This window comes from Alexandromys fortis, unplaced genomic scaffold (assembly GCF_014885135.2).
Source record: "Alexandromys fortis isolate MF-2015 unplaced genomic scaffold, M_Fortis_MF-2015_v1.1 scaffold_103, whole genome shotgun sequence".
Classification (NCBI taxonomy): Eukaryota; Metazoa; Chordata; class Mammalia; order Rodentia; family Cricetidae; genus Alexandromys; species Alexandromys fortis.
Genome location: NW_026067978.1, coordinates 5,900,566 through 5,971,129, shown reverse-complemented (window position 1 = coordinate 5,971,129; position 70,564 = coordinate 5,900,566). Strand labels below are relative to the sequence as shown.

At 45.1% G+C, this 70,564-nt stretch overlaps 2 protein-coding genes across 7 annotated transcripts; one reads left to right on the top strand and one right to left on the bottom strand.

Annotated features, from left to right (window-relative positions):
- Nucleotides 1-15,624: 15,624 nt before the first annotated feature.
- On the bottom strand, nt 15,625-34,077 carry Mfap3 (microfibril associated protein 3). Of its 2 annotated transcripts, none has more exons than XM_050157651.1 (3): nt 33,940-34,077; nt 22,545-22,970; nt 15,625-19,939 (listed from the first exon to the last, which is right to left on the bottom strand). In XM_050157651.1, exons 2-3 carry the CDS (start codon nt 22,807-22,809, stop codon nt 19,176-19,178), a joined length of 1,029 nt encoding a protein of 342 aa, XP_050013608.1. In that variant the 5' UTR covers nt 22,810-22,970; nt 33,940-34,077; the 3' UTR covers nt 15,625-19,175. The 2 variants fall into 2 exon arrangements, with proteins under 2 accessions (XP_050013608.1, XP_050013609.1); XM_050157652.1 differs by lacking the exon at nt 33,940-34,077 and adding an exon at nt 33,834-33,885.
- On the top strand, nt 33,999-64,661 carry Fam114a2 (family with sequence similarity 114 member A2). Of its 5 annotated transcripts, XR_007594548.1 has the most exons (16): nt 34,036-34,074; nt 34,450-34,509; nt 37,458-37,654; nt 38,018-38,117; nt 38,412-38,504; nt 40,812-40,900; nt 42,939-43,073; nt 43,527-43,685; nt 44,960-45,083; nt 51,649-51,728; nt 54,566-54,688; nt 55,555-55,694; nt 57,783-57,855; nt 61,094-61,147; nt 63,323-63,573; nt 63,606-64,661. XR_007594548.1 is itself a non-coding variant. In XM_050157647.1 (15 exons), exons 3-15 carry the CDS (start codon nt 37,475-37,477, stop codon nt 63,455-63,457), a joined length of 1,485 nt encoding a protein of 494 aa, XP_050013604.1. In that variant the 5' UTR covers nt 34,036-34,074; nt 34,450-34,509; nt 37,458-37,474; the 3' UTR covers nt 63,458-64,661. The 5 variants fall into 5 exon arrangements, 4 of the variants coding, with proteins under 4 accessions (XP_050013606.1, XP_050013605.1, XP_050013604.1 ...); XM_050157647.1 differs by having other exon boundaries at nt 63,323-64,661; XM_050157649.1 differs by lacking the exon at nt 34,450-34,509 and having other exon boundaries at nt 33,999-34,074; nt 37,461-37,654; nt 63,323-64,661.
- Nucleotides 64,662-70,564: the final 5,903 nt, after the last annotated feature.

The following is a 70,564-nucleotide window of genomic DNA, read 5'->3' as shown; positions in this document are numbered from 1 at the left end:
ACAGCAAAGCTGCACACAAATGGCAAGGAGGGGTATCTGAGGGTCCAGGTCTTTTCCTTCTATAGGGAATATCTAGTCCACAGGACTGACAGCAATGGGATCTTGCAAGGAGGCACCGGTGATCTCATGAAGATGGTGGTAGTTCTGCTCGGAGAAGTGTTCTACAAGCTGGAAGGCATCTGATCCTCACGCCTGCAACTGTGGATACTTCACGGACTGTGCTTTCTCCCCAGCTCTGAAGAGCTCTAACAGGCTGGCACAGGCACCATTTCCCATCATGATTAATGCTCGGTGGCAGCGAGGCACCAGGCATTCGGTGCTTGAGGGTTTTCAGAAGGGGTCAATCTAATCACTGGGGCAGGCGGGGGCGGGGGGGGGCAGGGAGCAACAGTGAAGGACAGGCAGCCTGGGTCCCTCCTCCCCTTACTGCAGGCACTAGATGGAAAGGGAGATGGATTATAGAGTGCGCCGAGGAAATGGAGATAAATGACTTTAGATTCAACACGATAAGAAGAAAAGGATTCCTTAGAGCCAGAAGAGACCAAAAGCTGTATCAGGAAATGGCTTGAAATCGCAGAACTTTGAGCTCAGGGCTAGAATCGCAGGTAGGTAATGTTGGCTGTCTTCCTTGTACATTTGGAGCACGCCAGGAGGATTCTGTGCTTCGGAATTCCCAGAATTCAACATCAAGGTCTTTCCTTTCTGAGTAAAGTCCACTCCTCTAAGAAAGCGGTTTAAAAAATAACCCTGAAAACCTCAGTTCCATCTCCAAGAGAATTGGTTCCAAAAAGCTGCCCTCTGCCTAGTGTGCGTTAAGAACGTGTATGTGAACACAAAGAACTGTGCGATAAGTCCAGTCCGCGTCAGCCGTACACACAGAGGGTGCTGGGAAGGGGAGTCTCCATACAAAAATGACAGAGAGAGAATCTGTAGGACGTGCTTTTCTGTTTGTTTGTTTGTTTTTTTTTTCCTAAAGAAGTTACCACAGCGTGGGGCCTGCTTAAGGGTTACCCAGTAGTTAAAGAGTCTTGGTGGGGCGAAGTGCCCCCACCGCAGCCTTGACTGAGTCACACTTCAGGTCAACCATGCTGGAAGGAATGGCAAGGTCATCCGAGCCAGAGTGGCAACAGGCAAGCTGGGGGTCAGGATATGGGGGTGCTGAGGCTGGCTTGGCCAGTGGGAGTCCATGACATCTGTGATACAATCTTCCAACCAAAAAGCTTTACTGAAATTAGGTGCTCACGAAGGCATTCTGCAGCCAGCAAACCAAAAGCCGTTCTACACGGTGTCACTGAGTCTTGCTGTGCCCAAGTGGGTAGCTTATAGCTAAGAGGCTCTTGATTGGAGAGCGTGTGTCCCAGCCACAATCTCTCTCTCTCTCTCCACATTTGCCTTTCCTCTCACTTTAATTCTCTCGATGATCAAGGCAGTTTTTAGCCTTTATTAGCCCCCCCTCTCAAATCTGGGGGTGGGAGCAGAAAAAGGTGAGCTAACAAGAAGGGATGGTGGCTGGACAATGGCTGGATGATGACTCTCTTGGGCCGTGGGGAGTGGATCCAACTTTGCCAAGAGAGAGCCGGGGAAATCCAGTTCTCCAGAGGATCAGTCACAGCAAGAGGACATTTCTGTTCAGAGATGGCCTGTGGACTGGCTGCAAAGCCTGAGGAAACCAGTTGGGGGGGGGGGAGGCCAAGGTGGTCACCTCTCAGAGCTTTGGGACTCTCTCCTCCTCGTAGTCCTTCTTTTGGAGACAGGGTTTCTCTGTGTAGCTCTGGTTGGTCTGGAACTTACTTTGTAGACCAGGCTAGCCTGGAACTCAGAGATCCACCTGCCTCTGCCTCCCAAATGCTGGTATTAAAGGCGAGCGCTACTATTGCTGTATGGGACTCTCTCCTTTTTTTCCTGCCTGCCCCTGACTTCCTGGTACTGGGATTGCAGGAGTAGGCAACTACATGGGGGCCAGTCATAGACTCGTTTTTAAAAATTGTTTTTATTGAGCTATGCATTTTCCCCACTCTCCTTCCTTCCGCCCCTCTCTCCTTCCACCCTCTGCCTGCTTCCCATGCTCCTAATCTACTCACAAGATCTTGTCTTTTTCTCCTTCCTAGGCGATTCCATGCACATCTATCATAGGGTCCTCTTTGTTATCTAGGTTTTCTGGAGTTGTGGATTGTAGGCTGGTTATCCTTTGCTTTATGTCTAATATCCACTTATGAGTGAGTACATATTATATTTGTATTTCTGGATCTGGGATACCTCACTTAGTATGGTTTTTCTAGTTCCATCCATTTATCTGCCAATTCCAAGATGTCATTAATTTTTTTTTACCACTGAGTAGTACTCCATTGTATAAATGTACGACATTTTCCGTATTCTTCAGTTAAGGGGCATCTAGGTTATTTCCAGGTTCTACCTATTATGAATAACGCTGCTATGAACATAGTTGAACAAATGGCTTTGTGGTGTGATTGAGGATCCTTTGGGTATCTGCCCATGAGTGGTATTGAGGGCCTTTTTTTGTTTGTTTGTTTTGATTTTTGTTTTTCAAGACAGGGCTTCTCTGTAGCTTTGGAACCTGTCCTGGAACTAGCTCTTGTAGACTAGGCTGGCCTCAAAGTCACAGAGATCCATCTGCCTCTGCCTCCCTAGTGCTGGGATTAAAGGCGTGGGCCACCACCAACCGGCAGTATTGCAGGTCTTGAGGTAGATTGTTTCCTAATTTTCTAAAAAATCGCCATACTCATTTCCAAAGTGGCTGTACAAGTTTGTACTCCCACTAGCAATGAAGGAGTGTTCCCCTTACTCCACATCCTCTCCAACATAAGCTGTCATCAGTGTTTTTGATCTTGGCCATTCTGACAAATGTAAGATGGTATCTCAGAGCTGTTTTTGATTTGCATTTCTCTGATAGCTAAGGATGTTGAACATTTTCTTAAGTGTCTTCCAGCCCTTTGAGATTCATCTGTCGAGAATTCTCTTTTTAGGTCTGTATCCCATTTTGGGACTCTCAGGATATCCCTGCTCAGGATAACCATAGAACTTTTGGTTATCTATCTATCTATCTATCTATCTATCTATCTATCTATCTATCTATCTATCTATCCATCCATCCATCCATCCATCCACCCACCCACCCACCCACCCACCCACCCACCTACCTACCTACCTACCTATCATCTATGTGTATGTGTACCATATGTGTGCAGTGTCCACAAGGGCCAGAAGAGGGCATCAGATCCCCTGGAACAGGAGTTATGGGTGGTTGTAACATGCCCAGAGTGGGTGCTGGAACCAGCTGAGGTCCTCGGCAAATGCACCAGTGCTCCCAACCTACAGCCCAGGACAAACTGTTGTTTAATCAGTCCACCAGGCCGAGGGCTTCAGTCTTCACAAACTTCCAAGGGAAAGGCCGAATTCATTTTATGGCAGGAAAACCAACAACTCGCAGAAGACAAGCGTGTGGTAAAGCCAGGCAGCATTTCACTGGTCCTTCCGGCCCACTCCACAGCCTGTGGTGCAGAGGACAGGAGAAGGGGCTGACTGCCTGGGCCTACAACTCCTCGTTTAGAGTTACTTAACAGAAGTGAGTTTCATTTCTTTTGTTGAGATAATGGGAGAGTAGAATAGGCTTCAGCTCATTGATTTTTCAGGTGGATTAAATGAAATTAAGTTTGCAATGGGTTTCTGAGCCCATGGTGAGGGTTTTGGAATGTTTAGCTAATAGTCTTAAACAGTACGCAAATTATATGCAAATGAACCCATGGCCCCCTTGAATTTTGCAGCCAGGAAAATGGTTCAGATAAGATCTAGTCTGGCAGGTGGCAGCAGCAGTATTGGTGGTGGTGATGGTGGTGGCAGCGGAGGTGGCTGTGGTGCAGCAGGCTCCTTTAATCCTTAATCCCAGCACTCAGGTGGCATAGGCAGGGGTGCATCTCTGTGAGTTCAAAGCCAACCTGGTCTTCAGAGTGAGTTCCAGGACAGGCTCCATAGCTACACAGAGAAACCCTGTCTGGAACAAAACAAAACAAAACCAAAATCAAACAAACAAACAAACAAACAAAAAAGACCTAGTCTGACTTTCAAGAGCATAAGTGAAAGTTAAAAAGTCACCCCCTATATCAGGGCACTTGGATGCCTCCCAGAATGTTATCAGCACCCCAGTCCCTTGATTAGCATTATACAGAGACTCAGGTGTGTTGATCACCCTTTTCAAGCAGTCAAGTCTTGAGTCACAGGCAGCCCAGAAGTGGGACAATAGTTTGTCTGCTTTTTTTTTTAAATTCCTAAGCCCAGGACGTTTTTGCACCCCGTTGTCATAAAGAACAAAGGCGGATGAGCTTCAGGAGAACTGGGGCTGCAGCTGTCTGCATGTATTTGCGCCTGTGCAAACTAGGAGGCAGGGAAGACAGAGCGCGGAAACATTCCCGGGGATGAAACCTTCAGGCCGGGCATCCTGCCTGCCTGTGCCCTCTGTAATTCTTGGGAATTTGTTTTCTGGATGTCAGCTTCACATGTTCACTCTAACTCTGGTCCTGGACTGTATTTTCCTGGAGCTGGCCAGATTCCCTCTTTCCCCAGGAGTTGGTGTCTGTCCGCACATTGTGGATTTGTTGAAATGGCCTTACCCTGGTACCTCCCCAGCAAAAGCGTGCTGGATATAGGCTGCAGCTGATCTCCAGGAATCTGCACCCCCACCAAGCTCTTGGAGATGATAATAAACACACATCCGCAACCCAGCTGGGCCTGGCTGGTGGCTGTGCCACTGCCTGCTGTTTTCCACCAAGGATTGGGAACAGCTGACTGATTGCTAAGAGCCATGTGCCCCGTGTCCGATCAATGACACCACAGCAGCCTCTGCTGGCTGCCCCCGGAACTACAGGAAGTTTGGTTTGGGTTTTCTTTATTCCATTCGCTGTTGAGACTTGTGGATCAGGCATAGTAGTTTGTTTGACATGCTGTGGCTTTATCAGTGAGAACAAAAGTCCTGGCTTTCATTAAGTCTACGCTTTGGCATGTGTGGGGCTGGAAGCCAGATACACATACGTGTCAACACGTGACGGATGGCTGGATCTATGGAAAAAGTGAAGTGGAAGTGAGGAATTCAGAGGGGAGGAGCGGAGCAATTGTGTGTGTGTGCATGCGTGCATGTGTGTCCATCCAGGGGATGTCATCAGGAATCCTGCTCTACAACTCTCTGCTATATTCCCTTGAGGCATGGTCTTCCTCTGAACCCAGAACTAAAGCTAGTCTGGGAGCCATCGAGCCCAAGCCATCCTGCTATCTCTGCTTCCTAACAGCGCTATGTTTGAGCCAGACCAAGCCCAGTTTCCTATGTGGATGCTAAGGATCTAACTCAGGTCCTCGTGCTTGCCGCAGCCAGGGTTCTCACCACTGAGTCACCTGGACAGGCTGAAAGGTAGTGATTTTAAAAAGGTATCAGAGAAGCATCATGTGATAAGGTGACTTTAGAGGCAGCAGGTGGGGATCCAAAGGCAGAAGAAACGGCAAAGAAACACTGAGCATGTCTGGCTTGGTTTAGAGGAAACATTATCGGTGCATCCGGCGTAAATCGAGCCAGTGGAGGGAGAAAAAGATGCTGTCAGAGAAGTGGTAGGGCAGGCTGTGCCAGGTAGTGGGCCCTGCTATGGTCCCCAGCTCAGGAGCACTAGTATCCCCAGGGTACCTGACAGAACACAGGTGATCAGGCCTTGTGTAGACCTAGCGAGTTAGACTGGCGGCAGTGGGGCAGAGCTGAAGTTCAAGAACTGTCAGTTAAGGGAGGTGCCAGAATAGTGGCTTTTATTCGAGGACCAGAAACCACCTAAGTTTCTAGGCAGGGGGAGGTGGTGACTTGACTTGCAGAAGCAGACACACCCATGCCAGCTTTTGATTGGTCTGAGCTCTGCAATTTCTACAGCTCCCCAAGGGTTTCCAGTGTGTAGCCGAAGTCATGCTGACTTCTGGGTGGGGAGAGACTGATGGGGGTCATGGGAAGGAGCAGGGAGCTGAGCCAGAGTGTTGTCAGATCGGAGAGCGCTGAGGTGGCTTGGTGGCAGCAGTGAGGAGCCGAGGGTCTGAGGGGTTCTGGCTCTAACAAGAGACTGAAACAGACTTTCACAGCCGATCTGCCCAAGAGAGACAGGATTCTGAATGGCTCCTATGCTTACCCTGAGCTACTGGAAGGGCTTTTCCCACTCTGGAAGACAGGTATACAGGAGGGTCAGGAGTTTGATTTTCAATACGTTATGCTTGTAATGTTTTGTTTTGTTGAGACAGGGTCTCACTATGTGTAGAGGCCTGAAAATGTGAGTCTATTTCCACGTTGACCAAAGGTCAGAGAGTTGGAACTTACCTCTAGTTCCTTCAAGGTTATTACGCCCCTACCTCAAACAAAGGTCCCACCTAGCTGTTGGGCGGAGAGTTCTGCTCTCTCAAGGTGATTGGTACGTTTATTTCCTTGTGTTATGTTAATGCAGTCTTTTGTCTTACTCCTACCTTTTGGGTTCAAGGGTATTTTAAGCAGTTGGAAATTAAACATAGGTGAATTACTCACTGGAACTCCCTCCCAATACTATGCTCTATGTTTCTCCGTTTTATGATTTTCATGCGCGTCTTCATATTCTTCACTATATTTCTAATCCCCACACCCTTACCCTGGTGAGAGGTATTTTTGTCGAGGCTGGTCCCCGACAACTAGGTAGCTCAGCTGTTCTGGAACTCTCTCTGTAGACCAGGCTGGTCTCGAACTTACAGAGATCCGCCTGCCTCTGCCTCCCAAGTGATGGGACTAAAGGCGTGTGCCACCATGCCCCAGCCGAAATGCCCTGAGACACAACTGGAGATGCTGTCTGGGCCTCATTCAGGGAAGGTGACCAGGTTGGACTTGGAGGGAGCCTTAGGTGACAGATGGTATTAAATGACTTAAGGTCAGATGAGGTCAGTGAGGAGAGAAGAACGAACAAACAACAAACAAACTCCCCATATTTCTGAGACAGCCCTTGGGGAACTCCACTATAGGAAGGGGGTAGTTGCCTCAGGGATCCAAGAGAAAACTGTTGTACAGAAGAAGAGTGGGTCGCTGGTCAGAAGTTGATCAGCAAGACAGAGAACAGGCCACAGGGCTCAATGGCACGGAAGCTCAGCGAACCACAGTGATATAAATGTTAGCCGAGGGATGACGCAAACGGCAGAGGCCCCTCTGGAGTGGGAGGAGGGAAACTGGAGACGAACAGTCATTGGAAAGTTATTATTATTTTTTTAATATGAAAGAACCTAAGCTTTTCTCTTTGTTGAAAGAGGCTCTGATGCCGGGAAATGAGTTGGTATTTTAATAAGAACAAATGTTTATTAAGCGTATTTTTATACTCGGCACTGCGTTTAATGCTGCGCTTGAATTATGTTCCTCTAAACACTTCTTTCTCTTCGTGGAGCTCTGGAAAGTTATACTGTTGTCTGTAATTTACCGACAAAGGAGTCTGAGCTCTGGAGATGGAGTTTTCGTTCCTATAGACACAGAGAGATGGGAGAGCAGAAGTCACCCTAGAGCCGAGGGCGCCAACATCAGAGATCCTGCCCCCTACCCAAAGAGCCAGAGACTGTAGTCCTTCTGCCAGCCTGGAGACATTGACAATGCCCCAGAAGGTGAAATGGTTGAATTAAAAATGCTGCAGGATCCCCGGCGGCTGCAGTGGCAGAAACACTGCAGGTCCCGAGTGGGGCAGACAGAGGGCCCCAGAGGAGCCAGTCCCGGGCAAGGACGGCAGCGCACCAGGCTACACCGCAGGTCTCCTGAAGGCAGCTGGTCCCAGGCAGTGGGGAGATGGAAAAGGAAGATCTGCCTGCCTCAGTGGACTGGGGAGGGAGTGGGCGTGGCTTGTCTCTTAAAGAGACAGAACAGATCATTACAGAAGGAACACAATAGTAATCGACAATTAGTTAAAGCAATCGTGATCATGGTATGTTATACAGATCCCCATGGCTCACACAAGCTTCCCAGGTTACCCGACTCTGCTGTGTTATCCTGGTACTGTGTAGCTGTATGCAGGCCTGCTTACTGCCCACATCATCCCCTGTGCTCCCATACAGCACTGCAGGGGGCAGATGTTGAATCCATGAAAAACACATGGATGCTCAGACACCCTCCTCTACCCCTGACCACGAGTTGTTCCAGGCTGCAGGTGTTTCCAGAATTGCAGACACACTGCTGTGACAGTCTGTATCCTCGGTAGAAGCAAATGGAAATAGTATGTGTATTGAGTTGAATAGTATCCCCCTAACTTGGAGTCTCAGCAAGGGCTTCACTAGTGTAAATGTGGATAAGGGTGGGCCATATTCCAAGGACTGGTCCCCTCCCTTCCTCCCTCCCTCCCTCCCTCCCTCCCTCCCTCCCTCTCTCCCTCCCTCCCTCTTTTCTTTCTCCTTTTGAGTTGGGAACTTGACATCGCCTGGTTCCCTTTTTATGGGAAAGTGGAGACCCAAAAGGACAAGGCCGTGTGACAGTGGAGGCAGAATTTACAGTGATGCAAGTATAAGCTGGGACACACAGAGGCTGGCTGTCAAACATCAGATGCTCGGGAAAGCAAGAAGGATCCTTCCCTAGGCCACCTAGATACAGCCTGGCCTCGCCAAGGTCTGGATTTCATACGTCAGACTTCACATTTGTGAGAAAGGTACTGTATTGAGCCACCAAGTTCATGGTGATCTCCCCATCCCACCCACCCCTCACACAGGGTTTCTCTGTGTAGCCCTGGCTACTCTGGAGCTCCATCTGTAGACCAGGCTAGCCTCGAACTCAGAGAGCCTCCTGCCTCTGCCAACTAAGTGCTGGGATTAAATGTGCGCCACCACTGCCGTCAAGGGAATTAGCATCCCCACGAGCTGGCAGTAACCTAAGAAGGGTTTCGTGCCCCTCCACCCCCCCCCAATGTGAGTTAGCAACACACTGGTTTGAGACCTCCATTAAATGTACACCAAGTAGAGGCCTTGCTGGGAGGCTCTCTGGAGACGCTGTGATTGGGAGCTGGAGAGGAAGGAGCCAATCCAAAGTCACACTGAGGTGGCCCAGGAGGTCACTGCTGGCGTGCACCTGCTTTGGTTCCCAGTTCTCTTGGTCTCCGGGAGGTGATCAGCACATGTTTGCTGAGTGAATAACAATCACAGTGCCAATGTTCAGTTTCTTTCCCAGAGCTTCTGGCTTGCTGGATAAAGGCCACCATGGCTTTGTTGAAGTAGGAACCACTTTCCTTCAGGTTAACACCTCCTGGCTGAAGTGATGTGATATTATACCATCAAAAATGTCCAGGCTTCTTGGAGGTGATGCCAGAGGACATTTCTAATGTCGAAGCTCTGTTGGCTTTCCTTTGCTGTCGAAAGACTTCACAGGCTGGCAAGATGGCTCAGTGGGTAAAGGTGCTCCTTTATGTACCTTGCAGCTTGATTTCCGTCCTAGGATACCACGGGGGAAGGAAAGAACGGACTTCTTTAATTTATCCTGTGACCTCCACATGCACACCGTGGCATGTGTACCCCTCACCCACCCAGTAACACCAAATAAATAATTTAAAAATTAAGCTGGACATGGTGGTGCACTACTTTGATTCCAGCACTTGGGAGTCAAAGGCAAGAGGACATCTGTGAGTTCGAGGTCAGCCTGGTCCACGGAGCGAGTTCTAAGACAGCCATGGCTATTACACATAGGAACCCTGTCTTGAAAAACAAAGTAAAACAACAAAATGTTAAAAGAACAATGACTTTTAAAACAACAAAGAACATTTGGACAGTCCTACTAAGTGCATAATAATGCCCCCAGCCAGAGCTTAGGATTTCATCAACCCATGACTCTAGTTGTTAGAGTGTTCCCTAGAACTCTGGTTGTACTAACCCACTGACTGTAATCACTATAGCACTCCCTAGAGCTCACGATTATACCAACTCACGGACTGTAGTTACCATAGCCTCCCCTAGAACTTGTGATTGTACTAATCCACTGATGGCCTTGCCATGAAATTGGCTGCTTGCCCTGGATACAAGCAATACAACCAATAGTAAGCATTTATCAAACAACTATGGGAGGCCAACTAGCCCTTAAAAGTACATTGTTGCATCACCAATCTTCACTATAAAAATTAATGATGCATCGTGAGGTATCAATGCCCCTCTACTGTTGAGAAAGGCAGTCACCAGGCACGGGAAAAACTCTCTTTGGAGGCCCAGCAGTATCAGGAACATGCTGGTGTTGGGCGAATGTACAGTAGGATGTTTAATCAGGGTTCAAAAGTAAGAACTTACTAAATGGGCCAAGGATGTGTTTTACAAAAGTGCTTGTAAAAGCAAAAGGTAGAAACATCTAGAATACCCATCTATGGGAGCTGGTTAAAGAATGCCAGATAGCCACTCAAAGAAATGAGGTACAGGTATAAAAGATGTCTAAGATACAAGGTCTGGGGAGAATATACAGGAAGGGAGATGGGAAAGAAAGACGGGGTAAGCCAGGCCATGCATGCCTTTTATCCCAGCACTCTGGAGGCAGAGGCAGACAGATCTCTGAGTTTGAGGTCAGCCTGGTTTACAGAGTGAGTTCCAGGGCAGCTGGGCCTATGGAGAGAACCCCTGTCTCAGAGAGAGAGAGAGGGAGGGAGGGAGGGAGGGAGGGAGGGAGAGAGAGAGAGAGAGAGAGAGAGAGAGAGAGAGAGAGAGAGAGAGAGAGAGACATATGGGGTAACATTTGTATAAAATAAAGACATATTTCAGGGGAATCTATGTTGAAAGAAAGGAAAGGACAGACGGGAAATTTCTGGGTGTGTAAAATGCTGTTACTATGTAAAGCATAAATGGGGAGCAGGTGGGAAATGAAGAATTGATTGTTTCTTCCTTAACCTGAAATTCTTCTGCACTTTTGATATGTGCTTGCGTTACACTGTATTACAATTTAAACCCCTTTTAAAAATAATAAGAAAGGAGAGGGTATACGGCTCGTTATTAACACCACTGGAGTCTGGGAAGAGATCACAGAAAAGCTATGCAAGCTTATTTCCGTATGTGTGCTCTGACCTCGTGGAAAGCTTGGCTTCTAGCAGAATTGATATGGATACGTGCTAACTCAAGATGTTCAGAATAGACCAGACATAGCAGCACGGACTGTGTTCAAAAGCTGTTAGAGGGCAGCCCGTCCAGGGCCCAAATGTTGGGCAGATGGAGGCGTAAGACGCCTCCCAGCATGTTAGAAGATGCCAAAGAGCACAGAGAAATGGTCTGTTCTGTGTAGCTTGAGTTCTTCATTTATAAGGGGTTTCTTCTCCTTCCTCCTCTTTCTCCTCCTTCTTCCCCTTCTTCTCCTCCTTTTTGTTCTTTTTAGAGACATTAATTTCTTAATTATTTCTCCTGCTGTAGAATATATATAATTATATATATATATATATATATATATATATATATATATATATAAATTAGTTCTTAAGCTAAGGATTACCAAAATACTCTGATACTTGCTGTTGGTTCTCTCTGTGCCAGACATGCGAACCCTTACAACCTGGTGAGGTAGCACTCCCACAAACAGCCAATCTGATCTTCAGAGAAGTGACGGCATCTGCTCTTGGCCCTTGGCCAGTAGGTGGAGGAGCCTCCGTTCTGCTTCTGGATGGCTAAAGTTGTACGCCTCGACATTCTGACAGGGTGTCACATAAAGGTCATGCCAAGTGACTCTGGACCTCAGGAAGCCACACTGAGTGCTTGTTCTTGCTTAAACAAACTTCTCCATAGTCTTGCAGTAGCTCAAACAGTGGTGATGAGGTCCCCACTAACTACAGATCCTTTCTGAGACCTGTACTCCCCACACCTGAATGTGCATGGTTTGGTTTTTACCCTTTTCTAATTTCCGAGGGCCATTAGTTCCAGTCTGTGGTCAGTGGGCCAAGAGGGCCACATGGTGTCATTTACCTTCGTCTACACAGGGGTACTGGTGACTGCGCTCTCCTCCTCCATGTTCTGAAGAGCCTAACCAGATCACGTCAGTCTCAGAGGGAAGACGCATCCCTAGCGATGGCTGGCAGAGGCATGTTCTGCTGTCTGGCATTGGCCCATTGGGAGCACTGTCAGGAGTCATGCTTGGCTGTTCGGTCATTCCACAGGCAGGGACACCCCAACCCATCCCTGATTCCTACCCTCAACTTGTAGGTATGAAGGTATGAATCAGCTGAATAACCATTTCATTTTCTGCAGAGTCCCTGATGGCTTTTTTTTTTTTTTTGAGACAGGGTTGCCTGTAGCTCAGACTAGCCTTGAATTCCCTGCACAGCTGAAGATGACTTTGAACTCCCGATCTTCCCTCCTCCACCTCCAAACTGGGATCACAAGCCTGTGCCATCAAGTCCAGCTGATATGGTGCTGGGCCTTGCGCATGCTAATCAGGCTACCTCTGGTCCCTGCTGGTGAACTTTTGAGACGCTGGTCACACATGAACTTACTTGATCATTCTGGGGTTTGGAAGACCAGGGACCACATGTGATCTTGTCTAGCACTCTGAAGATGATCATCTTCAGGCACCCTGGCGTTTAATGATGTCTTTGGTGGGGCTTGGAGTGTACCCCTTTAGTTCCAGCACTGTGGAGGCAGAGACAGGCAGATCTCTGTGAGGTCCAGGCCAGTCAGGGTGACAGGGACAGACCCTTTCTCAAATAAAATCCTTAAAAGCAAAAGAAAAAAAAAATTCTTTCTCCATTTTGCCACTATCAAGTGGCTCTCTGTCCACACATTCCAGTACTTTCTCCCAATATTTCCTAAGGTCTTCTGCATTTGCATTTATCTTGATTCCTCTGTATTCTAGACACTAAGTAGCATACTACCTTCCTCTTCATCAGGTAAAGGGATAAAGGGAGGCAGAGACGCTAACTAATTTCCTTCAGCCTCGACAGTCAGTTTTCACCCATCTGTCTCTGTCCATGAAAGGCTACAGTGAATGATTGCCAGTTTGGTGTCAGGCTGTCTTCCAACTGCTGGAAAAGGAGGTGAGGTGGGCAAGGGCTCTGCCTCCGTGGAGCTGGTGTTCAGGCGAGGGAAGCAGACAGTCCTTGCCCTGCCCGATGTGTGCAGCAGGCTAGCGGGACTCTGGGCTCCTGGACAGTCACTGGTTCTTCTGTCTCTGCTGCTCTGTGCTCTAGGGTAATGGCGCTTCTCTCTCTGCCTCCAACCTTTGTCACAGGAACCCTGGAGTTTACAGATTTGGGCTACTGTGCCCAGCTTTGTGTGGCTTCTGGAGACATAAACTCAGGTCTTCATGCTTTCCCCATAGGGGTTTCACCCACTGGAGACACCTCCAGGCCCTAGAACTGGATTTCTTTTCCTGCTGGGACAATAGGCCATTGTGGAAGACTTCTGAGTTTCGTGGTGAGGTTGACAATCTTCCTTCCACACCATGGCTTGGTTGAACTTCCATGTTTAGCTCGAATCTTACCCTGGCCTGGCAGCACTGCCGTTTTCTGTCACACTTGCTTTTCCCTGTCAGCTCTTGTGCCTGGATTACCCTGTGCTGAGCCGGTTAGCGCTCAGTATGCAGGTGGCTTATCATATGAATATGGTATTGGGGGCTGACGATTTCAGAGGGCGAGTCCATGACCATCACGGTGGCTGGCAGGCAGGTATGGTGCTGGAGCAGGAGCTGAGGGTTATCCCCAGGCAGCAGACAGAGAGAGAAAGCCTGGGCTTGGCATGGGCTTTTGAAACTTCAAGGTTCACCCCCAGTGACACACCTCCTCCAACAAGGCCACGCCTCCTAACCTTTCTCTAACAGTTCCACCAGCTAGGGACCAAGAGCATTCAAATATAAGCCTAAGGAGCCATTCTCATTCAGACCCAAGCCCCAAGCTGAAGCACCATTAGTAAAAGCTAGGCTCAGAAATTGGGGTTCAACCTGAAGATCTGAAAAGCAAAGCAGCCAGTCATTGGCTCTTACCTCGACTTCAGAAAAAAATGGCGATCTTGCCTCCAAGAATCTCAGAGTGAGACTGTCTGAGAGCTGTCCCCTCCCCCCATTTTATATTCCTTTCTAGGGCTGGGATTAAAGGCGTGCACCACCCGATTTCTATAGCAACTAGTGTGGCTACTGGGATTAAAGGTGCATGTCATGTGGCTACTGGGATTAAAGGTGCATGTCATGTGGCTACTGGGATTAAAGGTGTGTTACCATAACCTGGTCTGTAAGGCTGACCAGTGGGACTGTTTTACTCTCAAATCTTCAGGCAGTCTTTATTTCTTAAAATATAATTGAAATGCCACTACACTAAGTGATTCTTATTACTTTTTCAGGAAACTCTTTTCCTAATGCCAAAGGACTCAGACCCTTTTGATCCAGGTTCTCTCTCCATTTCCTTTCCGACATCTCCGTGTTTAACCTAGTCACCCCCTGTGACTGGTTTGTCTGTCTTCTTACAGCCTGGAAGAACAGAGACGCCTTGTTGCCCAGTGTGTGTGCAAGCATCCATTGGTAAGTGTTAGAAGCCACAACAGAGGGCTGCTCAGGCCACACGGCCAGCAGCTACCCCTCCCCTCTCCCAGCCATACAGGAGAGCACTGTATGTGACCCTCTAGCTAACGGATCTCCAAGTGCCTGCACTTCTCACCTGGGGCAGGAAGTCTGCAGGCTCCGAGGTATCGAAGAGCCACTGCAGCTGTTGGTGTCCCACACTTTCCCTGCCACCTGCTGGGGAATCAGAAGGCCTGGCTGCAGGCTAACGCAGAAAGTGTCCTCCTTCCTCAGAGACCTTTGAGAAGGAACCCTGATTCCTCTTCAGGACCGCTGCCAGGCTGTCGGTCTGCAGCACTGAGGCCTGAGATCTCAGAGCCCCTGGCATGTTGTGGGCTCTCTGTCCATTCATAGCATCAGTTACCCTTACAGTAAGCTTATCTCCAGTATTCTGTCTCAGGGACCTTGAATACTACACTTGAGGTGTTCGAGAGACCTAAAGTATAGCCCCAGATGTTCCAGATGTCGGGGTAGAGGAGCCTCGGGAATGGTTTGCTTGAGGTCTCCGAAAGAGCAATGCGTTTCACAGATACCAACCACGTAGGGAGTTCTTCCAGATATTTCCATTCTCTTAGGGACAAACCCTTTCTCAGAGGAGACTCCTAGAGGCTGATTCACTGGTCCTTCCCGAATGGCAGAGCTGGAGGCAAAGCAGGCGTCCAACTGTCAGAAATAATAAGCAGCCAGCGGCAGCATGGGTTCTCCGGCATATGGGATGACATATGGATATTTACATATATACATTGCCTGATTGATAGTTCCAGTGAAAGCCTGAGAACCCAAGGACATGGCTGGAATTTAAGGGGCTCTGATGTAGTTTCATTCATTAAAGAAAATCAGTGTGTCTGCAAGCTGCAGACGACTTCAGGAAAACCAAATCTAATAGCGCTATTGAATATCAAACCCCTCGACAAATGCGGAAACTTCTTTTCCAGACCAGCTGTTTTCAGCAGCTCTTCTGGAAAGAGATTAGAAGAATTTGGGAATCCACTTGCATTTGTGGCCCTTGCTTGTCCGTCTCCTCTGAAAAGAGAGCAAACTGGATCATCCATGAGAAGAAACCTCCTCTGTGGACTCAAACATTCCATTTAATGTACAACATTCAACTCTGACTTTTTAATTCAAGTTTTTATTAAAATAACGGCTGAGACACAAGTACTATCAAACAACACTCATTTCCTTAGTGAGACAAATCCATAAGCACCCGAAGTTTTCATGAGGCTGAGTGTTGTCACGCTCCTGCCCAGGGGAGAAGATGTGGCTCTGGAAAGAGAATACACTAGAGGTGCAATCACTGGTGTGGGGATGAAGCCAGCACTGCGCTGAGCTGGGCTCTAGACAGCAAGCATGAAGCCTCCTGGGATGGTCAGGGACCCAGCTTAGTCTGCTGTAGGGTGAAACCACATGCAAGGTATAGAGAAAGAAAGCATTGGTCCAAGCGCTCTTGAGGTTCGGGAACTGAAGAGGAAGTGGCATGTGGATGGGAACTGACCTTAAGCGTGTGGAAAGGAGGCAAAGTAGCAGAAGGGGCTTCTCACAACTGTCCCTCGGGCAGCAGTTCTGATCATGTTTATATCACTGTGTAGTGGACAGGAAATATACCTGTGTGTAGTGGACTGGGCCTGACTCAAGAATCAAGCCGGAAAGTCAGGTCCAGTGGCACATAAATTGTAACCACAGTGTTTGGGAGACAGAAGCAAGAGGATTATTTCAAGTTCAAGGCCAGCCTACTACAAATTGCAACAAAGGCAGATGAAGGCCAGCACAGCACAGGAGGCTGGGACTGGAGGATAAAATCTGAAGCCAGGTTGAACAATATGGCAAGATCTGCTTCATAAAAAAATTTTAAATCATAATAAATACGGCTTTGAGGATTGGGGTTACCAAACTGCTATAGACAACAGGGCATCAACTCAAAGAGTGCACGTGTGGAAAGACATGAAGATGATGGAATCACAACTATTAATTCTGTACGAACGCTGAAGTTCATTAAATGACAATACAAAATTCACAATATGGTGACAGACTTATTTTAGACACAGTTTGTGCTCAAAGGCATTAAAAAAAAATCTAACCTATAAAATTCAGCCAGACAGAAAGATACTGACACCAGCTGGTAACAACAGCGAAGGTTTACAGACAGACGAGTCTGTGCTGAGTCCATCTGTTTGATTAGACACGGGACACATTAACAAATGTCCCCTTCGCTCTGAAAACCAGCTTTACTAGTCTGCCACGCCTCCTGGCTTTGACCTACCTTGTGGTGATGGAACTCAGAAGGAAGGCTCAAAGCAGGGCAGTAGCTTTGGCCACCAGGTAGGTTACCACTGCTGGTGGGATCAAGTCCAGGCTTAGTGCATGTAGGGAAATGGACCCCATCCCCAACTGCATGCCCACTGGTTAGTTTATGGTGCCTGGGTCTTGTTAGATAGCTCAGGCTGGCTTAGAATTTGCAATTCTCCTGCCCCTGCCTCCCAGGCACTGGGGTTGCAGGTGTGTCCCACCACACCCAGTGCCTGTTTTATGTTTCCATGACAACTGGCCCAGCCTACAGTAGAGTGGCCTGCATGAAATATGAGAATTTACCCAATTGTTTTGGTATTTTCCATTTTTGCAAAGTACTATTTTCTTAAACTCTGGTCATTAAATTAAAGTTCAAGACATTAATGTCCCTTCTAGGAACATGTGGTGTAGAACCAGTATTTAAGGCAACAAACTTCATTGTAAGAAGAGATCCCAAACCTGTTTTATCAGGTAAGGGACTGCAGATCTGAGGGACATTCAGGAGACTGTGACCCCACAAAAGAGATTCTTAAAAATTTTAATTTGTCCAGAGAACTGTGTAAGAAGGGAAAACATGTTCTATAATTTAGGGTATGTTCAAGAGCCCTTGTTCTACAGCCAAATGTACAAAAACAGCTTTCCTTAAAGAAAGACACATCTCTGAGCCAAGGCAAGCTTTTTGGTTAAATGATTGGTAGCTTTTGTTTGGCTCTGGAGGTTTCCATGGAAACAGCCTGAGAGATAGAAAAGGCAGCATTACCATATTATCCATATGCCAGCTGATCACACTGCACACTGATTCGTTCACTCTGTCCAGGGCAGAGGCGTCATATTTGATAAGCCTGGACAAAGGCAGGCACTGAGTTCACTGTTACAATGTCAATTTCCTGTTATCCTCTGCTTGTTTGACACTTCAAATTCAATTCCGACGAACATCCCCTCTGCACATTCCCTCAGGACCTTCTAGCTCAAGCAGGGCTTCCACAACTAGAAGCCAAACGAAGAGAAGCATCTCACTGAGCTCCCCGGCCACGATGTTAAAATTCTACAAGAGCTTCCTGCAGCCGAGGAGATGATTGTGAAGATTACTTATAATCAGTCCTGTCATTCTTGGCCAGGCGGAAAGTGGCAGCTTCAGTGCTCACTGTGCCCAGATGAGCCAGGTGGCACTCTCTGTCACTTCCCCCCTTACGGCTGGATTATCTGTTTTAATACAATAACTCACTGAATACAGTGATCTCATCTGAGTTCAGGTAAGTGCTCTAGAAAGGCTACAACGACAGCCCTCGTTCAAAAGGACGCATTCAAAGAAGAAAAACTCCAGCAATGATGAGTTTCAGTGAGACTAGAATAGGTGTATCACCTTTAGCACCAGGTTGAGGACCACAGAGGGCAGGAGTGTTGCCGAGCTTGCTCTAAAGTGGATTCTTCAGTTCTCAACCCAAACAGAGCTTGTTTGGGAATTCAGTACTTTTAAGAAGAGGAAGGAAGCCCGAGACAATATTAAGAAGTATCAAAATGAATGATTTGAAAGAGATGACTTGACATCATTCTTGCTCACAAAACACTGAAAACATTCTTCCTTGGGGACACTGAGGCCAGCCTCACTGGACTAAAGGTCTTAGTAAGCTAAAGACAGGATGTACTCCCAAGAAGGATACATTTCTCACTGAGAATGTTTTTTCTTTTCTTCTTGTTTTCTTCTTCTGTTTTTGGAGACTGGGTATCTCTAAAAACTGTTCTGGAACTCACTCCATAAACCAGGCTGGCCTTGAACTCAGGGATCGGCTTGTTTCTGCCTTCCTGAGTGCTAGGATTGAAGGTGTGTGCTACCACACCCAGTGAGAATGGTTTTCTAATGGCAATTTACTCTCAGGACGTGTGTTAACACAGTAGTGTTCTCTGAAAAGATCTGGCCCAGCACATGGGGCTGTTCACTCCTCAGGGCAGGGCATCTCCACGTGTGGCACTGGTGTAGACAGCTACAGTGCAGAATAAAGTCTCAAGAGAGGGACCAAGGGTCTAGTGCAAGGCTGACTCACAGGTGCGACAGTTAGGAAGTGTTGGGCCAGACACGACTCGCTGAGAACAAATCCCTCATTTCTTTGATGTGTCACACACGAGCCAAAGAAAAACTGTAACCAGAAAAGAAGCCTCACTGTGTTAACAGCTCAGGTAGTTTTCAGTCTTAGCACACATCACTCCAGCAACCTTAAAGAAAATGACCAAATATCAGAAAAACATTGCCTTTTCACAATTTGGCAATTCATAGTCTGGTGTGCTTAAGGTTAAAGAGAGGACCCTGGTCATCTTATACTAATGCTATTCCTCATAGCAGGCTCCTTTCCTGAGCACTGGGCAAGCTGTCAGTTGTCACTCAGCAGTGAGTGCTGCCCTCAGCAGGTGCAGGCTCATCGGATGTGCTGAAATTGCTGCTGTCTTGAGAATCTGTCCCAATACTTTTGGTCTCTGACTGAGGGTGGACAGACACCTGCACTGCTATCTCCTGGCCTTGCTCACTTAGAGAGCCGTCATCGGAATCCCCACCAGGTGAGTTACTGCGTCCCAGCTCTGGGTTAATCACATAGATGCCACCTTGAGCGTCCAAGGCTGGCCTCTCCTTAATTCTCTCTCCCATGTCATCAGGGTCATCCACTCGCACAGCCTCAAACATTTCCTCAACAAAGGCCCGACAGTTCAGAATGAGGGGTGGGAGAGGGACACTTCTGGCCAGTTCTTCAATGTAGCGGGCAAACTCCATGGTCTTAAACTGGGTGACCTTGGCAAGCTCCAGGGTTTTGGCTGAGGTGATGATGGGGATGCGCTTTGCTATCTCAAAGGCCTTCTGGAGCTTTTCAGCCCCCTCAGTCCTGAAGAACTCATTGATGGCCTTCTCGGTCTTTCGGAGATGGGTGCTCATCAGGCACAGCCGAGTGACATTCAGGATGAGTGTGATTGTGAAGGCGATCAGGCAGACAACCATGTAGTAGACACTCATGTCCCCAGAGGTGAAGATCACACGGAGGGTGATTGAGTAGGAGGCATGAGTTGGAGAGGTGACGATACATGTATAGAGCCCACGGTCATCAAAGGCTACATTGGTGATATTTAGGAAGTTGTCAGAAACCAACCATTTTCCATCTAATAAATCCAACAGAAACAGAAAAAAAAATTACAGAAAAGATCAACTGCTTTGCCAATATTCACCTTTTCATAAAACTATCGTAGCTTGTCTGTTAGACTCTACTGTTTCAATCATGCTAAAAAATAGAAAGAAAGGAAGAAAAAAAAAGCAGACTGTCATGTCTGACTAGGATTCTATCAGCATAAAACAAGTAATGAAGATTGATCTTCCTGACCATCCATCCTAAGGCCAGTATTTCCTTCTCATAGCCAGACACCAATCATCCATATAGACCCAAATGATCAGTCTTTCAAAGACATGCTCATCCATGTGTGTGAGTCTACACCATGCTGTGGCCTATACATTTTCATACATGAGATGGACATGTCTCAGAAGTATAGACATGCTTATTTATGGGTAATGGGCTATGGGCTTCTATCTTGATTGAAATGTTGCTTATTTTCCATCATGAACTCATATGACAATGTACCAAAGTTATTTAAAAACACTCCTAGCATAGGGCCGGAGAGAGAGAGTTCACTGGGTAAAGGCACTGCTCACCAAGGCTGATGACCTGTGGCACTGAGCTGAGCAGCAGCATGCTTTCACTGCTCCCTGCCTCTTGACTATGGCTGTCATGTAAGCAGTTGTTCTGAGTTACTGCCACTGGCTTCCCTGCAACAACAGACTGTAACCTGGAACTGCGGACTATAACAAACCCTTTCCTCCCAAGCACCTTCTGTCACGGTTTTTACTATAGCACGGGAAAGAGACTAAGGCAACTATACTTCCAGTGTGTGGTGTTGGAGAGCCAACCTGTGTTTGCTAGGTGAGGACTGAGCAGCGAGACATACTCCACTGCTCAGCAAATGGGTACCTGAGATGGAGAGAGCATCTGTCCCCTTCTATGTTTCAAGAGTGTTTCCTGAAAGGTTAGCTGATGGGGAGACTTCTCCATCATTTTGGTTTCATGGTAACTTCCCTTTGAGGTACTTTGTAACTCAAGTATTTATCACAAACTTTTTTTTTTTTTTAAAGACAGGGTTTCTTTGTGTAGCCCTGCCTGTCTTGGAACTCATTTTGTAGACCAGACTGGCCTTGAACTCAAAGATCTGCCTGTCTCTGCCTCCTGAATGCTGTGATGCCCCACTATTCCTTCCTTCCTTCCTTCCTTCCTTCCTTCCTTCCTTCCTTCCTTCCTTCCTTCCTTCCTTCCTTCCTTCCTTCCTTCCTTCTTGTTGTTTTAAAGATTTATTTTTATTTTATGTATATACATGTTTTGCCTGCATATATGTCTATGTACCACATGAGTGCCTCAATGCCTGTAGAGACCATAAAAGGGCATCTGGTCCCCTGAAATTCAAGTTACAGATAGTTGTGAGTTGCCAAATGGATGCTGAGTCTCTTGGAAGAGTAGCCTGTGCTCTTAACCACTAAGGCACTGCCTCAGGTACTCAAAGATCTAACAGAACACTAGTGAAAGAATTAGTCTAGTTAAAATGTGCATCAATCAAATCCATACAAAGAATAAAAGCCCAACAAAAAGTAAACGTTGACTAGATTATCAGTGTACAATTTTTTTTAATATATATGTAGTGTGTGTGTGTATGTGTATGATGTACATATGGTCCACATACCAGTATATAGGTGTGGACATCAGAAGACAACTTGTGGAAGTTGGTTTGCTATCTCTATGATGTGGGTATAAGGTTGCCAGACTTGATGGTAAGTGCCTTACTTATTGAGCTACCTTGACGACTCGTTACTGTGCAATTCTTTTTTTCGAGACAGGGTTTCTCTGTGGCTTTGGAGCCTGTCCTGGAACTAGCTCTGTAGACCAGGCTGGTCTCGAACCACTGTGCAATTCTTATAAGAGGAATAAAGATTAGAAGACAAACTTTGCTTTCAAGCAAATTAAAGTTAAATTAAAAAAACAAAGCTGAAGGTGGGCATGATGGGGCATGATAATAATCCCAGGACTAGGAAGTCAGAGGCAGGATTTTATGGAATTCAAAGTCATTCTTGGCTACAGAGTGCCTGGTGAACCTGAACAATAATGCTTTGCCCAAAACAAAACAAATGAACAAAAGAAGTATAAGGAAAACTCAACAGGATGGAAAGTAGCTTACTGTCATAGGACCATCTTATAAACTTATACCTATCCTTTTTTGCTCAAGGATTATAATTGTTTTGTTCTTTTTTTTTAAAATATTTTATTTATTTATTTATTATGTATACAATATTCTGTCTGTGTGTATGCCTGAAGGCCAGAAGAGGGCGCCAGACCTCTTTACAGATGGTTGTGAGCCACCATGTGGTTGCTGGGAATTGAACTCCGGACCTTTGGAAGAGCAGGCAATGCTCTTAACCACTGAGCCATCTCTCCAGCCCCTGTTTTGTTCTTTTTGATAGGTATAATACTTCAGACCTTATCCCCTCGCCAACCCCAGGATCAAACCCAGAGCTCTGTGCATCTAGGAAAGTGCTCAACCACTGAAATGCATCTCTAACCCCCTTTGAAGCAGTCTCCTTGACGTCTTATCTTGGAGAATTCTTGCTCAGCATGTCCTAACCCCCAGAGCAGGGTTGAGTCACCTGGCTGACTACAACTTATAGGATTACCTCTGCCGTGTAGCCGCCGTCCTTTTGAGTTGTACCAGTGGACATCGCCATACTGATCCATTGTGAGAAGACACTCCAGGGAAACGTTTGTTCCCTCTTTGGCTATGATGACATCATCACTAGAGTAGGAACGTGCTGGGAGTTCAAAGCTCGGGAGAAATGATGCATTGTGGGAACTATGATTTGCTCCCACATCTCCCAAAACCATGGCAGCTGGCAGGAGAGTGACCACCACTAAGATGGACAGACAATGATGCAGCTTCATGGGAAAACCAAAAGCAGTCTTCTTTAGACTTGGAAAACTCAAATGTGGCTATGCTGAACAGGATCACAGTGAATGACTTGCTGCCAGTAGAAAAGTTTTCCGAAGAAGTGGTCCAAGAGTGTTCTGAGGCTTTCACAATTAAAAGGAATGTGGAGGCCAGCCTAAAAGAAAGCCACATAGTGTTTAAATCGAGAGCCATTGATGTGGGAGTGATTTCTTATTAATAAAGAAACTGCCTAGGCCCATTTGATAGGCCAACCCTTAGGTAGGTGGAGAAAACAGAACAGGATGCTGGGAGAAAGAAGCTGAGTCAAGGAGTCACCATGATTCTCCCACTCCAGACAGACGCAGGTTAAGATCTTCTCTGGTAAGCCACCTCGTGGGCTACACAGATTATTAGAAATGGGTTAGATTAATATGTAAGAGCTAGCCAACAAGAGGCTACAGATAACGGGCCAGGCAGTGTTTAAAAGAATACAGTTTCTGTGTAATTATTTCGGGCATAAGCTAGCCATGCGGGCAGCCAGGTGCCGGGGACGCAGCCCTGTCGCTCCTTCAACAAGCCATCATGGAATAAAACTGCATGCCCCAGAAATGAATAGACATGAAACCAATTCAGTAACCAGCGCTGACATCATCTCACAGAGGTGGAGAAACAGTGCTGAGCCAGGCACCAGCAGACTTCCATCCCAGTCAAACCTTGTTGCCAGGGCCCCCATCTTGACAAGCAGCTTTCTCTGGGCTTCCACTTTCTCACCTGCCCTCTGAAGGGAAGGATGAGAGACTCTCTAAGGATACCTCTGGTTCTAAACGCTGAGATTCCCTTTCACTTGCAAAGTTTCTATGCAACAAGGAGTCAATGAGAGCTGAAATATAGTTTAACAATCTTTTATTTCAACCTGCACCACAACCATATGCTATATCAGTATGTAAAGCAACTGATATGTCTGATTCACTACCATGGGGATCAGAATTCATGTGATCCAACTACATACACGGCTTAAATAAATAATTCAGGGACATCTGAGGTAGAATCTGGCTTTGTTAGGAAAAAAAAAAAACAAAAAACTGTGTGACCTATTGACTCTTGAGTCTATACATCTCCCTCTCAGAATGCTGTACAAAAAAATTATCTTCTTTACAACTAAGAGACAAAACAGAATATTTAATGGCATGTACAATTAACAAATTTTGAGGATGAAGTCTAACAAAATTGCTATCTTGAGTGTATAGTTGGTAGAAACAATATACTACTACAAGGAAAGACTATTAGATTTGGAAGAAGAATAAACTATGACTAAAAAGCAAAGTAAAAGTCTAGCCTGAGTCCAGGTGTTTATGATTTTCTTCTAGCTAATTTGATTCCCCACTTTAAACCACCAGGTTGCAAGGAAAATGTCAATTTACACTTCTATAAATATGTGGCGAGACTGCTTTATTTCTTGTCAAAGTCCAAGGTAATTAGATTTGGAGATGACATTATCTACGTTTATACTTACAGGTAGGCTACTTAATCCAGAACATAAAAACCAATGGGTCATTGTATATTGTCATTAAACCCTTCAAGTCTGAATTACAAGTTTAAAATGTCATTTAATTTTCATTAAGGTCTTGAAAGACTGGATGAATAATGACAATAAAAAAATCTCAAACTTTAAAATTTAAGGATAGACTATTAAAATAAAACAAAAACTTCAGACTTTGACTCTACAGGATAGATTAAATGTGTTTCCTTCCATTTCCTCCTAAAAAGCCTACTAAAATGACACTGACAGAAACAGCTTTGGGCACTTAATAAATGATTTAGCTTAATTTATAGACTTCGCAGTGATGACGTGTTGGGTCGGATTATGCCAGAAGGTAATGGGAGAGTCTGGTCGAATAACTGAGGAGACAGCACAAACACTGACGAGGACCAGGCCAGGCTCTGTGCTAGGATAAGCTTCTAACTCTTGGTCACTGAAGATGAGCAATATCTGACAGGCATGACTTTGTCCTCTTTCTACACTAGCAGTTCTCCCGGCAAGAGTTCCAAGCTTTCCCCGGGACTTTGACAGGGAGTCCCCCAGGTTCATCTGAATCATTTTCTTTTTGTGTATTTATTTTAAAGGGAAACTGTATACCAACCACTTCGGTGGATAAAATCACCTACATGAGTGGATTTAAAGGTTTTGTTTTAGTAAATAGTAAAAAATATGGCAGCGGAGTGAATGGCATTTCAAAGTTTGATTCAGATGAACCTGTACCACTTCTGCTTCACCCCTACCCTGCACCGCCTTCCTCCCTGCCTTCACCAACACTGAGTTTCAGCTTGGGGACCCCCTTCTCATCTAGCCACATTCCTGCTGAGGACATACATTGTGCTTGGTGCTCCCCAAGGGGGAAATGCAGGAGGACGCAGAATGGGGAGCTATACTCACTGCCTCCCCAAGAGAGTAAACAGTGCAGTAGATCCGAGGGATGGGCAGATCAAAAACAACTGCTCAGGTAGAAGGCCAGGGCACAAGCAAAGAGCAGAGGGGTGTACAGGAGAGAGCCACAAGCTGTAATGACAAGTACATCTCATGACCAAACTCAGGAGGCAGAGAATGCTGGGGCCTCACTCTCAGGGAGACTGGGTTGGGTTCTTGATTCTGATATGAAATCACAGATAGACTCGGGGATTACAATAGCTAGGGTAAGTAAAGGAGATTCATGTTCAACAACAAGAATCGAAGAGATCAAAGACTAGAGTCGTCACATGGCTCACTTGTGGAATGGGCATCGAGAGCACACAGCCTGGCAACAGACCTTCCTCTGACACACAATATTGGGCAATGACTGGCCTTGAGATTGAAGCCACAGCAGTCCTCGCCACAGACCACAGAGACAGTGGGTGTCCATCTCTGAGCCTGAAGCAGGTGGCAATAATTCTGGAGTGAGTCAAAATTACCTATATGTCACATTACCTGTGCCCTACATTTGGGGCAAGGAAGCTTCTTTATGATCCACTTATCCTGTGGGTTCTCCTTTTAAGTCCTGCTTCTGTCTGCCTGGGTCAACTGTTGTGGTCCAGGGCCAGCCCGGCCTAAATTATTTCTCAGACCAGTGTGGAGGTGTGGGAATAGAGACACAAGTCATATGAGTTTATCGAGAGGGAGTTTTTAGAAATCCTTTATGAAATCCTGAGTTTACATCCTGAAAAAAGTCGCCGCTGAAAAGGTCACTTCCACACCTTCCCATGCCCATTTTGTCACGTCTTCCTATCTATGGCTGCTCTGGATGCCTGCTCTGTCATGTAGACTAAATTAACACTTCTTTCCCAGCCGACCTCCCAACTTACAAAGGAGCAAAAGAGCATTAGCATAACCTGACCCTTTGTTTAGGATGTCAGTTTGTCTCATAAGGTTAGGTGACCACCTTCTGTATGGTAGATATAAATTGTGGCCTAAAATTCTGGCTGCCACACAATGTAAAAATATGGGCCTATATAATATGGCCCCTATAGTCAACCCTTTAGTTAAGTAAGCTAACTGAAACCTTTGTTCTTGGGATTCAGGGTGGAGACATTTGGGATTATTTGAGAAGAGCGGGCATCCAGGGGTTGGTTCAGTCTTCCTACAATGGAAAGCTGAGGGCAGGACAAGAGGGATGAAGAAAAGATGGAGGAGGAAGAGAAGAGGCTCATACATGCTGTTTGGGCTCTGACAGAACTGCCTGGTACCAATGACTTTTCTTTTTCTTAAAGCAATAAACATCCTTATTTGATTTTATTCAAAATTAAAACCACAAATCATTAAGGCCAACCTTGCAAACAAGGAAGCAAATAGGGGGAAATGGTTAGGTAAAAGAAAGAAGATTAAGCCTTGTAAAACTAACAGAAGCACAGCTGTGATCCTTGTTTTCATCCATCTCCAATTCCCCCCACCCCCACCTTGTTCCTTTGAGACAGGGTTTCTCTGTGTAACAGGCCTGGCTGTCCTGGAACTTAACTCTGTAAAACAGGCTGGCCTTGAACTCACAGAGATCTGCCTGTCTCTGCCTCCTGAATGCTGGGATTAAAGGCATGTGCCACCACCGCCTGGTCAATTATTCTCTTTACACTACAGCAGCAGTTTGAACACTCCTTTCATAGGGGTTTGCATATCAGATATCCTATATATCAGGTAGTTACATTATAATTCATAACATTAGTAAAACTAGTTACGATGTTGCAATAAAAACAATTTTATGATGGGGGTCACCCACAACATGAGGAACTGTATAAAAATGTTGTGGAATAGTATTTTAAGGTGTGTTTCTTTTGTTTATGCTGCATTTGTTTAATTCTGTGAAGCTGTGATTCTTTTTTTTTTTTTTAAAGATTTATTTATTATGTATGCAACATTTTGCCTCCATGTATGCCCACATGCCAGAAGAGGGCACCGGATCTCATTACAGATGGTTGTGAGCCACTATGTGGTTGCTGGAAATTGAACTCAGGACCTCTGGATGAGCAGCCAGTGCTCTTAACCTCTGAGCCATCTCTCCAGCCCCTGAAGCTGTGATTCTTTGCCTGTCTAAAACACCTGATGGTGTAATAAAGAGCTGAATGGCCAATAGCGAGTTAGCAGCAAGGAAAGGCAGGGCTGGCAGGCAGAGAGAATAGACAGAAGGAGAAATGAGGAAGAGAAGGAGTACTGAGAGAACAAGGAGAGAAGAACACTAGGGGCCAGCTAGCCAGCCAGCCACAGAGTAAGAGTGGAAAGTAGGATATACAGAAGAGAAAGGTAAAAGCCTAGAGGCAGAAGGTAGAGAGGTTAATTTAAGAAAAGCTGGCAAGAAACAAGCCAAGGTAAGGCCGGGCATTTATAACTAAGAATAAGCCTCTGTGTGTGATTTATTTGGAAGCTGAGGTGGGCCCCCAAAAGCGAATAAAACAACAATTAAAGGGTCAAAGCATTTGGAATTTGAGAACCATTGCATCTATGATGGAGGAAGGTCATTGGCTAATAAAGAAACTGGCTTGGCCCATTTTATTGGTTAGAACATAGGTAGGTGGAGTAAACAGAACAGAATGCTGGGAGGAAGAGGAAGTGAGCTCAGAGACACGATAGCTCTGCTCTCTGAGGCACACGTGATGAAGCTCCGACTCAGGATGGACGCAGGCTAGAATCTTCCCGGTAAGCGCACCTTGGGGTGCTTACACACATTATTAGAAATGGGCTAGATTAATATGTGAGAATTAGCCTAGAAGAGGTTAGATAGAAATGGGCCAAGCAGTGCTTAAATGAATACAGTTTGTGTGTTGTTATTTCGGGCATAAGCTAGCCAGGTGGCCGGGGTGCTGGGGACGCAGCCCCGCCGCTCTTATCACTACACATCTAGAGATGTTTTGAGAAATTGCCCTGTGGCCCATACTTGTAGTCTTTGTTTTATACTGACATAGCCATTTGCATGGGCCGGAGGTTCACAAACCCCTTCAAAACAGGCTCTAGAGACACTACAGTCACCCTGAAGTTGGTCCTATGCCAAAGGGAGCACAGCAGCCTGAACCTGACTTCATGCCAGGAGAAAACTGGATACAACAACACTCTTGAGTGTCCAGTCAGCACCAGCCACTTCAGACCAGCCACAGGCATCCTAAGGCCTTCTGATGTCAGCCATCAAGAAACAGAACCCACCTGCAGGTGGGGGACGTTAAGCAGCTGGAGACAACAGTGACAAAAGTCTGAGAGCAGAGGGGGTGAAGGTTCAGACACTCATGACTTCTTCATATGATACCTTAAGCTAGCTTCAGTGGTTTCTGCTACCTGCAACCAGAACCTCATCCAGTGACCATTCCTTGTCCTCAGCAGTGATGATGGAGGTTAGCAACTGTTGCTGCTCAACTCACAGCCTGACTTTACATCAGTTAAATCGAGAACTCATCTCATATAGACTGAAGCAGCCAATGCTTCGGGTGCAGCTCAGGTGAGTCAGATTCTATCCCGTACACTAGTTGAGAAGCTGGGGAGGGGGTAGGAATGGCTAACCACACACACACACATACATACACACACACATGCCCCCCCCCCCCACGATGCCATGAGCAGAGCTGAAGGGAGTGCAACTGTGCTGCGAAAGCAAGAGAGCAGAGCGTTCATGAATTTCACAGAGTGTGACCCACTTTTAAATTTGGCACTTCCAACACCATGCCTGTTATTCTCAGTGTAGCAGCTGACACGTTAGGATCATGAATAAGCAGAAATGTAGATGATTTTACCCTAGAAAATCATTCTGAATATTGAGTATTATTTTAAAAGTCAGGAAGTGAGCCTTCACTGTCATGGCAGACTGCTTGGCTGCTGTTCCTGCCAACTTTGAGCAAAGAAATATTTCCCTTCGGCTCTGATTTTCAACAGAAGCAAACAAGGAAGCAATGTGGCTGACTTCCGTTCTGGGGGCTCGGTATTAAGTTGGCTGAGGAAGCTGCCGTTTGCAGAAATCATTCTGGGATCAGTCAAGGGGGAGGGCACTGGTGCTCAGATGGCAATGTTTCCACTCCAATTACAGCAGGATACTAATGTCTTACTCTCCAGAATTAACCGCTCCTTGCTGTGTTTACAGCGCATCCGCTCTGCTCTGCCTTTAGTCACATGTGCAAAGTGGAGGCGCTCCTACAGGCTGCCACACAGTTGACAAAGTGGAGGCGCTCCTACAGATCGCCACACAGTTGACAAAGTGGCATTCTGAGCTGGCAAGGAGGAAAGCACATGGAGAGCAGCTTGCATGTTCTCCATGCACGGCAAAGAGCAAACACAGTTGTGCTGCTTACCGCCAGTGTTGCCATGGGGATCTGTGATAGTACAAAGTTAGTTCTGGGGCCAAAGAGATGGCCCAGTGGGTAGAGACATCCACTGTGCAAGCCTGAAGACCTGAGTTCCACCCTGGGACCCACATAAAGGTGGAATAAAGGTGCAAGGGGAGAACTGACTCTACAAAGTTGTCCTCTGACCTCCAAACATGCATCATGGCACACACACTGCCTGCTACATACTAATATGTATGTGTGCGTATATATATACACATATATATACACATGTATATATACACACTAAATCTATATATCTATATGTACATATACATACACACATTTTTAAAGTTATTTTATTTGAAGAGGTTGTTTTGCGGGCCATTACTTAAACGTTTCTAGTCTGTATTTCCAGTTGTATCTGGAGCCCACAACACTACTTTCAGACATACGGGCAATCTCAACTTAAACGTCAACATATTTTCTGGCACAATGAAAAACATCTGTGTTCGTCCTTTCTGGAGCTTAGTTTAAGTCCCAGCATCATTCTGACTTTTATCCTTTCTGTCGCAACAGTGACTGTGAGTGGATGGCAGGATATCTGTGAACCAGCTTAGATCCAGGACCTCTCCACCCCATTTTCTTCTCTCTGCCGTCTGAAACTGAGCGAGACCTCACCGGTCTTTATCTCAGTAGATTCAACCTCTCCTGGTAACCCCAGACGTACTTGTCCACCACACACACAGCTTAGAGGGTATCCACACAATCCTTACAGTTTTGTAATGCCAAAATTATAGGATTATGTAGTTTAGAGGCTAGAAGAATGGGTTCTGGAGTGACAAGTACTCAGTCCTTGCTCTGGGTGAAGCCCAGGCTGGAAACGTCTTTGTTTTCACACCTACTGAATGAGGTTATTAGCAATAATCATCTTGGAATGTCTGGAAGCATGAATGTGGGTACATTATAAATACATGCTGTTGTTATTAGTATACTTTTTAAATATTTCCCAGTTAGGTCAACTGTAACTACCCAGATCACAATCCTTTTATCCCATCTGGATTTAATCCCAGCCTGGCCTCCATCTTTGGAAGCCCCCTTCCCTGAACCCGTCAAACCTTGACCCCTCCCCAGGAAAGGTCAAGACCACTCCCACAGGTTATTTAAACTGCTCCCCAGAAAATAATCACGTGGTCTTCCCTCTTCCTCTTCGGTGGTCATGTCGGCTTTCTGTCCCCCCCCTCCACCCGAGAGCACATACATCCAATTAAACCTGTATATCTTTTAATTTGGTTTGATTTGATCTGATTAGGATTATTTCAGTGGGCGGAGAAGCTCATTTTTAGGAATATTCCTAACACTGGGCACCACACTCTTAAGTCAATTTAACTCCTTGTGTCTTTGTATCTACCCAAATACCGCCTTTTAAAGAAAGACAAACTCTATTAGGGGACTTTTCACTACCCAAGAGATAAGCTTAAAACTCCAGCTAGCAGCTGTAACTCTCTAGAAGTTGAATATGTAGGCGGCAGTGCACACAAGCACAAACTGCTTGAAGCTGTACGATCGTTAGCTGTACCTCTATCGCTCGCTCAGATGTGCTCTAGGACTCTTAGTTTCCGGATCTGGAGGCTGATTCCATCATGATCCCTTTCTTTGCCTAAAACTGTACAATGTTCCCAGTCTGTGAACTTCAATTATGTGTCTCTTACTCTCCACTGTCTCTAACTTACAACTTAATGTTCTGGTTTTAGTTGCTTTTTGCTTATCATTTCCCTTCCCCAGCGACATCTTCCCATGAAGACTGCCTGCAACCTCATCTCCTGTTACTCAGGAAACCTACTTACCCAAACTCTCCCCCGACCTCTTTATTCGGGGTTTCTTTAGTCTCTAGCACCCTGAAAGCTAAATTTCAGTAAGACTCAGCAGTTTCCCTTCAGCTGCCTCTCTGTTCAGATGCCCACAATGGTAAGTGTGCCAGTCTGAAAAACCTCAGCCTTTGACAGAGACCACTTTCTGGGGAAGGGTGCAACATACGGAGTTCAGATGAGCATCAATCTGGGAGGAGCAAAGGCGTTCGTTCAAAAACTTCCAACTAGTTTCCTGTTCTCAGGCTCTGAAAACTGCTTATGAAGATATCTGAAGAGCAGGAAACAGCCTTTTGTTGTTGGCTTATTTTCTTTAGGAATGGCACTCCAGAGAATCTGATCTAAAAATGGCTTTGCAAACTCAACTTTGAGAAAATACCAAATTAGCCTGTGGTGCTTGTTGAAGAAGTAGAGTTCTGGCCTCTCTCAGATGCGCATTACAGCTATACTGATCTACAAATCAAGCTTACAGTTCTGTTAATTGTCATGACAATTAATTCAGCAATTCCCACCTGTGGAACAGAGAATCCTGGGTGTCCCTGACAGTTTCATGTCCCTGCTCACATGTGACAGAATTTTTCTAAAGGCTACACAAAGATGATATTCAAGAGAACATAGGGGAAAACAGACCCTAGCTGTATTCTAGAAAGCCAAGCATTAGAGAAATTGTATTTTTGTTGTTTTTGAGGAAAGATCTCTCATAGTCCAGATTGATCTCAAATTTGCACCCCAAGATAAACTTGAATGCCTCCTCCCGCCTGTATTTCCATCCCAAGTGTTGGGATTACAGACACCTGCCAGCACTTCCAACTGGAAAATATTCTTTATAGAAATGTCAGTTATCATTTAATGAGCTTACTACTTTAAAATAAGCTATTTTTGTGAGAGTGACTTTGATTTCCTAAAAGAAAATTACTGGTAGTTGTAACCTACATTAAAAGAAAAAACCTTTAAAAAAATCTTGTTAAGTTCAAGTGCAATGGATTCCCAAAACCAAAAAAATTACAATTGTTGCTCTATTAATGACAATATGGAAAAGACAGTTACTAGCTGACCAAGACACACGCCTATTCTGTATATTTTCCTTCACAAAAGAAAACCAGAAGAAATCCATTGATGTAGATTCCCCTATGTATTCTGTGAATACCATTGCTTAATAAAGAAATGGCAAAAAAAAAAAAAAAAAAGAAAAAAAAAGAAATGGCTTTGGCCTATAGCAAGGCAGAACTTAGCTGGGTGGGGGAAACTAAATTGAATGCTGGGAGAAAGAAGGCAGAGTCAGGAGAAGTCATGCAGCCCCCCCTTCGTAGGAATCTTGTGGGTGAGCCACAGCCATGTGGGGATACACTGATTAATGGAGATGGGCTAGTTTAGGATAGAAGAGTTAGCCAGAAATACGTTTTAGCAATTGGGCCAAACAGTATTGCAAATAATATGGTTTCTGTGTGATTATTTCGGGGCTGAGCAGCCAGAAACTAACAAGTGGCCTCCAACAACAATCCATTTTATACTTTTAGTTTATTTGTTGACCAGACACTTTTGTTTGAGACAGGATGTAGTTATTTAGCTCTGGCTAGTCTAGAACTCACAATGTAGCCAAGGCTAGCCTTAACTTGCAATTCTACTTCAAAGAAAGAGGCATTTAGTAAGATCCCAGGTAACACCAGGGTACCAAAATATAAAGAATTATCATCAAAAGTAAAGGAAAATAGTTGAAGGGTTTCCGGAAGTGGTAATTACATGTGGACACTGATATAAGGGACTGACTAGAAGGAGAAAACCTGGATCCTTTGTTGTTGTTATTTGTTTTTAGGTGCTAGCGATCAAATCCTGGCACATGACAGGTAAACGCACTACCACTGAGCTATACACCACACAAGATCTGGACACTTGAAAGCAAATCTTAGCTTCCTTAGGCTTTAGGTGCCCCCAGTTTTACAAAATCGTGTTTAATGCTTTCCTGATTCTGTCTGTCGGCGACAGCTCAGGGGCAAAGGAAGCAGAGCAACCCTGAAATTATGAGTCAAAAGGACGTCACCCACCTGCTTAGAAACCTTTAATTACTTCCCACCGAGTTCCAAATTAAAAATCGAACTCCTTGTCACTGACCCGACAAGGACTCAGTGCCCAGGTCTCTGTTCTACCTCCCTCCCTCCGTGTTGTCCCCCTTTGCTCCTCTCTCTCCTGGCAGAGCTCTACTCCTTCCTCCTTTCCACTTCCTCACTCAGTTCCGCTCCGTCACCTCATTTAAACTTCGATAACGCACTTAGCTACCATCTTAGATGGCGTTGTTTTGACTTGTTTGTGGGCTCCCTTCCCCATCCTCTTAACAGGGTCCTCACTGTTTTCCCGGGGGCGTCGCTGGCCCTCTCTAGGAGTCCGTAAATACTTCATGGCGGAACCCCTACCTCCACCCCAGGCCTTCACGGACGGCGGGCATCTCTGCACCTTCCGCGCCCAGCCCCAAGCATCCCCCATCTCTCAGGGCGCTACCTGAGTAGAATAAACACTCACCTCACCGGAGTCAGCTCCTTCCGCCCCAGCGGATGCCTGACCCGGAAGCACTCCCTGGAGGCGACCCCGCCTCCGTACGGAGGTCAGGACTACTTCCGTGACCGTCGGAGTGGCGAGCTGGCGGCCGTAGCCCCGGTGAGGGGGAGTGTCGGGTCTGCGGGGCTTCCGTGTGAGGGCGGCGAGGGCTGGGGTCGCTGGGGTCACGGGTTGGAGGGCTGCTGCGCTTCCGGCTGTGTCCGGGAGTTTTCGTCAGCCTCAGGGGCTGAGGAGCTTGTTTACGTCAGGCCTGGGGGTGGGACCTGCGTGCGGGTGCGGAGACTGGAGACTGGCCTCGTTAGCCCGGGAGCCGCCGCTGCCCGCCGCCCGGCCTCCTCGTCGCGCGGTCTGGCTGCGGCGCTGACCCCGGTCTCAGCCGCGCTGCCTCTGGGTAATGCGGTGGGGACGCGTGTGCATCGAATGTGTTCTGTCGTTCGACTTCTCCCGTCATCTGGGTCTTTCTCCTCCAATCAGGGAAGCACACTGACCACAGACTGCCCGGCAAACATTAAATAGTATAATTCCGTCCGTCTGGTATGTGTTTAATTTTGTTTACAGGGACGGGGAGGCGGGCATCACTACACACAGAATCTCGTCGCCTGGCTCAGCTTGAAAGCCTGGCATGTCCTCAATGCTTCTTAAAATCTTATTTGTGCAAGGGAAAGAATAGGGGCAACCAGAGTTTACAAATTTGTAATGTTCTAGTGCCATAAAATTAAATGAAATTCACTTAATTTTTTGCAACGTGTGTATTTGCTTACATATAGCACATCTGTGGACTTACCATATGTTGAAAACTGGAGAAAAGAGAAAAAAGTGTTAAAAGATATATTTTTTTGCCCCTTAGATAAAGTCTCTCTGTAGCTTTGGTGCCTGTCCTGCAACTAGCTCTTGTAGACCAGGCTGGCCTGGAACTCACAGAGATCCGCCTGCCTCTGCCTCCTGAGTGCTGGGATTTTATTTATTTATTTATTTATTTATTTATTTATTTATTTATTTATTTATTTATTTTAACTACAGCTGCAAGAACAGCTTCTGAACTTGTGCAGGCACGTCGGTGCCTTGTTATTAGATCAGCCTCTGGACTGAGTGGGGCAGAAGTGGCCTTACATTTCTTCTGCCTGTGTGCTTGAGACAGGGTCTTACTGTGTAGCTCTGTCTGTCCTAAAACTCACTATGTAGACCAGGCTGGCCTTAAACTCTTAGAGGTCTCCCCACCACTACCTCCCAAGTACTGGGATTAAAGGCATGCACCACTGAGTATTTTATTTTGTGTGTGTGTGTGTGTGTGTGTGTGTGCTTCAATTATTGTGCTGTATCCCACTTACCTTCCTTGTTAGTTTCTTTTTTAGTGCATCAGAAGGATGACAGCATGAGTTGGATTTGTCCTGTACTTAGTACACACCCGAATAAAATGTTAGCATACCTGGTGTGTGTTGTATGTGTGTGATCTTTGGTGATAACTGGTTATTCTGGGAACTAGTATTTCCCTCAGTGGAAGTATCAGTTATATGCTGGCTTTAATTGCCAAAGAGCTGTACTTTCGGAAGGAATTGAATTGGGTAACGTTGCTATTCCAGAGCTGACCTGAGAGACCGGAGGATGTATTTAGGTGGTAGAGCTCTTCCTTAGCATTTGCGAGGTTCTGAGTTCGATCCAAACACAGCAGAATGAATGAAATAAAAGTGGAATTTAATTATGCTTTGGTTACATCAGATGGCCTAACTATCAAAACAGTGTTTGGAATATTTATAAAGAATCTTAAAAAAAAAATAGAAAGCTGATTTGACACAGTGTTACTTGATGGCTTAAACAGTCTCAGAAACAAGAATGGATGCTTAATGATAACATTTTTGAAGGACAGGCTAGTAAAAGGAAAGACTGATAACAGCCTTCATCAAAATGAAAAAAATTTCTTTGTGGAAGACCCCATGAAGGTAATGAAAAAGCCAGGCGTGTTGCCTCTGATCTATAATTCCAGTACTTGGAAGTTTGAGGCAGGAGGATTGCCATAAGCTAGTGGCCAGCAAAGAGGGAGATCCTGTCTCAAAAGGCGAAACAAAATAAGACAATGAAAATAAACTTTTAGGCTGGGATGATATTGAACGTAGATATTATATGCTCTCAAAACTCAACAGAAAATGACAAAGCAATCTAACTGAAAAATGTGCCAAAGACATATCTAAATGTTTCTCTGAAGAGACTGTTCAGATGGTAAATCAGCCCCTGGAAAGAAGTCTGCTGTAGTGACTGGGGGCACATGGGGGCAGGCTACATAGAGGCCACAGCGGGCTGCCACTACCTATAAAAGTGGCTCAAATTACCTGATCAGAATGCAGAAATTCTTGGTTATTTGTACTGCTCTGGAAAAGATGGCAATAACATTTGAAATGACTTATCATATAACCTATGTTTCGTACAAAACTAGGCATGGACTTATATGACCCATGTTTCATATAAAACGAAGCATGGACTTGCCATATGACCCATATTATTAATAAAGTATTTGTTGATTATTCCAGAGAAAAAGCTTATGTTCACATAAAAACCTGTACATGAACTTTGAAAACTGTTTTAGTTGTGTAATAGCCTCATGAAAGGAATAGCCTCGTGGTGGAATGTAGGGACTTAGGCTGAGTGAAAAGTCACTGCAGAGGTACTTTCTATGCTTCAATGTATACGACTCGAAAATTTCGGCGTCAGAGAACAGAGCAGTAGCTGGTTGTGCTAGGTTGAAAGAAATGCGGGAAGTGTTGGCTACAGAAAGGATGGCACAGGGATCCTTAGGAGTGGATTGTGCCTTACCTGGAGACCTAAGTGTGGCATGAATTGTAGTTGGGTTTAATTAATTAAAACCCATCATCAGATATAGGGGTTGAAGCTGAAGATCAGAGAAGTAGAGCAGTAAGCCACTAGAGAGACCTTTTACCTCTACCAATGCTTACAGTGAAGGGGAGATCCTCAGACTGCCTAGACTGTACTGTGACTCCACCAAACCTCAGACTCCAATGAGCTCTTGTCTCCTCCTTATATGCCTTTCTCTGCTCAGCCACTCACTCCTGTATCCACCTATCTAGTGCTGGGATTAAAGGTCTGTGATTCCCAGTGCTGGAATCACCTTTGTGTGAGTTCTGTTTCTCTTTTTAGACAATTCTACCTCCTGTAGCCCAGGGTGGCCTTGAATCCTGGGATTTGTTGTCTGTAGGCTTCTTGCCGCCAGTTCCTTACAGATACCAAGGGACTTTGTATCAGCTCTGTATGTGGTAACATTTTGTATAACTAATGTATACATGGATACATGTAAAATTGGAAGGATACTGGTGAATTGTAACAATGTTAGCTTCTGCTAAGGGGAGTGGGCAAAGGTATATAGGATCTCTTCATCTTGTACTAGTATATGAATCTGGAAGTCTCAAAAATATTAAGCAGATAGTTTATACTAAAGAAGCTGGTATCAGTAGATTCTTGTGCTTTTGTTTTAGCAGGTGATGTTCTAGTCATGTCAGATAAGGATGCTACAGAGACCCCAACGGTAACTGAAGCAGGCCCGATCCTTCAAGATGGGAACTGTGAGCCAACTGAGAAGCCAGAGAATAAATCTCAGCCTGTAGCATCCACTCGGAAAAGACCAGAACCCATTCTTTCCAGGGACCTTGAGGCTTCTCAGCTTCCTGCCCAGGTGACACAAACTGTAACCAAAGTAGCAATCTGTTGAAATTGTGGGATTTAAAAATAAAAGGCTTAAAAGGGACATGGTAGTACTAATTTACTGTGGCCCTTCCTTTTTTTTTTTTTTTTTTTTTTTAATAGCCATAAAGTAACAGCTTTCTGAGTTCTAGAAATACCTCTGTCAGTAATTGTGTTTGCTGCGGGGTATTTATGTGCTGATGGCATTTATCTGTCAATCAGGTGATTTTTACCCAAGTCACGGATTTGCCCGGTTGTGCTTGTCTACTGAGTCGATAGCTTGTCTGTGCTCTTTGGCGTCTCCTCTAATTTCCCTGTTTCCTTTGTCTTGTTTTCTCTCTCACTGGAAAACCAGGAGGCTGTTTGTAAAGATGCACCTCAGACTGGATGGGGCTACTGGGGCAGCTGGGGCAAGTCCCTGCTCTCCTCAGCCTCGGCTACAGTAGCCACAGTAGGTAAGACCCTTGGTCATTTTCTTAGGTTTTGTGTACACTGTGCTCATGCTCTGCTCTGTTAGGAAGCTGAAGCCTAGGGATTAGTTTAAGCCTACGCTTTAGTGATGGTAAGTCAGTGGGATTTTTGTCTTTTGGTAAGGAGATAATGACAAGAATCCATATATTATTAAAATAATGTGCCTTTGGGACCATGATTTTAGAAACACTGCAGGCTTGGGTTTTTGCTTGTTTTATTGATTCTTCAGTTTCAGTAACAACACAGAGCACACAAATGTTAATTGTCTTTCCCATTAGGACAAGGTATTTCAAATGTCATCGAGAAGGCGGAGACTTCTCTTGGAATTCCTAGCCCCACTGAAATTTCAGCTGAAGTCAAGCAAGCAGCAGGTCAGCACATGTGCTCAGGGTTTTGGTGGAAATGGGCATTTCAGTTCATTTTCAACACTAACACTTCGTAATAATACTAATTCAGCATTTGACACTCAGGGTGACTCGGGACTGTGAGGAACAGGGCGTGAATCTTGAGTGCTGGCCGTGTCTCCTGAAACCATTCATATGTCTCTTTATTGCACTTTTGCATGGATGAAGTGATTCAGAGGACTGGTAAACATTTATAATAAGGCCATGAGCATAGAATGTGAGAAGTGTTCTGTGTTCTGTCCGCCATAATTAAGTTTATCATCAGTAAGAATTAGCTAAGTTTGAGTAAGTTGTGGCAAGACAAAAAAGATTTTACTGTGTTAGCTTTTTAGTTCTCACTTGGATTTTTTTTTTTAAAGTAAAGATGAAACCTTATTCTGGTCTGTCTGGATCAAAGGAAAACCTATAGTCACTCAGACCCAAAGGGCACAGTTATTATCACTATGGATCTAGAGGGTCAGGGGCCAGAACAGAGTTTTAAAACCATGTTTACTTCTTCTGTCTCTTGGGGGCCTTATTGTTTCTCACTGTTGCTTTTCGTTGTTTATTTCTATCATTTTCCCTTGATGCCACCTGACTGTTTTCTCCAGCTCCACCTTTATAGAATTCTGGCAAACACAACCTCTAGAAAGTAGCTGGCACCAGTTATTCCACTTAGGAATTTCTTGGAGTAAGAATTAGATTAGCATTAAAATTAGGTCACTTGATGGCATGCAGTTTAATTATGGCCAGAGACAAGCTCATGTTACACAAACATGGCCCCACAGGCTTCTGCCTGTGAATTTGAGGCTTTGTGTAGTGTGTTTGTTTAGACTGAGTCTGGAGTAGCCTTTACTCCAAGGGTTTGTTTCAGGCCCAGCTCTCCTGGGGGCTCAATCCACTTCCCAGGTGCTTAGTCTGCTTGGTAGGTTGGAAGTCAAGTTTCTTAGTTTAGTGTGAACTATGGGATTGTTTAGCTTACAGCTCCAAAGCAGGTTCTTTTTCCAGCCTTGGGGAGTCTCCTTGTGCCGATGTACTGAAAACCGAGCAGTGCAGTATTTATGGAAAAGCACTCAGACATATGTGTGTAGAAGCTGAGAATTCTGGGATGCCTCCATACTCTCCAGTCTTGCAGATTCCTCTCAACTCTTGCTGTCTCCTGTCTCTCTGTCTTTCCCTCCCTTTTGGTACTTGGAAAGTTCTCCTGGACAGCAAGCCAGTTCAGCCATGGGAGTCACTTTAGTTCTCTGTTCTGTTGATCCAAAATCTTCTTGCCTGACTTTGAAAGTAGTTTCTAATCTCTTGTGCAGTTTTGTAGCTGCCATGGTAGGAGGGCAAGTCCCACAGCAGTTAATACATTGTAACTGGAAGCAGAAGCCCACAAATCAGGTGATAGTTCAGTCTGTAAACTGCTTGTTATAGCATGAGGACCTGAGGTCCACTCCCAGAACCCATGTGAAAAAAAACTCTAATACTGCTAACTGTTGGGAAGGCAGAGATAGGAAGCTGCCTGGGGCTTGATGGTCAGCTAGCTTAATCAGTGAGTCCCAGGTCCCAGTGAGGAACTGTCTCACAAAATGCTATCCTAAAGAACAGTCAAGGTTAACCTCTGGCCTCCACATATCTGCAAATGTGTACTACACACACATGAACACATATTCAACACCCTCTTAGCCCCCAAAGTTGATCTCTTACAGGATTTTTAAAGTTAATAAAATGGAACAGATTGTTTTTAGGCACAACCACCTTTGTAATGCAGTCTGTTTGATGACAGGTGGTGAGCATCGTTTTCTAGGACACAGCGAGTTACAGCTTACTTTTAGCTGTATAGCTCTATGTTTGGATCTTTGGAGAGGTAGTTTTGTGTATATTGTGTAATCAGTAGAGCACTGATAGGTACTTCCTTGGATCTATATACTTGGAATATAAAAGTATTTTATTAACTGAGAAGATTCATGTACTCTCATCCCTGGACAGCCGCTTGTCTATTTCCCAGTGCTGAATGGTTTTCCCTTGTCCAGAGGTTTGTGTCTCTGAGATTATCCAGTAGATAGCTTGAATGCATATCAGTCTTTAGTTTGTTCAAGACTTGACTTTATTTTTGAAATGAAATAAGTGGAAAACAGCTGTCTACTCTAGCTTTTATTTTAACATAGGCAGATGTTTTAAAATAAATACAGAAAGACCTGAAGCTTTGTGTGGAGAAACAAGGTCTAATTAAAAAAAAACACACACAAATTTGCTATTAAAGCAATTAACAATCCTTTCTTTCATCTTTACCACCCTCTATTTCAGGAGAAACAGATGGCAGTGAGAACGAACGCTCACCAGTGGCTGGTCCTTTCGGGGTGCTCTCGACCATCTCAACGGCTGTGCAGAGCACGGTGAGGGAAAAGCGCACACCCTGCCCTGTGCTGGCGTGATGGGCTGTGTGCCTGTCTCCCTGTCTTGGGATGCGTGTGTACTGTTGCTCCTAAGAGTCCAGAGAAGTGCCGTGTGAGCTGGTTATTTCAGGGCTGGCAAGTTCTGCTTTGGTGTCCTTAGGGAGTGTCTCTGCTTCACAGAGATATTTTCTTATCACTTCATCTTTTTTTAAGATTTTTTTGAACTTTTTTTAATTGATATTTATTGAGCTCTACATTTTTCTCTGCTCCCCTCCTTGCTTCTCCTCTTCCTTCAATCCTTCCCCAAGGTCCCCATGCTCTCAATTTACTCAGGAGAGCTTGTCTTTTTCTACTTTCTACTTCCCATGTAGATTAGATGTAAGTCTTAGTGTTCACATTGTTGTCTAAGTTCTCTGGGATTGTGGTTTGTAGGCTGGCTTTCTTTGCTTTATGTTTAAAAACCACCTATGAGTGAGTACATGTGATAATTGTTGTTCTGTGTCTGGGTACCTCACTCAAAATAATGTTTTCTAACTCCATCCATTTTCTTGCAAAATTCAAGCTGTTGTTATTTTTTTTTCTGCTGTGTAGTACTCCATTGTGTAAGTGTACCATATTTTCCTTATCCATTCTTCAGTCGAGGGGCATTTAGGTTGTTTCCAGGTTCTGGCTATGACAAACAAAGCTGCCATGAACATAGTTGAGCACATGTCCTTGTGGCACGATTGAGCATCCTTTGGATATATACCCAAAAGTGATATTGTTGGGTCTTGAGGAAGGTTGTTTCCTAATTTTCTGAGAAATCGCCACACTGACATCCAAAAGGGTTGTACCAGCTTACATTCCCACCAGCAATGCAGAAGTTTTATAACTTCACCTTTTAAGCAGAAGGGACATTTGATCTTTTTGATGGATACTTGCTAAACTGTAGATGATGAAAATGTTTAAAAAAGGTTAGCATAGGGCTCTTAATGTCTTTCTTACATGGGGGTAGATGGCTAGTATTTTTCTTTCTTTCTTTCTTTCTTTCTTTCTTTCTTTCTTTCTTTCTTTCTTTCTTTCTTTCTTTCTTTCTTTCTTTCTTTTTTTAAGAGCCAGGGTCTTTGTAGCCCAGACAGCCTCCAGTATGCAGTCACCCTGCCTTCGTTCCCAAGTATAGGGATTGCAGGCATGCCTTACCATGCTTAACCCTACTTTAACTTTGAAATATGGTAGCACATAGAATATAACATCATATGTGTTCAGTTTGAGTTTTCATAGCATACTACTTTTAACCATAGTAAGAAACCTGTGAGTCCATTACCTTTCCTTCTTGAGGCATGTGCTCTTCCCCAGCTCAGATAGCCACTGCCAGGACTTCTGCTATCATGAGTTAATTTTGACCTCCTCTTCTGCTTTGTATAAATGGAGCTGTATGTGTGCATCCCGTGACCTTCATACATTGTGTCTATATACATCCATATTGCAGCTTTGCTGTATTCCTAGTGTGACTCGGTCACATTTTATTGCTCCTACAGTTGGTAAACACCAAGCCAGGCTCCAGTGTAAGCTGTTACAGAGTGTTGCACACCCTTATTCATGCCTTCTAGTACATCTCCACACACATTTCTCTTGGGTGTGTAGCTATGCGTGGGCTAGGTAATGCAGCTGCAGTAGATACTGACCCACAGTTTCCCAAAGTGGTTCTTCCTGTGTGCATTTGTGTGAGCTGTGTATGATTTCTTTAGCTGCTTCTCAGCCTGCCCACTGCTTAGTAGTTTCTGCTTCTTCTTTTTTTAATCTCTTGGTACTGGGATTGAGCCTAGGGCCTCACACATGACAAGTACTCCACCCTAGCTGCCTTTTACCTTTTATTCTGAGGAGGGTTCTCATCATTTGCCCAGACTAGCCAGAGTTTACTGGTTGTTCCTTTGCTGTACCTGAATATTCTCCTCTGTCAGCCTCCTGCTTACTGGTGCCACACTGTTCAGCCCTTACTGAACAGTCAATCTGTAAACACTCTCAGTGTTGTTATGGTGGAGTTTTACTGCTTTCCTAGGGCAAGAGCGTTATCAGTGGGGGTTTGGATGCCTTGGAATTCATTGGGAAGAAGACAATGGATGTCATAGCAGAAGGGGATCCTGGATTTAAAAGAACCAAGGGCCTGATGAACCGGACTTCTACACTATCACAGGTACTGTTTCCTTTACCTGTGTGATTCCTGTTTGTGCTTTGATTTGATTTTAGCCGATGTTAACTTGGGAACCTTGTTGATGTTTTTTCTTTTGAATTTTCTGGGGTTGAGGGTGGACAGTGAGAGCGCAGTGCATAGAGGAGTTCCAGCTGTTTGTCCCTCGTCTCCCTGTTGCGGCGGCCTCCTGTCAGCAGAGCGGACCGCTAAACCCTGTCAGAGCTGTTGATTAATTGTTAAACCACCTGCAGAACAGCACCTGGTGTCTTGGGTGTCAGATTCTGTGTGATGACTTTCTTTCGGCCATTCCCCAGCTTCTTGGATGTGAACTGCGAAGCCAGGCTGAAGGGGCTGCGCTCTGAGTGGAGCCCGAGCAGCTGTGCTCCTTTCTGCTCTGTAACCTCACTCTTGAGCTCTCATTACGTGGTGCATTGCAGCGCTTTCTTCTCTTTTTAGGTTTTAAGAGAGGTGAAGGACAAAGAAGAGCGGTGGCCCTCCAGCGAGGTAACCATGGAAACAGACAAGAAAACTCATTATGGGCTACTCTTTGATGAGTTTCAAGGCCTTTCACATCTAGAAGCTCTGGAGATGCTTTCACGAGAAAGTGAAATAAAGGTAATTCCGAACCCTGCACCCCTCCGGAGAAAGTCTTCACACAAGGGATGCTGCAGATGTTTCTCTGTTGTGCATTTGGAAGGCTCAATGTTTTGGTGGTAGCTTGAGACTTTGGAAGTGCCCTACACACAGCAAGCAGAAACTGTGCATGAACTAAGTGCTGGGAAAAGTCAAGGGTGATTGTCCTTATGACACAGAAAGGACAGGATTAAATAAGAGCTCTTAACACATTTGCCATTTCCATCATCTGTCTGTTTGTATTTATCTATTTTCTGCATTCTCCTTGGCTTTAGCTGCCAAAAAACTTACTTAAGCAACCAGTTTGCATGCAGTTAGCTATTGGCTTTTAGTTGTTTGAAGTTTGTGTGTATGTGTGTAAACAAGACCTCACTGTGTAGCCCTAGCTGGCCTGAATTTACTGTAGACTAGGCTGGCCTCAAACTCATTGAGATCTGATTGTGCTTCCTGAGTGTTGGGATTAAAGGTGGACATCATCATACCTGGATCAGTATTCACCTTTTTTTATTTGTGTATGTGTATGCCATGTGTGGTAGGTTCCCATGGATGCCAGGAGGGAATACCAGATCCCTCAGGGATTGTAGGTGATAGTGAGCAGCATGGTTGGGATCTAAACTCAGGTCCCGTGGAAGAGAAGCAAGCACTCTTAGCTGCCGGGCCATCTCAGCCCAACTGAAGACCTTTCATTCCCCTTTGTTTCTAAGCTGCGGTTAAGCACGGATAGTTTTCAGACATCTCTAGCCCATGTAACTTTGGAAAGCACAGATTCTCCCAACTTTCCTTTCTGTAGCAATTAGCTTTTGAATTGAAATTTTTTTTAATGATTTGTTTATTCTTATTTTATGTGCTTTGGTGTTTTGCCTGCATGTTTGTCTGTGTGAAGGTGTCAGATCCCTTCAGACCAGAGTTACAGAAAATTGTGAGCTGCCATGTGGGTGCTGGGCATCGAATCTGAGTCCTCTGGAAGAGCAGCTGGTGTGCTTAACCACTGAACCATCTCTCCAACTCCACGTTAAAAGTTTTAAGGACTAGGAGTTGGCTGTGGTGATACAAGTCTATAGTCCTGATTCTCAGGAGGCTGGGGTAGGAGACTTGAGAGTTCAGGACTAGCCTGGGCCACATAGTGAGGTGGTGCTCCCCCTCCCTCTCCAGAACAGCTGTGCTAACTGGTTAGTTTATCATTCAGCTTTCATTTGACCTGCGGACTCATCTCTATTTGAGATTCTTTTAATTTTCATTGTCTCATATCCATCTAGGTGAAATCTATCCTTAGTTCTCTGAGTGGAGAAGAATTACAGATCACAAGACTTGAGCTAGAGCAGCTCAAAGAAGCGTTCTCCCTAGCAGATTTCTGTGAGGAAGAGGAGGAGGAGAGACAAGGTAACCAGGCTTCTGCACCCAAGTGTTGGCTCCCTTATTGGCTGCAGTGATGCCCTTGAAGTCAGTTACTGGCCCGACTGTACTTTCCTTACAGAATCGCCATGCTTTCCTCTCACCAGGGCTTGCTCACCCTCTGCTGCAGGGCCCTGCCATTTCCCTAAGTCTCATCTGCTGCACAGGTCTACCTGTTGCTCTTTTGGAGAGCTGTACCTGTCAGATCCTTTCCTGTTTGACTGGTCGCCACTGTGAGCCTTCGTGCCTGTTTAGACACTTCAGCTGTACCTTTTCTCTTCTGTAACCCCTGGCCCTTTCCTGAAGCATGCAAGGCAGTTGTTACTCAGACTGTGGGTGATCCTTTGTCTTTGTCATGTTTACAATTTAATATCTCTGTGTGTTAGGAAATGTAAATGTTGAAACGACTCAGTTTTGCAAAATTATCAAGAAATATGGTTTACTTATAGTTCTTGGGAAGTGCATCTTAAACTCTGATCAGGACAGTTTTATTTGGATATTTCAGTTGAAAATATTTCCAAAATCAAGAAGGTAGAGTTTAATGATGATTTTTGCCCCTTTTTGATGAAGCAAGCAGTTAGAAACATTGAAGTTGGGCCAGGCAATGATGGCTTATACTTTAATCCCAGCACTTGGGAGGCAGAGGCAGGTAGATCTCTGTGAGTTTGAGACTGTTCCAGGACAGTTTCCAAAGCTACAGAGGAACCCTGTCTTGAAAAAAAAAAAAAAACCAAAATAACAAAACAAAAAACCTACAAAAAACCTTGAAGTTTAATGTAAAGATTCCTTCAGAGATATCGTGGCACGTGGGGCCTGCCGCCTGTGCAGCAGGTTAAGCTGGTGGTTTGTGAGGTGTGGTGTGGTGATCCTATGTCCCTGTCACCATTCAGGGAGTCAGACCTGCACAGCACTGTCAGAATGGAACAGAACTTTCTCTAAAGAGTTTTAATTCAGCTTTTACTGTTTTAACACCCAGTTGATGAATAGCCACAGGTGAAACTGGTGCCGCCACAGTGTGTGTCTGTCAAAGTGGTGGCACTTGCACTGCTGTGTTGAGTCTTTATTGCTACCCACTCAGAGTTACAAGGAAAGGGCCTGTTTCATTGACCCTTGAATTGGAGAAAGTGGTATAAATTATTAGTGTTATCAGATCTCAACTCTAAAGTGCACTCCCATATTCTGTGCAGCGGATACTGAAGGATGATCGTTGTCTCAGGAAGAGCATGTGGTCTTGGGTTTGAGCTGAACCCTCTTCTGACACAGAAGACTGTTTTCACAGAAGTATGAACAGCGCATAGGCCATTCAGAAGGGAATAGCTGGTGGAGCATGCCTGTAGCTCCAGTGCTTGGGAGGCAAAGGCAAGAGGAATGCAGTGAGTTCCAGGCCAGCCTGGGCTTCATAGTGAGACTGTCTCAAAAAACCAAAAACCAACCAACCAAACAAAAACCAGAAAGAATACTAACAGGGCTGGAGAGATGGCTCAGTAGTTAAGAGCTGCTCTTGCAGAAGACCCAGGCTTGATTGTTATAATCCAGACCAGGTGACCTACAGCTGCCTGAGACTCCATCTCCAGAGTATCCAATTAGTCAGGGATCTATTGCTGTGAAGAGACATTATAACCACAGCAGCCCTTATCATTGAAAGCATTTAATTGGGGCTTGCTTACAGTTTCAGAAGCAGGGAGTATGGCAGCACACAGGCAGACGTGGTGCTGGAGAGTTCCACATCCAGATCCTCTGGCAGCGGGAAGAAAGCAAGCCAGTGCACCTGGCATGGGCTTTTGAAACCTCAAAGCTCACCTGCAGTGACACACTTCCTCTAAAAAGGCCACATCTACCCAACAAGGCCATACCATCCAACAAGGCCATACCCCTAATCTTTTTAAATAGTGATACTCCTTAATCTAATAATTCAAACATATGAGCCGCTGGGGACCATTCTTATTCAAACCATCACACATACCCCTGCCAACACAAATATAATTAAAATAAAATTAATCTTTAAAAAACAACAGCAAGGTGAATGAAATGACCCTTGACTTATTTAAGTCACTGATGAAGAAAATTCAGAATATGTGAAAGTTAGAATTTTGTGAAATATATATATTGTTTCGATGACCTTTGCAGTTTCCAGGGCTGTTAGTGCACTCTCCTGAGGAGCCCTGTGGTGCTAGTACGGTAGCATTCACATTTGTGTGTTTTACAGTGAAATGTGTCAGCATTTTGGATATCTTCCCAACAGAAATGAATGTTTTTCACCGACTGATATGTGATGTATAAAATTGCACCTGAGCAAGAGATAGTCCAGTGGGTTTTAATTTAAGACACTCATGTACAAGACTGGGTAGTGTGTCTTCAGGTTCATTGTAATATAGGTCGTTGCTGCTAACCTTTAAGAAATAAGCACTTCCTGAATTTTCCTGTAGTGTTAGAGTATTCAGTGGGGGCTGGAGAGATGGCTCGATGGGTAAAATGCAAGTGTAGGAACTGAGCTTGAGTCTCCAGAACTCATGTGACAGCTGGGCGTGGTAGAGGGCTTCTGTGATCTTAGCATCCTTACAGGCAGGTGGGAAGTGGAGACTGCAGAATCCTGGGATATTGCAGGCCAGTTAGCCTGAAGGACACTCCAGTGGACATCAAAGAGACCCTGTCTTAAACACAGAGGAAGGCTGTTCCTCTGCCCTTTCCCTTTCTTTCTCTCTCCCCCTCCTCTCCTCTTTCCCCCTTCTCCATCTCCGCCATATACACTCACAAGATTATTCAAGGGTGATTATTACTGTTATCTGGGAAGTCATTAAAGGGAATCTTCCGTTGCTGCAGTGCCTCTCTGTAAGGTTGGATATTTTTCACATACTTAGAACATCCTGTCTCAGCAGTCTAAGTGTGAAAATGCTCAGAGAGTCTAGCTCTCTTCATTAAGTTAGCTGTCAGACATGGAGCAAAGATAGACAACAGTGATACTGTTTTCATTAAGTTTTCCTTTTTTGGAAGATATATTTTTGGAAGTATGTTTTATTGGGGCTGGCAGCATAGCTCAGTGGGTAGAATGAATGTTTGTCTGTATACATGAAGCTATGGGTTCAGTCCCACAACCACATAAAATGGACCATGGTGACCCATGTATGTAATCTCTGTACTTGGGAGGTGGAGGCAAGAACTTCTGTTAAAGTTCCTCTTCTACTATGTAGATCCTGTTTCAAAAAGTTTATTTTATTAACAAGTAGTAGGGCTAGTACCATTTGTGTGTGTGTGCGCGTGTATATGTGTGTGCGTGCGTGCGTGCGTGCGTGTGTGTGTGTCGGGGGGTGGTTCATGCCCATATGTGCATATTCTTGTTGAGGCCAGAGTATTATGTAGGGTGCCTTCCTGTATTGCTTTCCATCTTATGGTTTTGTTTGTTTGTTTTTGTTTTTTTTTTTGACAAGATCTCTCAGTGAGTCTGGAGCTCCAGCTTCTGCTAGGCTGGCTGACCAGTGTCCTCTGCTCTGCATTCCAGCATTGACATTACAGACATGAGCTGTCATGCCTGGGTTTCATGTGCGTGCTGCAGATTCTAATGCGAGTCATCGTCCTTGCACAGTGGGCACGCTACTCATGGAGCCGTCTGCCCAGCCTGGCTTTATTTTATTCCTAATAGTTTGCATTTTTCTTTTATTGAAAATATTTTTTTTCCTCATACAATATATCCTGATTATAGTGTTTATTATTTTTAATGAATAAATACATTAGTTTTTATTTTTATTGTATTTAAAATATATATACTTTGCATTTAAAATAATAGTTCATGGGAGGCCACGGGGTTACAATGTTTGAGGATTCCTGGGCTAATTATGCCAAACTGCAGCCCTATAAAAACTGTGATTGTGATTGCTTTAGAACTGTGTGTCCCTGTTCTCCGGTGATTCATCTTTTACTTCCGTTGAGTGTGGGAAGCTTGTCTTAGACGGCTCTCAGTCTCACTTAATTTTTTCCTTTCTAATCTACTGTGAGTGGGAAATCAAATAATTTTGTCTACTGAAAGCAAAGCAAAGATCCTCTGAGACACCTCTTGGGCCTTTCTGTGTGAGAACAGAGGCTGAGTGTGGCTTTACCTGTAAGACAGGGATGTTTTCTGCTCTCTTTGTGTACTGAGAAGTCAAGCTGGCTGTGTATGTAATGACCGTTTATGTAAAGGTTCAGCTCTTGATTGGAAATGGAATTTGAATGTCCGGAGATCTAGAGATGCCAGTTTAGTACCCCAAGTGATACAGTGAAGTTAGACTTGGGTTCCAAGTAAAGACCCACCTCTCACAAAACCATGTGACCTCTGTAAGTGTCTCAGCACGGAGCCTTTGTTTCATCTTGGTTAGAAGATGATCTAATTCCTCTCATGGTGTCATGAGGAAAAATTAAATATATTTGTAGCCAGGCACATAATAGGTACCAAACAAATGTTTGCTAGTATTTTCATTATTTAGAAAACATAAGTTATAAATAGGGGAAAAAATTTGCATTTTAAAAAACTCAGGCCGGGCGGTGGTGGCGCACGCCTTTAATCCCAGCACTCGGGAGGCAGAGGCAGGCGGATCTTTGTGAGTTCGAGACCAGCCTGGTCTACAAGAGCTAGTTCCAGGACAGGCTCCAAAACCACAGAGAAACCCTGTCTCGAAAAAAAAAAAAAAAAAAAAAAAAAAAAAAAAAAAAAAAAAAAAACAAAACTCAACAGGAAACCAATAAAGCAGTTTTGGTTTAAGTTGTTCCATTGTTCCTAACCAGACAGTTCCCATTTATTTATCAACCTAATTTAGGTTATTTGTGCATGGAAAAATTAACAGTACTTGTTCAATTTAGTCAACATCTGGGCTTTGTATGATAATTAGAAGTCTTCATTTTTCTTTACTGTTCAGAGGGCTCCAAATTTTCTGAACAGATGGAACTGTCTGTGACATTTCCTCTTACCTTTGCTAGGAATGAAGACTTTGAAAACACAGTAGTGGCTTCCAGCGCAGTCCTCCTGCCTGCCCTGCCTCAGCTCTCCTATGTGGTTCCCTGCCTGCCTGTCCCAGTTCTCTGGTTTTGGTGGAAAATGCTCAGTGACTTGATAGTTAATTGTATGTCACTGTTGCTGTTAAGACAGAGATTTGGGAATTACAGGAGGAGACGGTGCAGAGCCCAGCTCTGGATGTTGGTTGTTTTCCTTCCCATGAGCCCCCATGTTTTCTAGACCTCATTTCAGAGTCTTTCTGTATAGGCAGCCCCAGCCTCTCTATTCACAGCCCTCTTAAGCAGAAGTACCTGCTTCCTTTCCATCCATGCTCTAAACAGATTCTCGGCCATTGAGCCCCACGCCCAGCCCAGCAACTACTCTTTTAACACAGCAGCTGTTTGTGTCCTCAGTTTATGTAGCAGGGCTTGACAGCAATTACCACATTTTTTCATCACTGCTTTTAATAGTAATAGCTTTTTGATCACTCGGATAATATAGTTGGATGCTTATAAGTTTAATATATGTGCTGTTGTAATGTTCTGTTATGAACAACCTAAAATATACCACAGGGTGGTATTGTTATGTGGGGTAAATATAGATTTATAATTGCTTATTTTGTGAGTTCCTTGGACCGTTCCAGGTGGTTTCAGAGTCCTCCCTTACACCCAGTCACATTTAGAACTTAGTTGGGAAAACCAAATGACTATGGGAGCCAGGTGTTGTTTCCTTTCATGGTAGGTTGTGAGTAGGAGTTGTTTACATGAGTTATGTGAGTGAGGGCTGTATCAGCGAATAGCTTTTCCCAAAGCCTGTCATCCTGGGATCAGTAAATCGTTTTTATTCCCTGCCTTAGCTGTCAAGAGAGAGGACAGAAGAACAGGTGGAAGAAAAGAACCAAGATGCCCCCCCCCCTGGAATTTTTCTGAGGATGTTTTTGGGGAAATATTAGGTATAAAGGAGAACTAATTTGGTCTTATGCACCATGGACTTATGATTAAGAAATACTCATGTTAGTGCTCAAAAATTTCTGTGTTTTAAGAGTTCTATTCTGCACTACACGGACTGGGCCTCAGCAGGCGCCAATGGGCAGGGTTAAGATGAGAGAGAGAGGAGGGCATTATTGTTTGTGTAGGTGTTTCTTGTGTTCTCCTTATCCCAGTGAGGGCCTTTAATACTGGGATGACACCATGACCAGAGCAACTTAGAGAAGAAAGGGTTTATTTTGCTTACACTTTTAGGTAACTCAGACAGAGAAGAAACCTGGAGGCAGGGGCTGATGCAGAGGCCATGGAGGGGTGCTGCTTCTTACTGGCTTGCTCTTCATGGCTTTCTCAGCCTGTTATCTTGTAGAACCCAGGATCACCAGCCCAGGTGTGACTGCCCACAATCAGCTGGGTCCTCCTGATCAATCACTCATGAAGACAGTGCTCTACAGGCTTGCCTACAGCCCCATCTTAGAGGGACATTTTCTCAATTGAGGTTCACTCCTCTCAGATGACTCAGCTTGGATCAAGTTGACTTAAATCTAGACAGCAGAGCATCCTTGGTGGTCTTTCTCAAATGTTTTATGTGGGCCTTGGTTTTTAGGTGACGAAGATTTTACCAAGGAGATAACAGAGCTGTTTGCTCAGCTTCATGTCTCTTCTAGACCAGAGAAACTCACCAGGGTAAGTTACTGCATTTTGGGGATCTTAGTTATTTTTTTTTTATAAGTTTTTAATGGGTAGTACAGTGTGGTGGCACATGCCTGTGATTCCACCACTTGGGAGGCTGATGCAGGGGAATTGCATGTTCAAAGCCAAGCCAACTTAGGCTACTTAGCAAGACCTTGTCTCTTATCCATTCCCACCCCCACCCCCGCCACCAATATATGGATGTAAGATTGTAATTTTCTGGCCAGTTAGATTGCCAGAATTGAGGGTTTATTCTTGATAGTTCTAGAAAAGGAGCACATTTTCCCTGCCTCCTGCTCTCCAGGTTAGCGTGTGAAGTCCATGTCCACCTCTTCATCACATGTCCCTTTCTGACCTGTTTATATGGAGTGCTTCATTTGCTTGAATGCTTAATCAGGCCTGTAGAGTTGGTCATTTAAAGTTGACAGTGCTGGGCCGGGCAGTGGTGGTGAACGCTTTTACTCCCAGCACTTGGGAGGCAGAGGCAGGCGGATTTCTGTGAGGTCGAGGCCTGCCTGGGCTACAAGAGCTAGTTCCAGGACAGGCTCCAAAGCTCCAGAGAAACCCTGTCTTGAAAAACAAACAAACAAACAAACAAAAAAACAAAACAAAACAAACTAAAACAAAAGTTGACAGTGCTGACCAAACTTCATGGAATCAAAGGTAAAGTGTCTATTGAGTGAGATCACTGATCAGAGATGATGAGCTGTGGCCCCGTCCAGTTTGGACCTTGAGCTGGACATTGCTGTGGCCACACAATGACTGACAGTGACTCTGCTAGTGACCATTTAGAATGTGGGATGAGGAAGTGCCATGACTGAGCCTGGTCTTTGGTGGAGACTCTGCACTGCCATGTGTCTAAGAGTCTTGTCTGAGCTCAGAGAAGGGCACTCCCGTGCATCCCACTGTCTGCTTATGAGATACTGTTGGTTTTCATGCATTGCTTCCAGCCTCTGCATCCACCTCTCCCAACCCTGAACAGCTGCAACAGAAGTCAGCAGCAGGCATGCATCATTGCTTGGCCACAGAGCTGCTGGCTGTGTGGAGTCAGCACAGCCATCCTTTCTCCCCTCCCAGCAAATGAGAAGTGAGAGACTTTGTGTTGTGTCCCAGTGTGCTGGCCTGGGGAAGATGGTGCATTCCCCAGTGTGTGCTCAGCAGCCACTTAGCACTCAATCTCCTGGCAATTGTTATATCACTGGGACTGAAATTTCTGATGTCAGCAGCTCAAGGGAGGAAAGACTTATTAGTTAGCTCATGTTTTCAGAGGATCTTAGTCTTCCATAGTGGGGAAGGCATGGCTGTTCAGCCCTGACCCCATGGTGCCAGGAGTGTGAGGTACTGGCTATTCCTGTGGTAGCAGAGAGTGGCCTGGGCCATACCCTTCAGAGTCCTGCCCCTAAGAACCTTCTCATCCCCACCTCCGAAAGAGTTCACAGCCCTCCAGCATATTCCACCAGCTGGGAACTGTTCCAAATGTGAGCCCTTAGGGGACATTTCAGAGTCAAAGCATGACATTGCTTATAGTCTATTGGAAGCAGCATCAAAAAGAAAGAAAATTTGACAAAAAACAGTATAAAACATTCCTGTATGGTCACTAGTGTTGACATGCTACTTGTATTGCTAACCGCTTGTGCTTTCTCTGTCTTCACATGCATCTTATTGTTCTTGTAGCTGTTTGAGAATAAGTGGGACGATGTGCCTGTCCCTTTGCATAACCTCAGTACGGTTGTCACTTCCGCATAATAACATGAATGAAAGAGTTGGATTTCATCTGTTCTCCATATTTGTCAGCTGACTATCCTAGTTATGGTCCTGTTGCTGTGAAGAGACAATATAACCATGGCAGAACTTATAAAAGAACCCATTTAATTGGGGGCTTGCTTACATTTCAGAGGCCATTGTCATCATGGCAGGGGCATGGCACACGTGGTGCTGGAGCAGTAGCCGAGAGCTACATCCTGATTCAAAGACAACAGGTGGAGAAACTGGGCCTAACGTGGACTTTGAATCATCAGAGCCCACCCCAGTGACACACTTTCTCCAACAAGGCCATACCTCCTAGCCTTCTCCTTTTCAAATAGTGCCTCCCCAGTGACTAAACATTTAAATATATGAGCCCATGGGAGGCATTCTTTGATGTTCGTTCGTTTTGCCCAGACAGGATTTCTCTGTGTAGCCTTGATTGTCCTGGAACTCTCTCTCTGAAGACCAGGCTGCCTTTGAACTCACAGAGATTTGCCTGCCTCTGCCTTCTAAGTGCTGGGATTAAAGGTGTGTGCCACTACTGCCATCAGAGAATCCCATAATCTGGGATATAAGGCTTGCCCCACCATCACCACCTAGACTTTAGAGGTCATTCAGGTTCAAACCACAACACTGTCTTAATGACTTAATGGTGTTCTTCCTAGCAGGTGTTTTCTTCTCACCTCTAGCCAACCTGAGACTGAACTGGTTTTAGTTGTCCTGTGTTTAGACTCCTTTAATATGTAGTAGTTCCTCAGCCCTTGTCTTTCATGATGTATATCTTTTTGAAAAACACAACTTCCCCGTTCTAAAAGTAGAACATTCCTGTTTGCTACCTGCCTTGAATGTTTGCCTGCTGTTTTCTCTCTTTTGTTAGTCTGTACATTCCTAGGCCAGAACCTTGTGTGATGACTTGTCACATCTGCAGGTGTGGAATGTTTATCTGTTCCTTATTGGTGTATCTATTAAGACAAGTACTTAAAAGTCACGTGGTCTTTTCTGATGAGAAGAGCTTGTCCTCCAGAGTGCTGATATATTCCTGGTAAGAACTACATTGAATTGTTGGATTATCTTCCTTTATTTAGGCAAGAAATACAGCCTACGAATGGATTAGAACATCTCTGGCTAAACCAGCAGCAGAGAAAGAAGGAGGAGAAAAACAGTTGGAGACAGAAAATGTTGAGGAAGCCAAAAAGAATTCAATAGAGGTAACCAAAGCAACTAAGCTCTTTAAAAAAAAAAAAAAAAAGATAAAATTGAGGGGTGCAGATGGCTTAGTGGTAAAGTGCTTGCTGCCCATGCATTAGGACCTAAACTTGGGTTCCCAGCATCCACATAAAAGGCTGGGTGTAGTATTACACAGTTGTAACCCCAGCACGGGAGAGTGTGGGAGTGTGAAGGCAAAAGGATTCTCCCAGGTCTCACTGGCCAGTCCACCTCTATCCATAAACTCCAAGTACAGTGAGAGACCCTGTCACAAAAAATAAAGTGAAGCCAGGCGATGTTCTACAGAGCTAGTTCCAGGGCAGCTAGGGCTGTTAAATAGAGAAGCCCTGTCTCGAAAAACAACAAAACAAAACAAAAAAAAACCAAAAGTGGATAGTGATATAGGAAAGCATTGGACATGGGCCTCTGGATTCCACGTGCACACACACAGGTAAATACCCCCCCACATCCCCCACTAAAATAGAGATTGCAGTTGAGATGAGGGTCCTTTTATTTTTGTTAGGCTTGTATCAGTAATTTCAATGTTATGATTCAGGGTGGCATCATAAAATAGTTTCAGACTGTAGGCGAGGAATGAAGAAAAATAGTGTGGAAGGAAGGAGGGAAGTTGGATGTTACCTCAGAGTAAGTTGTCACTTACCTCAGTCCTTTGGCCAGAGTTAGTTACATGGTCACAGCCAGTCTTCTGTAGTTGTAAGCCGCACTGTGGAAGAAGAGCGGGTCTAGTAAACAGTGGCCTTCATCTTTCCTGCATTCTTCAGTGTGGGAAGCAAGGGACCATCATTTCCACTTGCAGCAATAAACACCAACAATAATATTCTGTTTCTTTGTTTGCTTTGATTTTTAGGATATCCATGCATTTGCAATCCGGAGCTTAGCAGAACTGACTGCCTGCTCAATTGAACTGTTCCACAAAACAGCGGCATTGGTCCTGCATGGCCAGAAGCAGGAAGTGACAGCCTTAGAGAGGAGCCAGACACTTTCTCAGTAAGTATGATGCAGCCTGCATCTCTCAAAGGGAAACTGCTGAGAGGGTTTTCTTGCTCCTTCCAGGTTTGTTTGTTTGTTTATTTATTTATTTATTTGTGGTTTTTTTGAGACAGGGTTTCTCTTAGTTTTAGAGCCTGTCCTGGAACTAGCTCTGTAGACCAGGCTGGCCTCGAACTCACAGAGATCCGCCCACCTCTGCCTCCTGAGTGCTGGGATTAAAGGCATGCGCTACCACTGCCCGATTTCTTCCAGGTTTTAGAAAGTTTGCTTTTTAACAAGGTTCTGTTCCCATTGCACATGGGTATGTGTTTAGGGTATTGTTAGTGAGCAGGAAAAAAATCTACATATAAACCTGCCCATTTCATTAAAGCATTTGTTCTCTGAAAACTATTTCTTTGCAGATTGTTAGTCTCAGTAGGAGGGGAACTTGGAACAAGTAACTACAGAAAGTAGTCCTACATACTTCAGCTCTTAATTACAGTTGTTAGTTACCACTGTTCGCTGTATGCCAGGTGCCATGCTAAGGCATGAATGTGTATTAGTTCTGGCTTTTACAGCAGCACAAAAGGTGACTGATTAGCACAGCTTTACAAACGGAGAAGCTACGGACCCCAGGCAGTTAAGGGAAGCTGCCCAAGCCCAGCATAAATTTTCTTTTTTAAAATTTTTTTGCTGATTTTGAACAAACATTTCAAAGTAGTAAAATGTGAATAATTCAGTAGGAAGGGTAAACCTAAGCCTAGTAGTTCTAAATCGAAATAGACAGTTTTATGTATGTATGCATACGTGTGTGTGTGTGTGTGTGTGTGTGTGTGTGTGTGTAATCTTGCCTTTGATTGGCCAGTAGGTTAAAGCCTGTGAGAGCTAGAGCTCTGCTCACTGTTGCCGCCCACAAATGCTTTCCCACAGGTATTTTTTGAGTGAGTGCATGCTGAACTATATTTCTTTTCTTCTGGTGGGAATTAGGTTGGTGTTTGATGGTAAGCTTAGCGGCACTGCTGCCGTTCTCCTAGGTTTCTCATGGGGAAGTGAGCAGGCTTCTTAGGGAAAGCTCTCCTAGTCAGTATGGCCTTCTTTAGGAAGAAATGATGGTATTTACTTACTGAAACATGCCTTTGGGAGTCAAAAAGGGGCACCCATGAATGGTCAGTTAGGATAAAACTGATAGACAACCAAAGATGTGAGGGTTCTAAGCAGACTTTTAGTACTAGGATGTCTTCTAACTAACTAATCTTTTGACTTAGTTATTAGCTGAGTGACCGTAGTCAGGTTGTTTAACTTCCTTTAGTTTCATTGTTTTCCCAGCATTTGGGGGGCAGAGGCAAATGGTTCTCTGAGTTTGAGACCAGTCTGGTCTCCATAGTTCCTGGACATCTAGAGTTACATAGAGAGACCCTTTCTCCAAAACAGAACAAAACAAAAAACAAAAAACCCAGCCAACCAATATCAGTGCCTGTCTAGCTCATAGTGGTGTTGAGAGAGTAAAGGAGTCAACACATGATACAGAGAGTATGCCAGTGTTTGAGCCTTGGGAATTTATCACGAGGTACAGAAGAGCTGAGAAAACAATTGCAGGTTAGAGATGAGCAAGGGCAGGGAGCGTTTTCACTGTTCAGGCTGGAGAGACTTGGGCAAGAAGGAAGGGCGCTAGGAAATGGAGGGCTGCCCTTCAGGGACCGGAGCCTGGGAGAGGATGATTGGTTGACAAGTCATGATGAGAAAGAACAGCATGGTGTCCAGTGCAGAGTCAGAGAGCTCATCCACCCAAGAAGCATCCCTTGTAGGAAAAGGCAGCAGGTAAGGTCTGTCTGTAGCAGGAAGAAATGGGCACTTTTCAGCACTTACCCCTCCCAAGTCCTGATGGTGGCCCCTGGAACCCAAGATGGAGTATAGAACAAGTGGCAGGGTCACTCTGTCTCGTAAGTGTGTCTTAGAATGTGTATTCCATACTGAAACACTAGGAGAGAAAGGTGTGTCTGCACCCTTAAAGGCTTCTTTCTCCACTGTTATTAGGAGTGGCCTGTTTAGGTTATTAGAGGAGTAGAAAGAGAAAAAAGGACTCCTCTGATGTGTTCTTCTCTGCAGGGTGACAGTCGTGCTGTGTAAAGATCTGGGCTCCCTGTCTAAAGAGTTTACCACCTGCCTCACCACTGCTGGGGTAAGAGTTCCTGCCTTGTGGGGCTAATGGCTGAATACTTGATACAATTTACACACCATAAAATTCACATGTTTCAGGGTACAAGTTGATGGTTGTTAGTGCTTCTATTTACAGAGATGTACAGTTGTTACTAGACTTGGACTTTAGGATATTTCATCACTGCCCCCTAAGTTTGCCACACAGTAGCGATTCCCTATCCTAGGCAATGATGGGGCATTTCCTGTCTCCACAAAGCTTTCACTATTCTGAATTTTATTTCAGTGGGATCACAGGTGTATGTTTTGTTAGATTAGCATGGTAGTTTTGAACTTAGTCCTGTTTTAGCATGTGCTGGTACTTCCTGTTTTTTATCAACACTTTATTTTATGGCTGAGTATACCACGTTTTATCTTTTTCAGTTGATAGACCTTTGGACTGTTCCTGTTTATGATTGTTGTGAGTGGTGCTGTCACGAGCATGGTGTGAGCTGTTGTGTTCATGGTTTCACTTCTCTCGGGTAGAGTACGAGGTGCAGACTTGCTGGGCTTTTTAGGTGAGATGGTAAATGTCAGATTACTTCCAAAATGGCTCCATATTTTGCGCTCTTATTAGTGGTGCATGAAATGCCGGTTTCCCTGCATCTTCACCAGTGTTAGCAGTGGTTCCTTTGTGGTTTTCGATGTGTTGGTGAGTGTGAAGTGGTGCCTCTCTGCTGCCTAGATTTGCATTCCTCTAGTGTCTAATGATTCTGAGTGCCTTTCCATACACTTCATGGCCACTTGTCTGATGCAGTGCCTTTAATTGGGTTGTTTGTTTTTCATTACTGGATTTTAGGACATTTAGGAGCTCCTTGTGTCTTACGGGATCAGCTTCTTGTCAGGTATGTGCTAGGCACAGACTCGCCCTCTGTATATGGGTTGTTTATATTTTTTACTTGTCTGCTTTTGCAGTGCTGGCCATCAAATCCAGGGACTTATATGTGCACAGCAAATACTCCACTGAGTTGTAGGTCCATCTTTTGGGTTTTTGAGACAGGGTTTGTGTAGTCTAGGCCAGCCTTGAACTTGCTGTCCTCCTGCCTTTGCTTCCTAACTGTTAAAATTACAGATGTATGCCACCATATCGGTGTTCCTATTTTATTTTCTTGATGGTATCCTATGCACAGTTTAAAAATTTCATCAAAATTCTACTCTCAGTAGTTTTCATCATCACATACAGTTTTTGTGTTTTACCTGAGAAACTGTCAGCTAACCCAGATCAACTTTGAGTTTTCTTTGATGAGTGTTGAGCTCTTGTGTCTGTGATGCATATTGAGTTAATTTGTGTGTGTGGTGGGAGGGGCAGGGTACAGCTTCATGGGTTTGCATTCTTCGGTCTCATGCACCCCTTCCCCACTGAAGTCTCTGTCCCCTTGCCAGAGGTCATGACACCCTAGACACACGCGTTATTTCTTATGTCTCTATTTGAGTACCATGTATTATACCATGGTGGTTTACATGAGGAATGACTGCCATAAATTCAGGTGTTTGACTGTTTGGTCCCTGGTGCTGTTTGGGAAGGTCATAGAATTTATAGGATGTTGAGCCTTGCTGGAGAACTTATGTCACTGGAAGTGGGCTTTAAGAGTTTGTAGCCTTGCTGTTCACATTCTGTTTCCTTGTTTGACTGAAAGTGTTTTCAGCCAGTTTCCTGCTCTGGCTGTCTGCTGCTCTGCCTGTTCCATTGTTACAGTCTATAGTTACTGAAGGTCGGTGAGTGATATGGAAGGTGACAGAAAACCCAGGATCACAATGAGATAAACCAAGGGCACTGAGCAGATGAAAACGACTTCACAGTGTGCACATCAGTGTTGTGGAAGAGTTGCTGTGGGGCCCTAAGTTTAGCAAAACCGTGGCCTGATGAAATTCTAGAGCTGGAGTTTGGACTTTCTCTTTGGAGTAATCCTAGGCCACAGCTTCTCTTCCCTCCTAGTAATTTCTTTAAACAAGCTCCTGGATTTCCTGAATGGAGCCGTTTTGTGGGTTTTAAGATGGCTAGTCAACTACAGAGTGCTGACGTGTTCATTTGAAATTCATGCTGTGTTTGCATGAAAGGAGACTCGCAAGTGCCTCTCTTCACAACAGTTGAGGTGTTCTGAAGTCAGATTTCCAACTGCCCTTCTAAAATGAAGATTACTTTTCTCCTGATGGTTTATCTGCATGTGTATTTCATTGTTTTAATTCCTTTGAGTGTACTGTCTTATTTTCTTTTCCTGCTGCTATGATAGGACATTGTGACCAATACATTCTAAGGGGGAAAGTTTCAGGATGAAGTCCACCGTGGTGGGGAGGTCAGGCAGCAGGAGCTTGAGGCAGCTGGTCACATCGTCTGCAGTCAGGAGAAGAGAGCAGCGGATGCTTGTGTGCTGGTGTTCACTCCTTAAGCAGCGCAGGAGCCCCTGCTTAGGGGGTGGTCCTACCAGCAGTCACTTACCCCAGTCAAGATAACCCCTTAGAGGTGTGCTCAGAGGCCCGTCTCCCAGCTGATTCTGGGGTCTGTCAGGTTGACAACACTAGCCATCATGTGTACATATTCACCCCCATTTTTCTCTCTTGTCCCTCCTAGTGCTGTCTCTTGAATAGTCCTGCTTATACTGCCGTACCTCCCATCCTGTTCTCCACAGGCCCAGATATGTCACTCTAGATTCCATCTCTTCTACCCCATATGGTGGTACGGAGACTATCATCTCTCCTGCTAGTGGCATTCCTTCATTTCTCTTTTTGCCTGAATAGAACTCCATTTTGTGTCTATACCATACAGAATGAGGATGTTTAAAAAGTTGGTAAATGACTACAGGGGTGGTGAGATGACTCAGGGTAAAGACACTGCTGAGCAAACCTGATGACCCGAGTTCAGTGTCCCAAAGCCATGGTGGAAGGAGGGAAATGACTTCTGAACTGTTGTCCTCTGCCCTCCACACTCATGTGTACTTGAGAATATGCACACAGGCTCGCACGCACACACACACACACCAAGAAACATTAGCATCAGCACCCTCCCCCAAACTACAAAGCAGTGCATTCTCAGTTTGGTAGCATAGAAAGGCACAAAAAGTAAGTTTACAGCACTTAAAAAGTTTCTTTCCAGAAATGACACTTTGCCCTTCCTTGGTTGAGATGTTTTGTGCCTTTGTTTACCTATGTATGTTTCAAGGTGGGAATCTGTTCTGCCTGTTGTTTTCTTAAGGTGCACTGTGACAAAAGTCTCTCCTTTGTTCCAGGTCACAGAAAAGGCGGATGTCCTGAATCCAATAATCACTGCAGTGTTTCTAGAGGTTAGTAGTAATGTTTTTTGCATCTCTAAGGCATTATGCATTAATTTATTACATCCTTAGTTTCTGCTTTTTAAAAACCAGATTGCATTTTAGCCCTGCTGATACAAATATGACTATTGCTGTTTATATTTGATGTTCGTTATATTCATTCCTTACTCAGTATTTATAAGTGTAACAAAGCTGCAGGGTAAACTTGGATGGAAGAAACCACCAGCTGTCATTCCCCAGTCCCTGCCCCTTGACAGCTGAATGCACAATTCTCAGTAAAGAAACACCTCCTAGAGACCAGCTGATAAACACGAAGGGCTGACACTCTCCAGACAAGCTCTTCCTGAAGGGCTGGGTCTCATGCAGGGGTATTAGAAAACAAGGCATGTGACCATTTCCAAGGATAAAGTCCTCTGTTTGACCGAGTGGCACTGAGCTTGCATATCCTTGTCAGTCTGTGAGCATTAGGATCATAGGGTTTAAGTCTCCAGAAGAGGGGCTGGAGAGATGGCTCAGTGGTTAAGAGCACTTGGGGCCTTGGGGTTGAATTCCAGCACCAAATGGCAGCTCACAGCTGTCTGTAACTCCAGGTCCATGGATATGACACCTTCTCACATACATCCATGCAAGTAATATACCAGTGCACATAACAAAAATGTCTCCAGAGGAGGTGTGAGGGCATGCCATAGTTGATCATTTGCCACCAGGGTGGGGTGGTTTCTGAAGTCCATGCTTTCAGACTCTGACAACCGAGACTGTGATGGCCTGTCTAGAACCCACATAAAGCTAGTGAGAGGAATGTGTTCATGATTGGCTAGTGTTTAAGTATCAATTGAGGGTCAGTGAGATGGCTCAGTAGGTCCGGGTGCTTGTTACCTAGCTGGACGACATTAGTGTGAGCTCCAGGATCTACATGGTGGAATGAGAGAGTGGACTCATGAAAGTTGTTCTCTGACCTCCACATGTGTAGCATACACACGCCCACATGTGCACACACAAGCAAATATCCAAGAACCAGCCAGACTGTTTAGTTTAAAATTATTTTAAGTTACTGTTAAGGAAATGCACTTAGCTCTCCAGCTACACAGCTCTGAGTAGCTCAGAACTCTTGTGGTCAGTTATTTTGAAAGTGAGTCTGTAGTTCATTAGTTGGCAGAGTTGGAAGCACTTAGCAGCAAGGGGCATCCCTGGACTTCCCTCAAGTGCTCTGTAGTCCTGTGTTGGAATCTTGTTTTCGGTGCAAGGAGCTGTAACTAGATGACTTCTGAGTCTCTGTTGGCTGGAAGCTGTGCTATCAAGTGCCCCACTGAAGTTCTGATAGGGTGCCGGCCATTGATAAGTGCACAAAAGGTGGGCTGTCTTGTGTGCGCTCCCTGTTGCCAGTTTGAACGGGATATTTGTACATACAAATTTGAAATACTCTTGTCCTTGAAAATGTACATTTTTTTAAAAAAAGATTTATTTTTATTTAATTGGTGTTTTGCCTGTGTGTAAGTCTGTGTGAGGGTGTTGAATCCCTTGGAACTGGAGTTACAGACAGCTGTGAGCTGCCATGTGCTGGGAATTGCACCTAGGTCCTATGGAAGAGCAGCCAGTGCTCTTAACCACTGAGCCATCTCTCCAGCGAAAATGTACGTTTTTACTTTAGTGTGATGAACTGTTGTTATTCTGGAAGGGGAGACCTTGTCAGATACACATCAGATCTGCTCCCTTGGGCCTGATGCTTCTCTAAGGCTTCTCGTCTCATGTCCACTGACCAGGCAGACCTGTCTGTAACTGTTCTTATTTGAGTGCGGTGCTTTGTCGTGGCACCGAATCCATGGGAGGAGCAGTGATGGTTCAGAGCCTCCTGAGAGCATGTCAGTATTTGACTCCAGTGCGGGAACAGAAACCCATTCAGTCCTGGGCCAGACAATCCTCGAATGTCAAGTGTGAGCAGCCATCTAGTGGGCCATGTCTACTGGGCGAGTTGGGGTGCTGGCACTCTTGTTGGTGCTGCTGTGTTATCTCCCAGGTCTGTCTTGTCCTGTATCAAACTTGAGTGCGGTAGTCAAGCCTGTCCTTTCTTTACTTCACAAGCTGTGGCTTCTGCTGGACTGCAGACACAGGTCTGTCCTTTTGTTGTCTTTCAGTGCTTTCTCTTTCAGGAGATTGTAACCGTTCCTTGATGACTTTTCAATCCTCCAGGCCTCAAACAGTGCCTCCTACATTCAAGATGCCTTCCAGCTTCTCCTGCCCGTGCTGCAGATCTCGCTCATCGAGAGCAAGACAGAGTCACCCAGGGGTGAGCCGCCAGCCCAGAGCCTCCTGACGGAGCACTGAAGGACAGAGAGGAGACTACCTGAGATCATGAAGGCCGAGAAACCCGACTTTCTTCAGGGAAGCCTTGCAGTCAGAACAAGACATCATCAAGTGTGTGAAACCCAGGCAGGAGCGCAGTTCACAGGGCTGTAGGCTCACAGGGCTGCAGGCTCACAGGGCTGTAGGCTCACAGGGCTGCAGGCTCACAGGGTGAAGGCTCACAGGACTGTAGGCTCACAGGGCTGTAGGCTCACAGGGCTGTAGGCTCACAGGGGTGCTTGCTTCTCTCCATGGCCAAGGCACCCAGATCAGCATACTGCTCTTCCCAGTTTTAGAAGTAATACAGTATTTGAAAAGACATATTTCAGGAAAGTCACTGGGACATTCTGTCAAAAATGCTGGACTTTCTTGGAAATATCAGAAAACACTAACAAGTTTGACATGGATGTAATTTGTTGCCAGTGGGTTGTTATACAAAAAAGAAGAAAATTTCAATTTAGTATCCCGGGTTTAAGACATTCTTTTCACCATGGGCTTTCTCTTTACTGGAATAAAGTGTGGCTTTTGCAGAACTGAGACTACATAAGCCCCAAGTGAGATGGTCCGACAGGTCCTCTACCCTCTCACCTTGGTAGATGTTTGGCATGGAGGAGAAACTTGTAGCTAATATATATGAACTACAGCAAAGTGCCCTTTGGCTTCAAATGATTCCTTTCCCAGCGAGACCCCTGCTCAACTTGATTCAAGGCCATTGCATGTCTGCAGATGCTGAGTCTCTTCAGACTGTATTGTGCACACCCTGCCTGAAGCTGCATTCACGCAGGGTGCATTCTTCAGCTGCCTACTCCAGAGGGGGAGGAGGCTCTTTTGGTGGTGGGGTTTTTGTTGGTCCTGTGAATGCTTGCTTATAACAGGATTTAGCCTCAGACATAACACATCTCTCCCTCATTGTTCCTTTGTCTTAATGCATTTGTTAGTGCACTCTGAAAACAGTTCAAAGACCATCCTATACTTTTCAGCCTTCATTGCAGTTTTCAACAGTTAAGAGCTATTTTGGTATCCAGCTATTTTTAAAAATGTTTGTTACCTTAGTGGTTTTTAGTGGCTCTGGTAACTTGAGAGCCCTGGCCTTCATCTTTGAACAACTTTACAATAAAATATGATTATGCCTACTTATAGATGTGATATTTAAAAAAACATTAAGAATTAAAATATTTTACTTTAATGTTGTCTATTTTCATAAAAGGCTTAAAAATGAAGCATCTGAGAATCAAGGATATTCTGAGAAAGACAAGCCTCTTAGGTAACATGTCGTTAAGGGCCCTGTTGAATCTATGAGGGGAACTTTGGAAATCCACACACTGGTGTGGCTCCAGCTGCTGTCTGCTTCTCGGACACCAGTCTGCTCCTTTCTCAGCAGAACCCTTGCTGGTTATCATATTGTCTGGAGAAAACCCGTGTCCCTATGTGTTTGTGTCAGTCACTGTCCCAGAGTTAAAGGGACGTCCAGCTGCTCTCTCAGCACTTGTTAGCTAAAAGAGGAGAGTGATGGGTGCTTCATTCACAGACAGACAGCTCGTTTCTGAGTGGCCTCACCTTGTGTGAAGACCTGAACCCACACTGTGTTTTCTGGACACATTGCTGCTGCTGTGTGTGCCCACTGGTTCTAAAGTGGAGGTCAAGTGACTGCATGCATTGGTTGTTCTTAAAGTAGTTTTCTTGTCAGTTTCGTTAGTGTGAATAACACGTTTGGATTCTATATACCCCCAGCCCCATTTTCAAATCTCCTAGACCACCACCACAACATCCTCTCACAACTTCATGTCCTTTAAAAAGACTTTAATAACCCACAGAGTCCCATTAATGCTGCTCACATGTGCATTTGTGTGGGGCCATCCACTGAAGCATGGGCAACCTACCAGGGGCCTCACCCTGAAGAAAATGAATTCGTCCCTTCCACGGCAGCCGTCGTGAACCCCTCCCATCCATGTCAGATCTTTTTATCTTGTGTGCAGGCATCTGGAGCTGCTGTAAGCTCATGAGTGTCGTGTCCCTGCCATGTCTGGAACACCCTTTCTCAGCAGTCTACCACAAACTCCACTCTCACAGTCTGTGCTCCTGCATGCTGTCTGTCCTCCCAGCTGTGTGGGGAAGGGGTGCCACGCAGTTGTCACATCTGTCTGAACGGTCCACTATCACCTATTTTCTGCACATTGACCTAGATATGCTTAATTGTTTTTCTTTTTTGAGACAGAGGCTCCCTCTCTATCTCTGGCTAGTCTAGAGTTTGCTATGTAGACCAGGCTGGCCTCGAACTCACAGAGATCCGCCTGCTTCTGCCTCCCAACTGATGGGATTAAAGATGTGCCAAGTTTGCATAACTTTGAAGGCATATTTATGAGCTGGAATGGGCAGTCTTAGCTGAGTAACTCGGAGTGAATGGGAATCTCAACTGCGGCTTTAAACCCTAAGGGCTTATGTTTTTCTTGCAGCTGAAACCTCTTTCCTCTCCTGTGGCACGGAATAATGCAGGCCGCACAGCTCAGCTGCGTGGTACAGGAGGCGTTTCAGAAATTGAACATTACGAGAATGTTGTCTTCAGTAAATCAGGAGGTGCTTCTGTAGCTGGCCCAACTGTATTAGTAAGACTTCCAGAACTTACTAAGAGTATTAGAGTTTATAGAATAAATCTCTCTATATAGAAAGGGGCTTTATTAGGATGACATACAGGCTGTGGTCCAGCTGATCCAACAGTGCCTGGCTAGGAATCCAGTAGATGTTCAGTCCGTGAGGCTGGATGTCTCAGCTGGTCTTCAGTGTACGCTGAAATACCAGAGAAGTAGACCCTAATGCCAGTAAAGAAATGACCTTGTTAGGAAGGCAAGGGTAAGCAGGCAAAAGAGCGAAAGCGCCCTTCTTTCCTGTGTGCTGAGGGTGGGCCCGGACACGTTCCAGAGAGGAGGGAAAGAGTAGGGGAGGAAAGGAGCGAGCCAGGCCATGGCGAGAATCTTGCAGCCTGACTGACTAGCAGAATTTTTTTTGTTGTTGTTGTTGTTTTAATTTATACAGGATTCAATAAGCAGGGATAGATTAATGTTGCAAAATGCAGATCACATCATTTTTGTTTCTGGACATGTGTTTAACTTTTTCTCTTGCACCTCTGGGGTCCTAGTTCAGTCATCACTGATGAACCGTGACAGAACAGTTATCTTTTACAATCATTGCTTCCTCATTTGGTCATTGATAAACAGTTACCTTTTGTAATAATTTTTATCCATCAACCTCATATAAGAATCTAGAGACATGTCGGGCGGTGGTGGCGCATGCCTTTAATCCCAGCACTTGGGAGGCAGAGGCAGGCGGATCTCTATGAGTTCGAGGCCAGCCTGGTCTACAAGAGCTAGTTCCAGGACAGGCTCCAAAGCCACAGAGAAACCCTGTCTCGAAAAACCAAAAAAAAAAAAAAAAAAGAATCTAGACACATATGATAGCCTTTTCTCTCAGGCTGGTAGCTTTTGTGGTATGCTAGACAGAAAGAAAATCTCCAAGCCAGTCCCGGCTGATTGCCATGTCCTCAGCAGTTATTAACTTTTTTTTTTTTTTAATTTATCCCTATCCCATTCGAATGGCACCCTTAGGGTTTTTTTTTTTTTTTTAAATTTTATTTACTTTTTTAAAAACAATCTTTTCTCCAACCTTCCTTAAAATTCCATAATACCACTTTTGGGTATATATCCAAGAAATGTTCAATGGTGCCACAAGGACATGTGCTCAGTTATGTTCATAGCAGCATTGTTTGTCATAGCCAGAACCTGGAAACAACCTAAATGCCCCTCGACCAAAGAGCAGATAAGGAAAATGTGGTACATTTACACAATGGAGTACTAACAGCAGAAAGAAAAAAAAATTGACATCTTGAATTTTGCAGGAAAATGGATGGAGCTAGAAAACATCATTTTGAGTGAAGTAACCCAGACCCAGAAAGACAATTATCACATGTACTCACTCATAGGTGGCAAAGAAAACCAGTCCACATAGCTACTTGGGGGGCAGGGTAATGGCACCCCCAGTTTGGGGACTGCAAAACTCATGTAGACAGACTCATGAGCGAACCTCTGCACCCTCATTTTCCAGCTCTATGACAATGACTGACTCTTCACTCCTATCTGTAAAACCAGTCACAATGACACTGCGCATCAGTCATCGGTAGATGAATCTGTGTAAAGCATCTACAGAGGGCCTGCCATGTGACAGTGCCCCAGACACTGTCCCGAATATGTATCGTGTGCTGCTCACACCATTTAATTCTCACCACCACCCTGCTATTGACATGCCCATTTATAGATGAAGAAACTGAGGCATGGGAGAGGTCAGTCATTTATCGGAGGTCACCAACGTGTCAGTGATGGGGCTCAAACCCAGACACCAGAGTTCCCATTTGCCATGCCATGACACTGTCACCGTGAGCCATCATGGTTATGATGATGACCATGGGGCAGACCAAGAGGATTGGCTGGCTTTTAGGTGTCTCAGCTCCAAGCACGGCATCTCTGCAGCAAGTCTGTTGTGTGGTTTTAACCTCAGGATTATTCTGTTGTTTCCTGAAGGGAACCGCACGGAGATGCCTATCTTATGAGAAAACCTATTTGGAAGCATCTGGTCAGGGCTTTCCAGAGCCACTAGGACTTGGCATAGAAAGGAGGTTGTGGTCACAGAACATGTATGCCACAGCGGGAACAAAGACCTCAGTGAGGTAGGGGCATCTGTATTAATTAGTGGTCAGAAAGGGGAACGCAGTATGTCTAGCAACTACACTGGCAACACCCCCCCTCCCCAAACTGGAAAGTCCCAGGCTCTGCTACAGCCATGCTACGTGGATTGCTCAGCAATGAAAGAAATGAACCCATAATAGATCTTTGCAAGAGCTTGGGTCAATCCCAGAGGAATTAATTATGTGGATTGGGAAAAAAAAACCTTAAAGGCTTTATGCCGCGTAATTCTATTTATGTAGCATTAAAACAACAGACAATTCAGTCATAGGACCTGACTTGTCTGATTTCTGTATATATTCCATAACTAGCTGAGTCTAAAAGATAGGCCAGTCTCCAGTACTGTGGGGGCTCTAGAGACTGGGGTGCCTGTGCCATCTCAGCCCTGACTGGGGGGGGCAGAGTAGCAGTAAAAGCCCTGATTGGGGAGGGCTGGGGGGCATAGTAACAGTAGACTCTGTGGCATGCTGGCAAGAGGCCTCAGCTGTGGGTCACCATCTGGAAGGTACTCAGGCATACTGAGTCTTGGCCAAGGTCACATGGAGTCAGAGTTGGTTTGGCCACGTTGCATGGGACCTCTAGTTGGCTAAGGAGTGCCCTGTGCCGCAGGCTCAGACTTGAACCGAATTTGCGGACTCTACAGTGCTTGTCCTGGTAGCCCAGAATCACCCGAGAAAAAGTCTCAATTGAGTAATTGTCTTTATTAGGTTGGTCTCTGGGCATGTCTGTGGGGGAGTGTCTTGATTGTTATTTGACACGGGAGGGCCTCCTAGTCCTTTGTGGGTGGCGCCATCCTCTGGTCAAGTAGTTATGGGCCATATAAGAAGGCCAGGTAAGCGTAGCCTGTGAAGAGCAAGTAAGCACCCTCCTCCATGGTTCCCAATTGAGTTCCTGGCCTGACTTCCCTCTGGTCTGGACTGTGTCTGTCCTGGAAGTATAAGTTGAAATAAACCATTTCTTTCCCTCAGTTGCCTTTGGTCAAGGATATTTTTCACAGCAGTAGATATCAAACTAGAACAATGTCCCTTCCATTGTCCCAAACAGTGTGGGTCCTCCCCTTGAGACAAGATGCTCTCTCTGCTTCCAGAAGATTTCGCCAGAGAAACACATGTTCTTGGACACAGAGGGTCTAGTTGGGGAGGGAGGGATTAGCATGGGCTGCTGGCAGATGGAATCCTTCACAGCCAGCAAGAGACTGGCTCCAGTTTCTGTAGAAGGCGGTCAGAGACACGATACGAGGGGATGGAGCTAGCTCAGGAGTGGACACAGAGTTCTAGAAGGTTAGATTGTGAAGCAGCTGACGGACGGGAAGGTGTGGGATTCCCATCACCTCTGTGCTCTCTCGAGCCCTGGCCAACCAGCCTCTGCCATGTCCCTCTGCCTCATCATCTGGTAGTATCTGATTGCTTATCACACAGAATCAGGAAGTACTGCCCAAGAAAAAAAAATTGTGCCTGGCCTCAGGACCCAGTCGACAGGTATTCGCAGCCCAGGGAGAGGGTGAGGACAGAAGGAAGTTGGGGAAAAAGGGCTGCACAGGTGTGAGAACCCAGGAGAGGGGCAGCAGTAAGGGAGAAGGGCGCACAATGAAACAGTCCACATACACGAAGACTTCATGTTCTTCCTTAGCCTTCATTTTTGACATGTGCTACATGTATATGTGTTCTGATTGGCTATCCTGAATTCCTCTGACTGGTGACCCCCATCCTTATTAATATATCACAAGCAAGCTATAATTAGATCAGGGTATCTTGGGATATATTCTGCTTGACTAGAGTCCTGCTGACTGCAGAGGAGACCAGGGGAAAAAAGATAATGGCTGGCCACAGAGTCTTCTGTCTAGCTTCGTGGCTAGCAGGTGGGAAGCCTCACACACATCTCCTAGATGGGGTTTATTTTTGTCCCTATAGCTTTGGGGGAAAAACTGCAAGTAGGAACTGGTGGGACGGCCCAGCAGTTAAAGATGTCCGATGTCAAGCCTGCAGTCCTGAGTTCAACCTGTAGGATCTACAGGAAGAACTAACTCCTGAAAGTTATCTTCTGACCATCACACAATCGTCGTGGTGGCCCTTGAAAACAAATAAATGAATGAACAAATAAACACATAAAAACACTCCCGCCCCATCACCAAACCCAAACTAGAAATCTGTTTAGGATTCCAGGACGCTTGGCTCCATCTGCTGGCCAGTTTTGGTCATTGTACCTTTTTTTTTTTTTGCAATAATGGCTAAGAAGGCTAAGATGTCCACAAAATTTGTTTTCTGTGGGGCCCTGGGGGAGGGCTGGACATGTCACAGTTGTCCAGAGAGTTGCTGTCATCCCTAGGTCACATTGGTGCTATTTTCAACCTTCTGCAAAC

Bases quoted from the DNA above. Each gene is read 5' to 3' on its own strand.
- Fam114a2 (XM_050157649.1), top strand. From the start codon at position 37,475: ATGTCAGATAAGGATGCTACAGAGACCCCAACGGTAACTGAAGCAGGC. The intron at 45,084-51,648 runs GTAACCAGGCTT...CTTGGTTTTTAG, and splicing joins AGAGGAGGAGGAGAGACAAG to GTGACGAAGATTTTACCAAG. The intron at 51,729-54,565 runs GTAAGTTACTGC...TCCTTTATTTAG, and splicing joins GACCAGAGAAACTCACCAGG to GCAAGAAATACAGCCTACGA.
- Mfap3 (XM_050157651.1), bottom strand. From the start codon at position 22,809: ATGAAGCTGCATCATTGTCTGTCCATCTTAGTGGTGGTCACTCTCCTG. The intron at 19,940-22,544 runs GTAATCCTATAA...TGGATTTATTAG, and splicing joins ACGGCGGCTACACGGCAGAG to ATGGAAAATGGTTGGTTTCT.